We start from the raw sequence: 72,089 nt of genomic DNA, 5'->3' as shown, positions 1-72,089 counted from the left end.
ATGACTTCCTGTACGAGCGCTATCGATTCTGCCGACAAAGAATCATTTATTTACGAGAGCTTCTCGAGCCGCGGACATTGATCACCACACACCCATTGCCCATCTCATAGACTGTATGCATAGACTCAGCCGCTGCATGCCGTACTGTTCGTAACGTTTATTTAGAGCTTAAGAAACTTATGGATGTGTTGAAAGCACTCATAATTATATGACAGTGTTATTAGTACATCATGCATATCATTATTGTAGAAAATTATTACGGTGGACTTAGGGCTGTGCGGTATACCGTTTTCAGTTTTCCGTACGGTGTGAATTTTTCATATACCGCTGTTTGGCAGGCAACAACATTTAATGTTCACAGCTTGAAACTGAAAGAGCAGCGGACCGAGCTACTTACGTCTCATGTTAACTCACTTGACTCATGGTGTGCAAGAAATGACATCGCCAAAATGTATGCTGGGTAAATGACACTGCCCACACAGGAAGACTTTTCTTGTGCAGGAAGAAGTCTTTTCCTGTGCAGCAAAGTGGGGCAGGCTTTACCCATCATGCATTTTGGCCATGTCATTTCTTGCACACCATGAGTCAACTTCTTTCCGTGAGACGTAAGTAGATCAGACCGCTGTACACATATCTGTGACTGTAAACATTAAATGTTGCTGCCTGCCGAAGAATGACAAGAGTCGTTACGGTCGCGCATGCGCCACTAGTATCAAGGGATTCCCTTGGGTCCTAAATCCCTCCAGATTTAGCTCCCTATGTACCAATCAAAAGAGCTGCTGGCCAGTTGCGAGCGAGTGGTGAATAACGATGGCAGTGGCGGTCCTTTTCGGCGTCAATAAATTAATGTGTTTATTTTGGGAAAAAATACCGTGAAACCGCCAGAATCTTACAAAATACCGTGATATGAATTTTTGGCTATACTGCCCAGCCCTAGGTGGACTCATGATAAGAATACTTTTCACTGCTTCAATTGATTGAATTTCTGATTATGAATAATACATACATACTGATACACCCATACACTTATTCAAACTCCTAGTTATATGGTAATCTACACCTACATGAATATAGACATATATTCTACGTGTATTGCACATAAAGTACATATATCCTCATAAGTGTATATATTAATATACTACTGCCAGCAGGCACATTTAAATAAATATAATCTGATTGATTTGGGTGATGAAGCACTTTAAATTAGCTGATACATTTTCCCAACACTGAGGCATTTAACTTTGACACTTATGTCTCGCAGTGGGGGCGGTGTTATGCTTTGTTCACACCAAAAACGTTGCAAAAACGTTTGCTGTGAATGCAGCATTAGACTTTGCCATGATTAAGGTCTTGAATTCCTCATATGCGTTCATGATCATCTTCTGCTTCTCAGCGGAAGAAGAAAAAAAAAAAAAGGTTCCTCTGAGTTTATTTGCCATTGTACTGTTAGAACATCGTGGTATCATTGCATTGATTATTATCGTGGCGACGGCGGCTCGCGCATTTATCCAGATGACTGACGTCTGGTTAGAATTAACGAGACTGTTTCAGCACGGATCTTCTGTGGAGAAACCGAGTTAGCCTGATGTCAATCATCTCGCTAATTTAAGATGGATAATAGGACATTTGATCGACTTTGTTGAACCACGTACGAGAAATAGGGCCCTGTTGTCCCAACTTGTTGTGTTGTTATTAGGAAATGCTCGAGCAGGAGAACTTGTCCTGTTGTTAATAATGGGAGTCCAGCAGTGACTCCATTGTTGAGGCTACCAATGACCTTCAAGTAAAGGTCACAGCTGGTTTAATGCCAGTACGCTGCTAAATGCTCAATGTGCCGACACTCATGTGGTAATTTATTTGTTGAACTGCACACAAACAAAACACAAAGTGATGTGAGTTTTATGTTTTATAGTCGATTATGCAATATAGGGTTTAAATGGCTTCACTCTTCATCGATTGCATTTTATTGAAAACCCAAACAGCTCACTTTAAGTCTTATATACTGGTTCATGCTATTTGAACAGGTCCATTTTCAGGTTTTATATATGTTTTCTGAAGTTGTCTGTGCCTGTCTGCATGCATGTGTGCTGTGTTTTACACTATATCACACAGCCTTTCCTGAGTCTTTCCCGCTAACCCTCCCTCTCGTTCCTCCCTGCAGGTTTGATGCTCGGCTGCAGCTGCCACAGCCGCGATCATGTTCACCAAAAAGAAGAAGTCTCGCATCCAGATCTCCGCTCCATCCAACTTTGAGCATCGTGTGCATACAGACTTTGACGAGCAAGAGCAGAAGTTCGTCGGGCTGCCGCGGCAATGGCAGTCGCTCATCGAAGACACGGCCAAAAGGCCCAAGCCCTTCATCGACGCGACCGTCATCACTACTGTAGAGCCGCGCAAGGTGGGATGAGCAAAAGGATATCTAAGCAACAAGCAAGTTGTTAGCAAAGGAAACTAATGTCTTGAATGTCACGAATTATGTTCATCAGTTTGTGGATTTTGTCCAAGCTGCATTTTGACGGATTACAACTCCAGATACTGATGTGTAGCTACCCAAATTGTTTTGTTGACCACAACATGGTCACTGCAGTGCTTTGGTCTTCAACAGACTAGTTTTTAATAACAGTCAGGTTGAACAGCTGCGTTGACGCTGCAAAAATGTGTAGACCTACTTTTTTTCAACGCAGGAAATAGATCAGGAATCATTGAGGAGTGGGACCGATATGCTGGCTTGATACTGGCATTGGTATCAATAAAATTCTTCGGGCCTTTCACCTGGTTCACCATTCAATTTCTTCACTCCAGACAATTGTACGTGGCAGCAAGCTTGGAGTGGACGGCTCTCTGACCTGGCTGCTGGATGAGTTTGACACCATGTCCGTGACTCGCTCCAACTCCCTGCGACGGGGCAGCCCCCCCATCCAGCCTCGCAAGGGCTCTAGCTCTTCAGGAGGAGGGGGGCAGGAGAACGGTGACCCTCACTCCAGACACTACTCACACCCAGACCGGTAAGTAGTTCAATCGCAGGGATTCTTTCGATACAGGCCATGTATCTGCACTGACCTTTGCATCGCTCTGCTTCTCAGAGACCAACCCAGACCAGAGCACCACCAGAGTGGAGATGACCACCGCCAGGGTCCGCGTGCGCCCCGTCCTCAGTGGGATGAGGGAGTCCAGGGTCGGCCCCAGCAGCAGCCCCGGGGCCAAGAGCCCGGCCGCGCCCACAGGGACAGACCTGGATCCGGCCCTCCTCCTCCACCTCATAGAGACAGAGAGCATCGGGACCGGGGTCAGGTAGGGAGATTTATTATTTGCTGTTCAAAGGACTCTTCTGGCTCTCATTCTTGCAGTCCTTACCTTCCAGACCAATACACTCTCAAATGTGTTGCTAGTTTCCTCACTGATGTGTCCTTAAAGTAAACAAGAGATCTGAGTTTGCTTTGAGTTGACACTGCAGCAAGATTCCACCCTGTAGTTGTTTGTGTGCTTGTTTACTTGATCTTTATCCACATTCACCTGTGAATTATTCCATTATTTTCTTCCACACATCCCGATAAACCCTCCATCTCTCACCCAAAACCCTGCCTCTCTTCAGGAGCAGGTGTCTCACAGGGATCAACCCAGTGACCTCAGGCCAAAGTCCAGCTACACGATGCGGGACGGCAGCCCTCAGTCTCCCAGGGACAAGAGGCCTCTCTCCGGTCCCAACATCCGCACCCCAAACCTGCCAGTGATGGATGGCGTGATGAAGACTGCCCAACAGACCACGCGGCCGTTCAACACCTACCCGAGGGCGGACAGCGAGGGCGGACGCAGCCCCACAGGACAGGTGGGGACGACAGCATGAACAGAGAGCCAGACAGGCGGTTTGCCAGGACAGTCAGGAGGACAAAAAAATGGCAGCGCTGAGGGCAATTCAGAGTAAAATGGAGAAAAAGTCAAAGATATTCCCCACACCGTTTAAACTGCTGTTACCTACCCCTTTAATGTGTGTCTATATTAGACCATGGAAGGTCATTTTTCAAATCCGTGAGCAGCAATGTTCTATGGCATTGATGTGATTTTTACATTAATGAAAGGAAGTATTTAGATTTGCCAAATCCTAATGCATTTTCCTGACAAAACATTGTAAAATGAAATTACATATTCTGGAGGATTAAATCATATTATAATCAATATTTTCAATGATGCAAGTTACCAATATATAACTTTTTGCAGATTCAACCCTGAACAGTTAGTTTACTTTACATTAATGATATGTTGTGTTTGTGATGACGTTTTCTTTCTTCCAGCCGGTTCGACACCAGGACTCTTCCCCTAAAAACGGCCCCTCTAGCAGTTCCGCCCGAGGCTCCTCCAGCTCCAAGCCCCCTATAAGCCACCCGCACCCTCATCACACGTCCCACCCCAGCCTGACTCCTGAGGCCACCCAGCACCCTCACACTCAACACCCCAATGTTTCGGCCCCGCGGCCTCCTGTGCCCTCTGGGCCCCCAGCGGTGGGTGCTCCGTCCCAGGGCCGCTCACCGCAGAGGGAGCCCCAGAGGGTTTCCCACGAGCAGTTCAGAGCGGCACTACAGATGGTGGTGGATCCCGGCGATCCGCGGACCTACCTGGACCACTACATTAAGATAGGGGAGGGGTCGACGGGGATCGTGTGTATAGCCACAGTGAAGACCACGGGGAAACTGGTCGCCGTGAAGAAGATGGACCTGAGGAAGCAACAACGCAGAGAACTCCTCTTCAACGAGGTAAGAGGTCACGATCTAGTCAATGCTGTGATCAGGCTGCGTATAGGTACTTGGTAACAAAACGAACTTGAAAACAACGGACTGAACATTATTGACAGATCTTTCTCTAGCTAGTAGCATTTAAGCCACAATAAAATAACTGCCACCTTTCTCTTGTAAATGTAAAAAATCTGATATTAATATACACAAGTTTGAAAATACATTCCACACTTTATTGACACACATTTGACATGAAGACAGCGGAGAAGCAAAAACCAACAACCTATGAATTACAATAAACACCTCTCGTAGAACGAGTGCGAGTTGTCAGTAGAAATGACGTTCATGCAGTAGTCGAGCACACGGCTCCATTTCACACTGACATTAGTTGCTAATTGCCACTTTACATTTCAGACACTTGAATCGGGCTCTAGTGTTTTCGAGGCTTGTTGATCGAGAGGCTTGTTGATCGATTCCGGCATCGACCCGACAGATACAGACTCTACCTGCAATGCCTCTTTTGGGTCTGATGTAAATATACTTGTATGTTTTTCTGTTTCCATGGTCACTGTAGGTGGTGATCATGCGGGACTATCACCATGAGAACGTGGTGGAGATGTACAACAGCTACTTGGTGGGAGACGAGCTCTGGGTCGTCATGGAGTTCCTGGAGGGTGGAGCGCTCACCGACATTGTGACACACACCAGGTGGGAAGCGTTTTGTGTATCAGTCATTTATTTATTTAGGGCGTCGCAACATTTAACAAGTGCGGGTGGCTATATGGCCTTTTAATCAATATATTAAGTGATACATTTTATTTTCCATTTTTAATGAAGTTGTTTGTTTGTTCTCCTCTCCATTACTCTGTATCCTGCTTTAAAAGTCCCTCATTAAGTCCCTAACCCACATAAACTCTGTTTCTCCATGAGGGGGCACTGTTGCCTAGTGTGTTCAGCCCAGAGAGAGATATCGCCATCATTTGTGTACAGAGATTGTACTCAGTAAAAGTAGAAATACTCTAACAAGTAGAAGTCCTGAATTTGAATTCTTAAGTAGAATAATGTAAAGTATTTGTATTTAAATATACTTTAACTACCTAAAGTACAAAAATATTGTTATGACAGTTCTAGATTCTTGCAACATTTTAGGATTATTACGTCTTTATGAAACATTGACACAATGTCCAAGAGGGTTTTTTTGTGGTCTGGGTGCTACACATCGTCAATATGGTGTCAGAAATGATCACACCTCACCATAAAGAGAACCATAAACAAAAACGTAGCAATACAACAGTAGAAACCGCGGTGGTGAAACATCTAAATCCCTCCGGTGTCTCCCTGCTTCCGCAGGATGAACGAGGAGCAGATCGCCACGGTGTGTCTGTCTGTCCTGAAAGCTCTGTCCGTCCTCCACACACAGGGTGTGATCCACAGAGACATCAAGAGTGACTCCATCCTCCTCACTCATGATGGCCGCGTATGTACCACACACTTGACACTGTATGCCTTCGCGCCAAAACACGTTTATACTTAATAGTTCTTAGCTAATTATGCCAATTTCACACAAATTACTAATGGGATAACGTGATGGTGTGATGACATTTTGGACAGACCTGGAAGTGAACTGCAATTTGACTGGTTGGCAGAGCTATATTACTGCAAGGTGGTCCTTCTTGTTTCAAAAGAACATCAAAGAAAACCGCTGCCCTTTACAAATGGCATTTAAGACTCAATAAGGCGGTCTTTAAAATTAGAAAATAAGTCTGAGCTGACCAGTTCCCACGCAAAAGAGACGAGCGCTCGGTGCGTTGTTTCACAGAAATTTGCTTTTCAAATTAGTAGCAATCAAGCATCTGATTTTACATGTCAAACCACAGCACTGTCTGATGCAGTTAGTTTACACAAACTAAAACACAGCAGCGCAGCCGCTGACAGAGCCTCACCCGGTGTTACAAGAATAAAGGTTTGTCAGTTAACCACTACAGGCGGGTGCCGAATCACTTCCTGCTTGTTGACGAGTGAGTTCCTGCTTTCTGCAGATAATGAAACCTACACAGTTGACCAAGGCAAAAAATGAACTGGGCATTGTTTGTGTGTGCCCCAACTGCCACATACAAAAAAATGCCCAATTCCTTTTTTGTCTTGGTCTCACTGTGCAACTGCGTTGGTCTCATATTCTGCAGAAAGCAGGAACAGATACACACGCGCACACGCACGAGTAGGTACTGTAGTGTGTTGGTCGTGGATACAGAAGACAGATGTTGCTGAATCCGCACAGACGTGTGGTTCTGCTGAGCGGATGTTTCAACCACTTTATTACCATTTCAACAAGGTCGATAAAACGAGGCACGCCTTTTTTGCTGAATGTCTTGAGCGTAGCTCGTGACTTTGTCCACATTGGTAATATCCTATTGTGTAAACGATTCAGGGAATTTAAGGGAACAAATCAGTAGTTTTCACAGCGTACCACATCCTACTGACCGCCTTCTGTCAATCGCCAGATGGAGATCCAAGCCTGCCTTTCATATCTGGTTACAGCTGCACGGTCGCAACAGTTTCTCTGTGCTTGTTCACTAATCGCAGGCAAAGTTTTGTCCGCTTTCTAATTCACAATGAATTGTAGGCTTAATTTACTTACACAAAGTCAGCTCATTTAATTGTTTTCGTATTAACTAGTTAATCTGGAGGCCTGGTGTAGTTTTTCTTTTCTTTTTTGTTGCGTCACTTGCACCAACATTCCCTCTGTGCAAGTCACACTTGATGATAACATGAACTAACGTGTCAACCACAGCGTCTTTGACGATAGCTGTTGAGTGTGTGTGGTTTGACGTCTTTATGAGCGGTGGCCTGCAGGAGCATGTGCGGCCCGCTACAGAGACGGTGAACGGCTTCTTCTGCATAAAGCCTAGTTTATGGTTCGCCGTCAGGTCGACGGCGTACCTACGTCGTAGCTACGCCGTCCACGCAGACCCCTATGCCGTAGGATGACGCGCACCTCCAAAAAATCCTAACTACGCGTCACGTTGATGCGGGACCGCAAGCGCTGTGATTGGTCCGCTCAGAACGTAATTTCCGGCAGTTGCTTTTTCCCAGCCTCGACCGGTTTAGTGGTCGTACAGACCACCTCCGCAAACGTCTTCTCCGTCGCCTGCGCTTCAACATTTGCAATATAAGCATTTGCTCTTCAATATTGATGAGCTCCAACTTTAATGCAGCCGCTCCAACTTGGTCGCCACTGTTTATTGTGACCGGAATTCGGCTATAACCCCTGAAACCACACAGCCTCACAGGCACACCCCCCTGGCGGCATGGCGGTTAATTGCAGAGCAACGCGGTCCCTCGACGCATAGGTACGCCGTCGACGTGACGGAGAACCATAAACTAGGCTTTAGTGTGCTCTCTGAGGCAGGGAGAAAATCACCTGCAAGTTGTCTTCATGTTGCTCATTCTCCTGCTAATGAGTTCACTCTGTGATATGATGGACTCTAAGATAAAGTGATCTCAGGAAAGGCTTTCACACACTGGGGGCCTAAGACTGGCTCTAGCGACGTGGGACGTCCCTGGCGGAGCTGGTGCGGGAAGGTGGAGCGGTACCGACGAGGCATAGCTGGGCTCACATAGCGTACTTCAGGTTCTACGAGCCAAAGGGGCCTTGTACAAACACTCTAAGCTGTGTTCCCGTCACAGTTTATATATAAACACTGAAAGACAACGTTTCCAACCTTGTGGAAAATCCTTTTAGTTTTACCAGAGAAAAAGACCTCAGAGTTCACGAGGGGGCATCCTGCTGGTTTGGGTTTGAGTCGCTGACGGGGGAAACGGACTCAACCGAGCATGAAGTGTTTCTCATCAGCAGGGTGTGTTTGGTGTATCTAAATGCAGCTGTGGGACAGTTAGGTGTGTGAGCAGTAAAATAGTGTTTAAACATTACAGTTAACCAGAATCCAGATCCAATGTCTTGAGTTTAGATTTCTGTTAAAGCCTTTGGTGTGCTCTATAAAGCTCACGCCCTCATTGCTCACCATCATGTTACAGCGTCTCATTTGTCAGTTGTTCGTACATGTGTCAGCGGTTCTCATAGCTGGTTTGTTTCATTTCTCCTTCTGAGACATCTGAGGCTGAAAGTCGGCCCTGTAGGTGGTTCTCTTTTGAGATACAATGCCATGCACGAGCTCACTTAGAAAGAGGGGCGGATGGTATCAAGGAGCAGATTTCAGGGCCGGGACCCTCGACTATTGAAGCATAAGTTGTGCCTCACATCCCCAAATTGAAAATATATATATATATATATATATATATATATATTTCGTCATCTGTCCATAATCTAGTCAAATTTACTCTGCTGAAAGAATTTATGATAGTATGCACTCTGAATAAACTTCTATCAAACCACCTGCGCTGCAAATTATTCCAAAGTTTGGACCACTTACCATCCTATTCTTCACATATCTTTACAATCTGTGTATAATTTTGTCATCCATCTGGATTAGTTTTTAATTTTTTAGCGGTGTTGCAGCATCAGGAACGTTTCTGACTGTTTTTGCAAGCATTAAAATGTATAAATAAAGTAGAAGCAGAGAACTATTGTCGTTCTCCAACCTCACATACACAAACGGGATTTTAAAAACTCTTTGTCACCGTGTTTTTGTACTTTGTGTGAAAAATGATCGTGACATTTATTCCGTTTCTCTTCCGGCCTCCGTCCGTCTCTCTCCGTCTCCAGGTGAAGCTGTCAGACTTTGGGTTCTGTGCCCAGGTGTCTAAGGAAGTGCAAAGAAGGAAGTCTCTGGTGGGAACACCCTACTGGATGGCACCAGAGCTCATATCCCGTCTGCCTTATGGACCGGAGGTACTGCTCTCACTTCCCTCAGGATTGTACTGCTCTTTGTTCTGTGAACATCTAAACATCACATCTCTTCTGCTCGTTGTCCATCCAGGTGGACATCTGGTCTCTGGGTATCATGGTCATAGAGATGGTGGATGGGGAGCCACCGTACTTCAACGAGCCGCCGCTCAAAGCCATGAAAATGATCCGAGACAACCTGCCCCCCAAACTGAAGAACCTACACAAGGTAGAAAGACAGACCGCTTGAGTTTGCCAGAGCAGTTTGTGTGCAGCCGCATTAGCAGATGTCAGGGATGTCATTGTACCGTCACACAGTCGAGCTAAAGCAGCAAAATCAGATGCACAGAAACATGTTTTGTCTTATAACATGACTCTTTTGCTTCTATAAGAGCCAACCTGCAGGGTTGATTATAACCTGTGTCATTTTGTTTTATTGCAGCACTTCTTTAGAAGTGGCACACTACATTAAGGGAGTGTTGAGTAATCTATAACCTTTTATTAACGTCCTCTTTATGGGCTACTTTGAGCAACGATGACAGAGGTTATATCCGCCCTGGCACAGATCCCAGCACGACATCCTGACTACTGCTTTCAGATTCAATTTGTAAATGCCCTATGAAAGCTAAATAAGCAGTGGTGAAGCACAAGTGTGTGGCTGAGATAGGTACAGAGGGCCTTTAAGCAAGTGAAAGTGGAGGTTATCTATGTGTTGAAATGCAGTTTGCAGGAGCAACACAAAAGAAACAGAGAAAAACATGCAGCCTGCAAAGTCAGTTTGAAAAGACAAATCTGTGTTCAGGGGTGTTGATTTAGAACTCTACTCATTTATTTATTGTTAGCTTTCAGCAATAGTCAGATTTCTTAAATTTGACTAAAATAACTGATTATATTTCTGAGTGAAACACATGGTACCACATGTATTACTCAAAATGATTTCAATCTGACGGCAGAAAGGAAACACATTTCTAAGTTGGTTTTCACAGCTGGAAAACGCATGCCCACAGTAAATTGATTGACATCATCCCCTTCCCCAAACCTGCAGGATAGTGTTATTAACACCTGGATGTTTTCCTCTCCTCTCCCAGGTTTCCCCTCTGCTCAAGGGCTTCCTGGACAGGATGTTGGTGCGAGACCCGGCTCAGAGGGCCTCGGCCAACGAGGTTCTCAAACACCCCTTCCTGACGAAGGCGGGGCCGCCGTCCTGCATCGTCCCCCTGATGAGGCAGAACCGGATAAGATGAGACGCGGGACAACGAGCCCTCCGGACCGCGGAGGGGGTAGTTCAGATGGAACAGAATACTCCTGCACACAGAGAGAGGAGGACCGCAGAGGTCTGCGTTTCGGGGCCGTAACTTTCGGAAACAAGCTGCAAAGTGCAACCTGGGTGTGCAGGAGTATTCTCTCTTTCTTATGTGAATCACTGAACTGTGGGAAGTGTCTTCCCTAAATAAGAGGCAATAAGGCGGCGTGTGTGAGTGTGAACATGTATGTGTATAAACATAGTTGGCAGCACACATGCGTGTGAGAGCAAAGGAGCCACAACGTGCCCATCGAGTGATTTAAGCCGATATTCACTCAAACATTTTGGTTTTAATTGAAGACCTGGAAAGATTGTATTGTGGCCGTTTCTATTTTTCCATTTGGACCATGCCTGGAGTTTAAGTGTGAAGTTGGGGTTTTGCACACCAATTGGATGCTTTGAAGGAGCCGTGAGCCCGTTGGCGGATTTTTTAGAGACTCGGCGGATCGTCATTTTTTATCTCACTGTTTTGACGGTCTGGAAGTCCGAATGCTTCTCACTACAAAGACTTACTCTGCGGACGGATCCCGGACTCGGACACTACCCTCGTCACACCCAGAACCTACTACTGAGGGAGAAACACTTTTGACTCTGTATTGAGTCAGACAGACTTTTATTTTGTAGCCCTATACATTCTAGCTTCCTGTTGTAAACGAGCAAACATACACTAAGTCAAAAGGTAAACACTGGAGTTGTGTTTTTTTCTCTTTTTTACAGATGAATTTCCTCTTATTTCCTCCTTATTTTCATGTGTAAGTACAATGAACATAGAGAGATATATCAGTTTTGCTATCTCAAGTTTGTGATTGTTTTCTTGTTATTTTTATTATGATTTGTTTTCTGGTTTTATTTTAGAGATGTGGTGAATTTTAAAGCACTGTCGACGAGCGCTAAGTGGCTGCACTCCCGGTTGATTCCAGCTCGCAGATGATGGACACTACACACTTCAGCATGTCGTTTTGTAGACCAGACGTGACTAATTGAGTCGGAGTGAGTCACTCAGACAAGCAGGAAGAGGTTTTACAGAAACACGAAAAGACAACAATGTACCCACTTTAAACTGAATTGATAACAAAATCCTACCCTTGTTTTCACCTTTTTATTTTTACCATAGTGTTTTAGAAGAATAGGCTTTTCTGCACAAAACTAAATGATTCTTCTTGGGTAGAAAATGAACATGAGCTGCTTTTTAGGCAATCAGCGAGTTGTTAGTGTTTTTGATTCTGTGTTTCACGTTGCTTCCTCGTAGCGCCCCTTCAACAAACTGTTCTCAAGTAAACGGCCGGCCGCTGGCGTTCTCCTATTGAATCGCTTTCATGTTTGATTTTCCTCGTTATTGCACCTTGAATCCTCCTCATGCTGCAAGGGTTTTATTTATATACGATAAGCCGGCACAACGTGTGTGTGTGTGTGTGTGTGTGTGTGTGTGTGTGTGTGTGTGTGTGTGTGTGTGTGTGTGTGTGTGTGTGTGTGTGTGTGTGTGTGTGTGTGTGTGTGCGCTATTTTAGTGGTAGCATTTTAGTCTGCATGAAAATCCATTCTAAACACTAGTGAACGGCTTCTGATAACAGACAGTCCTGTCACTTCATGAGTTTACCCACCAAAAATACTCTTAAGATTTGGCCTCAGTTGATTTCAGAACCAAATGCAACAATAGTGCTGCAGCGTGATGTATTTTGTAGTCCAACCAGGAAGTTGGCGTCACACTGGTTCCCTCGACAAAAAGCCAATGGGATTTTCCCTCTGGATTATTGCAGAAAATAAGATCTGTGGCAAACAAATGTTTCTGATACTTCAGCAAGATAATCTTCACGACTGAACACCACTTTTATGACGTCAACCGCCTTTTTCAAGGCGTACTAAAGCTTAATAATTCACAGGAAGGGCATCTACTGATTTTATTTTAGATTTACAGAACACAATGTTTTTATCTAATCTGGCCTTAACCACAGACCTAACATCGGGCATCTAACCAAAAACCCAAGACGGGAAACCAGAGGTGCAAAAGCGCTGACTCATTCCTGCAGCTCACTCTGTAAGAGGATTCTGTTCGATTGTCTTAACACAAGAACTCCAAATGTGCTGAAAACGGTTTTCAACCCTGTTGTGACATTTTTTTCCCACATCAGGACATTCAGATCAGTCACTGCAAATTCATATTTACTTTCAAATCCCACGAGGCCACCTCAGCAGCCTGAATGAAAGCAGAGAATGCATCACCGCTCAGGTCTGGCTGTTATCCACTTCTGCCCTGAAGGAGGCGTCTTTATCCGCAGACGTCTCTCGGCTCACGCTGTACCTCGTAGCAAGAGCAGTGAATTACACAGGAGACAGCACTAGAGATGCAGCGCCGTTGTAATGCGACGTTCTCGAGGTAATGCGACATGAACGTGGCCTGCAGACGCAGACCCCTCTCTAGGTCGAGGCTGCTACGTCTTCCAGTTCAACTGCTGCAGAGCACTCCCTCTTGTCAGTAGAGTCTTTTTTTTCATTTTACGATGAGTTTTCTCGACCCTGAATGCCTCCTGCTGATCTGGTGCTCCTCGTGAATTAACACTCCCACTTTGAGATGGCGTCTTCCGTCACTTTTTGTGAAGACCGCAGCTAAACAGGAGGGAGGCAGTGGGTGTATGTGCCTTCTTTAAAAAGCTCTGTGTTTTATAGAGGATTTCCTTCAAGTAAACAGAGCCAAATATAATAATACTGACACCAAATCTAGTATTTACATAAAAGAAGAAATAAATGGTTCAACCTTTTCGTTTAGTCGATGGCAGGGGAGAATACTGTTGAAACCATAGTTTCCCCCCAAATACCCTTTGGTTTTGATGTGTTTTCCAATCCAGAAAGAGCATTTGAGGAGAGTGGGATGAAGGCCTTCTGAAGCAGGAAGGATTTAGCTCCTAACATTATTCCAGCTAGCGGTGCTTTGAGGAGAAAGATGTGACCAGTGAACTTAAGGCACTGGTTCTGTGGACATGTGCTCTCATGTTTACGGGCCCTGGCTAGTAAAGATTTAGACATTTGTGTGTGTGTGTGTTTGTGTGTGTGTGTGTGTGTGGAAATGGTTCCCTCGACAAAAAGCCAATGGGATTTTCCCTCTGGATTAATGCAGAAAATAAGATCTGTGTGTGTGTGTGAGTGAAGAGTGAAGCCGATAGTGACTCATGATTACGAAACGTGTTGTGGGGTTTCATGTTGTTATCAGATGGCTCAGCTGAGTGACAATCGGAGGCAGTCGAGGTAGTTCAGTTTGCGTTGTGATATTTTCAGCTGAGACACTTAATGTTTCTGTTTCTCTTCACGGTCTGAATCTCAAATTCCACCATTGAATCTGCATTTGTTGATTCATCACTATGTTTTGAATCGTTTCAAACATTCTTTGGGGACTGACCACAAATAGACTTTATAATGAAGCTGAGGACCTGCTAAATGCTGGTAAACGGGATCTGGTGTGTTTCCTGCCATACGTTTAGAGGGAAATGGTGAAAATGACGATCTTTACATTTGACAGAGTAATTGTAGAGTAACAGGGCCACTGAAACGAAACACAAAAGGTTATTTTTGGAGGGAACTAGTAATATTTCCCCCACAAATTAAATCGTACTATTAATGTAGGAGTAAAATGTCGTCATAGAATAAAGTAGGTTGTTTCGAGAGCAGAAATGTTCTGCTCAATGTTTTAGCATCTCCTTGTTAAACTCGTGTTTGGATCCAGATGTTGCTCCAAAACCATTCCAGTCATCGATCCAAGCTCCACAGAATCGTTTAAATTCCTTCTCGACCTTCTTAAACCTGTGTTATTAAGGAGAGTTTTGCCTTCGTCACCGTCTCTGTAACATCGTAGCGCGTTTGCTACAAAACTTAACAGTAAATATGAATTAGAAATCAATGCGGTATCACAAAAAATAATATTCCAATTCTGGAGTGTATCAAACATTCTTGCACATCTAGTAAGCTGTTCACTAAAACAGAAACAATCTCATAATATTGGGCCTCTGACTTATTCTCCAAATATTGCAACAAATGTTGCTTTAATCCTCGCAATACAATCCCTGCTTTTTTTATTTTGCTCACCGTGGCCCAAATACTCATTTCTTAAGTGCGTGTTCTTTTTTGTGTGTCTCTTGTCCTACCTGCCTATGAGTGTGAACTCCGCACTCTCTGTCGTCGTCCTCATCCCACATCAGATCAGTTTTCTTTTGATTATCAATGTGAAAATCCTGAAAAACTGTTTCCTGGTGGACTACATTTTAATGGACCAGATGCTACTCCTGTGTGTTTGTGCGTGAGGGTATGTTTATGTGCACATTCATGACTTCCTGCCTTAACATTTACAATCACTACTTGACGGACGATGGTTCCGACTGGACGCTACGACTGTTAAAGATGGAAGGGCGGCGCTCTCCTCACCTCAGTTTACCGGAGCTTCCGAAATCTGAACGTTGATTTCCTTATTGATTGCCATAGAGCTGTTCAGGGTTTAGTGCTTTGCTTTGCAGCTTCTACACAAGACGGTCTAGCAGATCTGCATCTTGGTTTTGATCACGTGGTTACCGATGCTCGTTGACCACTATTGACCAACCGGCGTGCCCTTTAAAATATGTGACAAAAAAATGTTTAGATTCTCACTGGCTTTTTTTTTTAAAGCTGATTTTTGTTTTGTCAACTGTTCTCCCACCATCTTGTTTTTGTACATTTCACTGGTGTAAAAAAAAAGAAAACATAGACTTCACTTTGCAAATTTGACCTTTTTTTCTTTTCTTTGCAAATACAGAGTTTGTAAAAGTCATCCACGGTGTCCATTTTCTGTTCTTGTGTGCAGAAGTGTTTTCATGCAGCTGTCGTGCTTGTAGACGCTAGTCCAACTTTGGGATGTTAGTTACTGCATGACATGAAAATGATCCGATCAGCGTCCACCTGCGCAGCGACAATTTATCAATCGTTTGACAACCATTCAATTAATCGGTTTAAGAATTATTAAGAAAAGTAAAAATTCTCAGATTCCAGCTGAATGTGTTCTGGTTTCTTTCCTCCTCTGTGAGGGTAAACTGAATATCTTTGAGTTTGTGGACAACATAATACAGTCGAGGACATCATCTTGGCCTCCGGTAGACACCGATGGACGTGTTCATGTGTTCTGACATTTTATGAACTAAAACGATTCATTTACAGATCAGTCCACAATGAAAGTCGCCCATAGCTGCAGCCCTGGAGTCAGCTGTGGTAGGTGTTGGAGTTTAGTGACCAAAAAAAGCAACAACGTGGCATTAAAACAACAAAAACAGACACACCGGTGCAAAGTCCACCATCAGTTGAGGTGACTGAGGTGCATTCTTCTGCAGCGAAGAGGCCTCCTGCGCCTTTCCTCATGTGGCTACTGCGTTCCACATCACATACTTTAGCGCGTGCTGTGGTTGCATGCAGGTGCATACATTTTGGACATACAGGATTATAATTTGTTCGGTCGTACTAAATGTGGCGGTACATCTACTACCCGCTGTGTTTTCCATTCTTGTGGCGCCCTCAGTGCAGAAAGTTACAAAATGTCACATTGTAGCATAATACAGCATATATGATAGGTAATTATTGCGCTACCTACTGGCATGGGAGCGTATTTAATTACTAGGCCAGACACTATATTGCAGGCTCAGACGCATAACAATGGAAAATTATTTGCGGCAACTAAATATTTTTTTTGGACCGATTAAGTGATAATGCTCCTCTCAGCTCTTACTATACACTGTGTGTGTGTGTGTGTGTGTGTGTGTGTGTGTGTGTGTGTGTGTGTGTGTCTGATTCTGCATTTCTTTAGTGGCTAGTTTACAGTGTAATGTGTAATTTGAGGCTTGTGTGTATTGATGCATGGCAGAGTTAATCACATAAACTAAACATGTTTTAAACTGTATGGCGGTGCAACAAACAATACACAGAACAAACTACATTGGCTTTATTAGTGAGAACTACAAATGTAAAGCTGTAATAAACACGCGCCTAACGTATTCTGATCTGTTACTCCAGTAAGAGTAGCGATACCACACTGTATAAGTACTCTAATGAAAAAGTACTGCATTCAAAACCTTACTTAAAAGCACAAAAGTATCGGCATCAAAATATTACATTACAACTATTATTAAATTATTAAAGAATATCCAATATTTGTATAATATACTATATAATATATAATAAAATAGTACATATATATCTGTGTATGAATAGTACAAGTACTCTATGCAGAATGGCCCAGTGCAGACAAAACAAAAAAATATATATATATATATTTTACCGGACTATGATTGATGTTCATCACACAAAAAGATGGCGCTAATTCTAATGAGTTAATATACTGCTGAGCAACTTAAACTATAATAACATATTGTCATTCATTAGTTTATATTAAGGGTTTTGATCTGCAAAGTAACTAAAGCTGTCAGACAATTGTGGAGAAAGGAACTACAATAACCCCTGAGATGTGGTGGAGTATAAAGTATAAAGTCGCAGAAAGTGGAAATACTCAAGCAAAGTACAACTACCTCCACATTGTAATCAAGTCAGTGGGTGTTAATATTTCTATTAACATGACTATAGTATTTATATATTGGAGCTGGTTCCTCTTTCTGAATAACTGCGTGCGTGCGCGTGTAAGAAAGAGAGAAAGAAAGAAAGAGAGAGAGAGATTGTGAAAGAGAATTGTTTAAACTATTGGGTGTGTGTCTCTGTGGTGTGAGATAAAGAGAGCGTTTCCAGAATATGACGGAGCCGCGCGGGTGGGCGGTGTTAGGCGGCTCGCGGCGGCCAATCGGAGGCCCCGGGGCGCTCGGTGTCGAGCACAGCTGATCGATGAGTCAGGGGGCGAGAGGAGCCGAAACAGGTCCACTTGTTGCTGCGCAGTAGCGGGCAGACGGGAGCGGCGGCTGGCGGAGCGTGAACCCACCAATCCACCGTGACTTCGCGTTCCTCGAATCCGAAAACCGTGAACGCACCGGCGGATACGCGCAGCTCCTCTCACCGCCGCTGCTGCCTCATCCGCGGCTCTCAGGTGAGACGTTTACAGCTGCTCCATATTCAGTCCATTCAGAGAGGAGGCACCGGGGTTTTAACTTTATATCGATCACAAAATACATCGATTATTCCGTCATTTAAATCCTCTTTGTGCACAGTGTTGTTTTCGTTATGGCTGTTTGATAAGGAGAGATTTAATTATCGGTCTTGGTGGATTTGACAGAAGGCTATTCATAGTATGCTTATATTTATATGTGACAGTGATTCTGTGACAGCCTGCTTTCAAACTATATAAATGCATAATGTGCATGCAGGTACCGTGGATATGTAATAAGTGGCATGTTGTGAACTCCTGAAGCTTCCACTGAGGAACAAAGAGCTCTTTAACAACCCACAGACCACCGAGGGGTCCAGGTCTCTGGAGGTTTTGTGTATTCCAGGTGTTTGAGGGGTCATTTGAGGTGGTTTGGGGGTAGGGGGATCTCCATTGTGTCTCTTTCTTAAAGCAGGTTTCAGAGTAGTTGCTTTTTAGGGTTTTGGTGGTGTATTATTTCCAGTATAATTATAGAACTGAAGCGTGTAGTCGGTCAATCGATTAGTCAACTGAGAGAATGATAATCTGCAACTCTTTTAATAATGTTCCAGAAATCACCCCCATGTTTGTGCTTCTTTCATTCCTCCATGAGGCTCTGTGTGAATGAGCTGGTTAAGCCCCTCTGTCTCTCTCTCTGTGCGGCGGCAGTGGAGCGTGAAGCGGCCTCTGTGACTCGATGCGCCGCTTCAGCGCTCCGCTGTGACGCGCAGTTTCCCCCTTTTTATAATTCGTTTTACTTTTATTCGGACCTTTTTTAAACTATAATATGTATTAAAAAAAAGTTATTAAAAGGTGGAGACGAGAGATATATTTGGTCGGAGGAGTGGTGTGTAAAATAAGTGTTAACACCAATGAGCAATTTTCACAAAATTAAAAAGGTTGTGAAGTATCAAGGAGATCAAACAATGTCTCACAGATTAAGTGTAATTGAGAGGTATTTGTGTTTAAGTATTACCACAGTATGGTACTAATGAAATATGCGTCCGTAGATTAAGCTACGCAGCAGTAGGTAATTCAAATGAGCTCCACCTTTACCAGCTACATTAAAGAAATTAACACATTAATGCATCAATAATTATAATCTAGTAATACGGTATATTAAAATTATGAAATTAGACATTTAGCAAATTAAAGACTTTCTGATGCTTTTGTACTTTTTACTTGAGTGAGTTTTGAATACAGGACTTTGAACAAAGTAGTATTGCTACTTTCACGTGACTCCAAGATCCAAGTTTGAGAAGCAGCAGAGCCGAACGAGCAACGTCCAGACCGGCTACTGATCAGCCAGACGTGACTCTCGGTGTTCAGCAGGTGAAGACGCCCAGCGTGCCGTCACGTGACCCCCGGTGTTCAGCAGGTGTTTTTGTTTCCCAGTGGAAGCTCCAGCTCCTACTCGGTGTTTTCCGCCAAGCAAGTCGCTGTTGGGGCCGGAAACATAGAATGCATCACTTCCTGTGTGCCCATGGAAATGTTATTTCCAAGAAAGAGCCACTTGGGTGTTATTCACTGCCGCGAAATGTTACATTAGCTCATTTAAAGCTCACAGACCCAGGATGGGCCTCTGTTTGAATACTCTTTATTCTTTACTCTCACATTTACAGTGCTGGAATGTAACTAAGTCCATTCCAGCACTGAAGTTAGGTACAAATTCGGAGGAAAGCATTGTACTTTTCACTCCGCTCCGTTTGTCCAACAGCTTTAGTTACTTTCCAGAGGACACTTCTTCATCCCCCTTCCTGTCCAGTGAAAACCACAAAGCTCCAGATGTGCTGACGTTGCATGTTTGTGGTAAACTTAAGGATGAAGTGTTCGTTTCTGTGTTGAGGAAAATCCTACTTCTTAATCTAAATAAACTCTTTTAAAAGCCTCTTGGATCAACTGGAAAAAGTATCATCACAAAGCTGAAAACAGATGTTTTAGTTTTAGAGACAAACATGCGATGATCTTTTAGAATAGCGATGATCTTATAGAATAGCATTGCAGTAGATTAAACTAGCCGACCGGATATGAAGGAGTAAAGAACAACAGAATGTTAAGTTAAGCCAATGCATTAAACACCACCTGTTTGTGTTACCACTGTTGTTGAAACTTAAATCCCCCTCAGCCATGAAGGAAAGGTGTAGTAGATGATGGAGAGGTGCCAATCTGCAGAGGGGGGTGAAGTCACCTGCGGTGAAGCTCAAACCTGCTGTCAGCCATGTTTTCCTTCAGCTCTCTCACCACCCTGCAACAAAAGAAGTGCCAGATTGTGACATTTAAAGGCTCGGCACTGTGATGTCTGTAGTGATGCGTCACGCCGTTTAACTTTTCTTCATGAGATTTTTGTAAGAAAAAATGTACACGACTATGTAATGTCAGCAGTGGTGGAATGCTTTACCAGCTGCAACATCCTAGAGATGCACACATTAATGCACCAATCATTATAACCCAGTAATACAATATATGTGATTCTGTATGATGGTACTTTAAGTTTATTTTGATGCTGATACATATGTACTTTTCCTTAAGTACCACTCTATAAGTAAAAGTCCTGCATTACTACATTACAACTGAGTATTACTACACTTTGGTAATGCTACTTTTACTTCAGTAAAATATTTAACTACTTCCTCCACCACTGGATGTCGTTTTAAAAAAAAGAAGGAAACACTGCCTTCATTTAACATCACAATGTGCATTTATAACACAAAACAGATGATTCATGTCTTTGTTTTGTTTCTGAGAAAACAAAAACAATCCATTTAAATGTTCTCTGTTCACAATCATTTCCAACTTGGCGAACATTACAGCAGAAGCGATGACTAAGATGCAGACCTCCCACGCAGATTGTGGTCACATAAGATGTGTGTGTGTGTGTGTGTGTGGGGGGGAGGGGAGGGGGGGTCTCCCTTTCCTCACTGCTCCAGAGATGACTGGCATCTCTCTTGACATGAAAGCACAAAACACACACGAAAGATGACAAAAGCGACACCCAACACATTGTGTGGCATTTAGGCCGACACCTCAGCAGAAGTCTGGCTCTGTTGGCACGAGTTACCACAGGAAGTTGTGTGCTCGCTGCAAGTCATCTGGAGTAAGAGTTTAGGTCGTCGTGTCGGGGATCCGTTTCTGTTTTGCGGGCCAGTATATGACAGTAACGGTGTGGGGGACAGTTTCACTGTGGTTTGATGTGGAGATGAGAGGGCCGACGCAGAATCCATTTTGGTGTTTTCACCCCGATGAGGAACAGAAAACAACATTAAATGTGGCCCCAGCAGCCTCATAGCTCACTCATAGCTCACTTATAGCACATTTGCATCAAGGAACTACAACTATGTTTTAAGACGACACTCCAGGTTATTTGTCAATGGTTTTTACTGAAGAGCTTTTGGAAAAAAATACATGCTTTTGGGGTTAAAAAGTTGTATAAATCAGGCCAGGAATGACTTCTGAACAACCCCCTCTGTAGAAACCTTCAGAGTATAGAAAGGAATGAAACTGGAAGGTTTGGTGTAGTGCTGCTGAAGTTGAGATTTCTGGCTCGGAGTCTGAAAAAATACCTGAAAAAAAAAACAGCCTTTAAAGATGAATTGTAAAATGAAAACACTTCGGGTGAAAAGGAATGGGGGGAGGCGGGACCCCCGGTCAGAGCGTTGGTTATTATAGCATCATTATACATATCATCTTGATATGCTATTTTTCATAAAGCTCAGGAACCTGAATGGTCCCGCTCCCGTCACTCGTCCCCCGCCGGGCCGCTGTGCTCAGACTCAACCAGCCAGTAAACGGGTGTTATGTTGGCCGTGACGGAGATTACCCAACACCTCCTGTTTGTTTTGCATAGCAAAGTTCATGACTTTAACTGAACCTTAACTATGGCCGGAAACCTGTTATTTTTTCTTTATCCGACAACAACGAGGCTACTTGTATGTATTCCCTCACCATATGCTGCTGTATATGATTTATATTAGTTATTTTGAGTTGATTTATTCATTCATTTTTATTTGTCACTACTAATTAGTTAGTCAAGTCTCCCATTTGGCAGAACCTATCAACAATTATGTTAATGCACGAAGCTCATTCATTTATGTTTTAGCATAGTATAAGGGGAATATTAGTGATTAAAAAGATGAACATCCCTGGGCCACCCGAGTTTAAATTATTTGATGGGGTTAGCCGGAGGGAGACGAAAAGTCACCGGCTCAAACCTTTGTTTAGAAAAAGAAAAAGAAGACTTTGATCAGTGCAGCTGTTCGGTGACCAACGGGGGAAGCCGGCAGAGGTGTGGTGGCACTCAGTGAAAGCACGGCGGTGGGGATGGCAGCCTGAGCAGCTGACAGGTGTGATGGGTTCACAGCTGAAAACACATTCAGATATGTGGGGGGAGGAGAACCCAAACACTCTGAGCCGCTTTCTAGTGGGCCACGTCTTCTGCTTTTATATCGTTCAAGTGTGTTTTCTGCTTCTGACTCTTCATCCCTGTTGTGTCTTCAGGAAGTCCGGTTTGATGTCGGTCCCGTATCCATCGGCCTGTGGACGCGTCAGTCTGGCGTGTGGACTCCTCCTGCTGGCCTCCTCACCGCTCCTCACGGCAGGTGAGACCCCAACACACACTCATGCGTTCATTCCCCCTCCATGCATTGTGGCAAACAGGCAAGTATTATACGTGCTGAAAATAATAATACAAACAGGTAGAAAGAGGCTGAGCTCAGACATTCATCAGAAACATCAGAAACTGTTTCAGGGGAAGCTAAAAGTTGATGCACACGGCTGTCGAAGTTTGAAGTCTGCTATCTTTTGGAAGTGTTCTATGGGGGCTACTGATGCTGACTGAAGACGTGTTCTGTTAAACGTCTGGGAACCAAAAAGATATTTCATATTTTTGTGGAAAGAATTGAAGATTTGTCATGTTGCATCCTGTTTCTTTGTTACATTTTGTAATGAAAGCTTTGTTATATTGATTTATTCTCAAAGTGAAATATTGACTATTGTATAATATTGAATTTAGTGGCCACTATCAGCTGACTGCAGCATATTAGTAATACAGTGTGGAACTGGAAAACAAAAGGGAATCCGTCTAATAATTTTTATTGAGATGTGCCACAGCAACGAGCTTTAATCATACACTGGTATCATCGCTACTTTATGATGATTGTGAAACGCCTGATGAACTTCAGGCAGCGCGTTGCAGGATGTAGACTCTCTTCTGTTTCTGAGGTTCGAAACTCAACTGTCTTCCTCTTGTCATCACATCATCTTGTTTTCTCGAGCCACAGTCAATCTAGTTTTTTTGGGGGGACTTTTCTAGTTGTGTCGTCATTACTCTCACATTGGCCGGCTCTCCTCGTGTTGGTGTTTGGGGTGAGGGAGCGCACGGGGGCCGTGGAAACCAGGCTCCTGCAGGCACAGACCTCTGTGATGGAGACGGGAAGGTGAAGAGGAAGTGGGTATAATCTGCTCGTTGTGTCGAGGCAGAGGGCGTTGTGGGCAAGGTTTTTTTGATTCCTGCTAAGAGCTCCCGCTGCGCAGCGTTTACGCGTCGATGTAGCCAAACTGAGTCCGAGGCTCCACAGAGCCGTTGACTCACTTTGTTTACAGTAACAACATCACCTTGTCGTCCTTTCACTCTGTACCGCCGTCCTTGCCAGCTGGAGTCCTCCTCCCTCATTGTCGGCCATTACAGCCAAGTACATTTACTCAAGTGCTGTACTCTGTATCCGTATCTCCAGATGTGTTGATGTTGCATGTTAGTGATGAACTGAAGGATGAAGTGTTCCTTTATATGTGATGAGTAAATCCTCCTACTTCTTAATCTAAATAAACTCTTTAAAAAGCTGAAAACAGATGTTTTTATCTTGTTTTAGAGCTACGTGTTGCTCACAGGACAGAGACGCTACAAACATATGATGATGTTATAGAATATGATGCGTTGATGTAGATTAAACTAACCGACAGGATATAAAGGAGTTAAACAACATCCACCAGCTTGTGGAAGCAGAGACTTTATCCTGTTCTTTAAAGCCTAAAGAGAATGTGGAGCAGAGATGGAAATCAGATTCATGTTTTTAATTTTGAGAAATGAACTCAAGCAATGGTGCGAGGTCAAGGCCCCCAATAACCGCCGTGCTTGGTGTCCCTACAGGCCGACTGAGCAACTGCACACACCCTCTGGTGCCGGAGCATGGAGGGTTCCGCTGTGATCCGTCTCCGTGCCGAGGGTTCCCCCACAAAAGCTCCATTCACTTCTTCTGCGAGCCCGGTTACCACGTCAACAACAAGGTCCGCGTCTCCAGGTGTCGTCACGGGAGGTGGCAGCCCCCGATTCCCGCCTGCATCCCCACCAGAGGTAAGCGCTCAGAAGGCCGGACCACTGGAGTCTGGCGAGTCGTACAGTAGCTGTTTGCTCTGGTTTGCTGAGCGCGTGGAGTTAGTTCTCTTCACTCACTATTCAGGGAGCATGACGGATTACTCCCCTGCGAGGACTAATCAGCAATAAGTAATATCAGAAATACGTAAATAAGTGTGAGAGGCTTGGGGTCAGAAGGTCTCTGGTTTGAATCCACTATACCCCTCAAACGATTGGTCCATTCATTGTTTTTATCAATTGATCTCGAAGGTCATTTTCATTGTTAGCTTCACAAATATTAGAATTTGCTTCTTTTTTGGTTTTGTTTGTTTAGTGTGATTAGTCGGGACGTATGACGTAACTTCTGGCTCTAGGAAATGTAATTGTTCGGTATTTTCATATATTTTGTGGAAGAAATGACAAACAGCTTAATCTAAAGACTATATATAAAGGGAAGCTGTATTTAAGACTGGCTCAGCATTTGTCTGGAAGGGAGGATGACGAAAGCTTTTTCATGTTGTAGTTTTTGTATTTTAATAAAACAAAAGGTAAGTTATTGAGGACAGTGAGCTCAGAGTTCACCCGGATCACTTTATGACATGATAACAAACGGCCTGATTTCACTTTGTGCTCCCACATCTGTGAAAGAAAAAATGAAAGTGAAGAATAACTGTCCTGATAGCTGATGAATAATGATTTCACTGGGTCGTGGACACCAGCGGTGAAATGTAGCTAAGTACTTTTACTAAGTTAAAACCAGTGTACTTGACTACAAATTTAGTAATTCCATTGAGTATTCACATTTTATGCTTCTTTATGATTCTACTCCGCTTCATCTTAGAGAGAAATATGGTTCTGATTCTACTCCACTGCATTTAATTACCACTAATAGTTACTTTTAACATATAAAAGATGAGTTGGGCTGAGAACATGCTTTGCGAAAACACAACAATTCTTAGTTTCTGGCCCTTTAAGTGGGCTTTTGAATGCAGGACGTGCACTTGTCATAAAATATTTTGGGCCTGTCGTATATTAGGATCTTAGTACTTTTTCACCCACTGATGGATACAGTTAGTGCCCAGTTTAGAGTGATTCAGGGTTGTGGGTGTTTTAGTTTTGACTTTTGACTCTTCGCTTCCTCCAAATGTTAAAGGAAATCCGATTTAAAGAGTGTTTTGTACAGAAGGCTCTGGGTTCGTAGCAGAGAGAACACTCCATTCCCTCTGTGGCCGCTCCTGTTTACTGGCTGCTCTCACAACGTGCCTCAGTGATGAGCTCAGTTTCTAATGTACTCGTGACTCAGCACAGCACTGCCCTGGCGCTCTGGAGGCCGATTCGTCCTTTTATGACAGCTACTTCTGGTTTTGAGTGTTCAAAGAAGCAGATGGTGTGTCATTGTTGTCGTTTGGTTCTGGTGTTTAAGCCTAAAATATGTGTGTTATGCTTGATTGCAGTCAGGTGTGGTCTGATGTGGTCTCGCTGTGTGAGGGTCAAGCAAAAGACTTTGTAATGCAGCCGGAGGTGAAATGTAATGAAGTACATTAACTAAACTGTACTTAAGTACAAATTTACTTTTTGACGTTTCTTTTCATGTTACTTTATACTTCTACATCTCAGAAGTGCTGTATTGTAAGTGACATATTCAATGCAAGACGTTTACTTGTGGTGTAGTATTGTTACAGTGTGGTATTAGTACTTTTACCTCCATCGCTGTTAAAACTAACATAACAGAAGATTGTTGCATTTTTGGTTTTGTTCGTATTGTTTGTGCATCTAGAACTCGACCAGGTTCTAAAATGTTATCGGCACTGAAACTACACATTGCACCTGAGCAGCTGTTGCTCATCTTCTGACCTACTTACCAGACACACAGGCTCCCTGCAGTGGAACTGGAAGCTCTACTTGACTCAGACCTGTTCCGACTTCCTCTGTCCCCATTCACTCAAACCCGCAGCGACAGTAAGAGGAAGCGGGCGAAGCTGCCATCAGAACCATTCAACGTTTCCTCTGCGTTGCTCACGAAAAGCTACTGTCATGTTGCCGAGAGCTCAGAGAAACCACATAACTACATAAAAACTTCCTCTCGTAGATCTTGTGTTTGATAATCTATTTCTGCAAACGGAACCTCTTTCTTTCTTCTTTTTGTACCAACATGCAGATTGTGGCAGATTGTTTTCTGCCACAGCTTCAGCTCAAAGTAAAATGTTTTAATATAAATACCAAATCCTCATTTTAACACTTAACACAAGCTACATGCAAACACTTTGTAGTTCCACGTCTTCTTTTTCTGTTGGGTAATTGCATCATGGGACGTTTTAGTCCTGCGGCTGCAATTACTGATTATTACTACTGCATATGTTTATTTATCCATTGAAGGATTCAGGGTTTTATTATTGTCATTGTACGAAATAGAACCGCACCATGAAAGGTGCATTTCAGGTGATATTGTTGTTAATAATTCACGGTGGAGTTGAGGAGAGTTAAGATGAAGATATAATTCAAAACGTGGTGATTGTTGTCTTCAGATTGTCTGTTTTGTTTGAGCAACAAGCCAGAACCCCTCCAAAAATATTCAACGTACACTTGTGCTCCTCCTCTTCCTCAGAGGGGCCGAACATGCGCTCTGACGACCGAGTGAACGACTCCATGCCCAGCATGGCCACAACGGCGGTGGGCGTGTCCATCTTCCTGCTCACCACCACCGCCTGCCTGGTCGTCAAGTCCCGCCTCTACCCCTGTCAATCACGCAGGTGAGAAGATGTTTTTGTTGTACCTTGTTACGTTTATAGAACATCTGGTTCCTCATGGATCATGAACACATCTGGATGAAAGGGGCTCATGTGATTGGGTTGTGTGGGTTCAATGTGAATGACTGAGGTCAGGAGGAGACTCGTCTGAGCAACACACCTGCTTCCTACATGAGGTCCCTCTCTCTGTGTGTCCCCGCAGCCGCCGCTCCTCAGACCAGCTGGACCTGATGGTGGACGGGCTTCCCGTCTCCCTCCCCTCCTACGAGGAGGCGGTGTACGGCAGCTGGGGCCAGCGGCTGCCCGCCTTCTCGGCGCCAGGCCCCACCCAGCTCCTGTTGGCTCAGGAGGCTCCCGGCTGTCACCCGACGTCGCTCAACAACCAATCAGACGGCAACAACCGCCCGCTCCTGCCCAGCCCTGACAACCCCCCGCCCCCCTACGAGGAGGTCCAGTCGTCACACCCCAGAGACCAGACGGGGAACCGGGACGTCCGGCAGCTCCGTGTCGCGTTTTCAGACGACAAGGACACTTGATTGAGGGGCCTCGGGGGTCCGCATGTGAAGACGTGTTATTTAACAATGAAGGATTTTGATTGACGCCTGCAGTGTTTACTCTGCAGAGCGATAGAAATAAAACCAGACTGCACTTTTCCTGATCGGCCGCAGCTCACCAGCATCACACGCTAATTTAGATGAAACTGATAAGCTCTGATTGGCCGGTTGTTCGGTCACAAAGACTCGAACCATGGTGAGATATTGATTGTGTAGTGTGTGGTATGAATGTGAGGGGAAGAGGAGGGAGCTTGTGTGCCGTCTGAGCGGGAACCTTTCCATCCTGAATGCCTTATCTTTAGTGTGATCATAGTATATTTTATCGTTCAAACTATATTTTAGATGAGAATCCGTCAGTTTAGATATTAAAAAAATCCCCACGCACACACTGGAATTATGAGGTTTTCTCAAGACAGCAGTCATATGTGTGAGTGTGTGTTTTCGTGTTGCTCTCGAGACCCTTTTCCATCCTCTCCTGTCGGTGACGGTGCAGATCGTGCAGAACGAAAACCCTGTGCGTTTCCACGGCAACAGCCTCCATTCCATCTCTATCTGATTCTACCTTTTGGTGGTGTTGGTGTTGATTTGAAGCCAAGCCCAGCAGCGGAAGAAGAGGTGTTCAGACCCTATACTTCAGTAAAAGTAAAAAACTACCAATGCTAGTGTGCGAACACTCGGGCAATCGATTGTGACAATGAGACGCATGTCGTGATATTTATTTTGTGTATTGCAGATATTTAGAGACGTGAAAATGTTTGGAAGTGTTTTTTCGCCATGTGCTCATTCAGTGGTGAGTGAAGTATAGAATTTCTAATATTTTTAATAATTTAAATGTACAGTAAGAAGAATATGGAATAATTGTACATTAGTTTGCGTCTCGGTGCAGACACACAAAGGTGCTTCTATCTGTTTTCATTCCACAACCTGCAAAGAAAACCCCACAGATGTTGGACCAAATAACCTGAGTGTGTGTGTGTGGGTGTGTGTGTGTGTGTGTCCTCCCACCTCCCTTCACCTGGCTGGTTCCCTCTCTAACCTCTGCAGAGCGACTGATGCCTTTACAGACCTTGAATGTATTTTATGTTTCATATTGTGGCAACAACTCTTAACTATGGATTGTAATATTTACTGAAAGATTATTTGTACATTGTATTATTGCACAGAATTCTGATATGATGAATAAATGTTGAGACGATGACATCGTGGCCCCGTCTGTGACTTGTGATTCACGTTCATTTGCATCTCTGGGGTTTGCCAGCAGGATGTGTTTCCCATAGCAGACGAACCGAAGTGTCCTCCCAAAGTGAAAGCAGATAAAGGACTCGTCTCTGTTCTCGTCCTGTTGGAGCTCTGTGCTGCGTTCCACGCGGTGAACGTCACACCCTGTTACAAAGACTAGAACATTCCATTGGCATTAAAGGAACCGCACTGAGCTGGTTTAAATCCTATTCATCAGATCGATCTCAGTTTGTAAACGATGACACCTCGCTGGACACCGACGTTAGTCACAGAGTTCCACGAGTTTCTGTGGTTCTGTGAAAAAATCCAGATGTTGTCAAGATGGAAGTGGTTTGCTGTTCTGTTCGTCTGCAGGCGTGAAGGCCCATTGCGAGCCAAAACACCTCCACATGCTGTGAGAAGCAAGAACCTGAAGAAGCCTTCTCCTTTCACTTAGGTTCTAACATGCTGTGTGTGTGTGTGTATATGTATATGTGTGTATATATATATATATATATATATATATATGTATATGTGTATATGTATGTATATACATACATATATATGTGTATATGTGTATATGTATGCTAAATCAATTTGAAGTCCCTTAATAAAGAAAAGTTTGTTATTATGTTAACCTCAAAAAGATACAAAATTACTCGAGAAATGAATAAATGATTCGGTAACACTTTAACTGCACGCTATGAAACATTAGTTAAGTATGAGTAGACACTTAATTCATCATTTATAAAGCATTGTTCCACACTTTATAAATGATGGATGCACCTTTTGTAAATTATGTATTGAATAATGCTAAAGTGTGCAGTTATTATGAAGTGTTACCGAGCCATAGGACCAGAGAGAGACTTCAAGGCACTGCTGCCTCTAACATGACCAAATATTACAGAGACAAACAAAAATAAACGGTAACACTTTATAATAACTGCACGCTATGAAGCGTTATATAATAGTTCATTTACAAAAGGTGAATCCATCATTTATAAAGTGTGGCGCACAATGCTTTATAAATGAGGAATTAAGTGTTTACTTAACTAATGCTTCACAGCAGGCAGTTATTATAAAGTGTTACCAATGATTCTGTGTCATCAGCTGGAACATCTGTTTTGCTGAGAACATCAGGATTGTCTTGTTCCACCGCCGCCTCTCAGACCTTGGGCTAAACCTCTGCAGCTCTAAGTGTTTTCTTAATGCGTACGCCGTCCTGTGGCACTTCTTAATGTTTTCTTTGTAGCCGTCTAGTTTAGCTTGCTGATCCTCTTTCACTAAAGGCTGCCTCAGCTTGAGCTGTTTCAGCTTCTGCTGAGGCAGCAGCCACTTTACGGGCCGATGAGCTGTGAACCTGTCTCGATGAACAAGATGCAGCAGATCTGGTTCTCATCACCAGTTTTTTCCTGACGTGGTAATGTTCAGAGGCCGATGGTCTCCCTCGTTCAATCGGTTTCAGTTGAGCTGTTTCGCTCGCTCAAATCTTCAGACTGGTCTTGTTTTACTGTCCTTGACCTCCGGCACCTCGTTGAGTCGACCGGCAGATAAACTCCTCCACAAATTATTACTCTGACAACTTCACTCTTTTACCAAAGCGATTTGGACTCGGGAAATAAACGTACATTACTATTATAGATAATTTACATACATACTATTATGATCGAAATTTTACACTTACAACTTATACTTATACAACTTAGTGAGTTCTTCCAATACAAACACTGTTTGTATGTATTCTGCATGTACTCTGTATGTATCCTTCATTAACTGAAATATTCTTTACAAATTAGTGTACATACCAACAATGCTTTCAAAGACCAACTTAAAGATGAAACAGTAAATAGCGGTCCATGCTTCTTTGTCAAAACAACAAGGACCCTCAATGATGACATCATAAAGCAAGGACAGAGGGGATATATCGCCAGAAGGTGGCGCCAGATAAACAGTTTTAAAAGAAGAAACATTCATAGGCTAATTAAATACATTAATAGAACATACCAGATACTATATGAGTTATTATGAAATGTTTGACACATTATACTGTAATATGTTAATATTTTTATGACATACTGTACGATGACATTTTTATACTATCGAATTATGACTATTTTTTAATAACATACAATGTTATGACATTTTTATAACATGCAATACTGTGACTCAATACTACGATGCCATGATATTTTGGTTGGCTCACTATACGATGACCTTTTGATGACCTTGGTGACAGCAGGGGAAGGACACAGGAAGTCAAGCAAACATAGGACACATGAGGCAAGGAACCTCAAAATAAAACAGGAAACAGACAAACTAAACCCAAGACAGATATACTATACTATGACTTTTTGTGAAATACCCGACTGAGACATTTTAATTCTATTTGTAATGACATATTATACTCTGACTCGCTTATGGCATATGTGAGGACCCGTCCACTCCACTAGGTGTCCCCGTGTCCTACTGGCTCTTCACTGTCTGCAGGATCTGGGTCGTCAGCTCCATGAGACACAACTGGGGCCGGTGTGGTTCCTGTGTGAGGGCCCTGACCTTCACATGGGGCCTCGACCTTCACACCGGGCCCAACCTTCACATGAGGCTCCGACCTTCACATGGGGCCCTGACCTTCATATGGGAACCCGACCTTCACATGGGGTCCGACGTTCACATGGGGCCCTGACCTTCACATGGGGCCCTGACCTTCACATGGGGCCCTGACCTTCATATGGGGCCCCGACCTTCACATGGGGCCCGACGTTCACATGGGGCCCTGACCTTCACATGGGGCCCCGACCTTCACATGGGGCCCGACGTTCACATGGGGCCCTGACCTTCACATGGGGCCCTGACCTTCATATGAGGCCCAACGTTCACATGGGGCCCTGACCTTCATATGGGGCCCCGACCTTCACATGGGGCCGACCTTCACATGGGGCCGACCTTCACATGGGGCCCTGACCTTCACATGGGGCCGACCTTCACATGGGGCCCGACCTTCACATGGGGCCGACCTTCACATGGGGCCCTGACCTTCACATGGGGCCGACCTTCACATGGGGCCCGACCTTCACATGGGGCCCTGACCTTCATATGAGGCCCATCGTTCACATGGGGCCCTGACCTTCATATGGGGCCCCGACCTTCACATGGGGCCGACCTTCACATGGGGCCGACCTTCACATGGGGCCCTCTCTCTGACCTGGCTGACGCTGCTGCTGCTTGGTTTTTGTTTGCTGCATCATCCATACATGCTTGGCCGATTACTGACTTCCATGTTTGTTCCCTTCTCTATTGTTGTCTTTTTGTATTACTTTTAATAATAATAATAATAATAATTTTAATTGATATAGGGCTTTTCCAAATGCTCAAAGACACTTGACAAACAGAAAAAAAATAAACTTTTAACTGGTATTTTGACTTTTAAACAACAATTCACCGATTATCAAAATAACTACTTATTTATTTTCTGTTTATCGACTCAACATCGTCTCTGTCAGAACAGAAGTTGAATAATAATGTCTCCATTAAATCCTGAAGATTTAACACATTCACATCTGGAATCTTTGATTGACATGTAAAGTCTTTACAGAATATGTGAGCAGTTATTAATACATTTTAAGGCAAGGGATTACATTAACTATTACAGCTGAAGGTCAACATCATTGGTTAGAATTTTGATTCAGGATTTTTTTTTTTTATGTTTTGCATTCATGAAGATTATCTTGCTGTTATTGATCTCTCACAAGGCTAAGTAGTCGTCTAATAAGCAGGATCATTACAGCGAGCGGGTCATTATTGCGAAGTTGCTAAATTGAGCAAGAAAGTCGGCCACCCTGAGACCTCGACCCTCCAGACCTCCAAAGCCGCTCCTCCAAAATAATCGGGAAGAAAGTGACGTCACCAACGAACACGGCCGCTGTTACGGCAGCTGTGAAGCTTCAGCTTGTGAGCCTCTGTGATGAGCAGAATACATGCAGGCAGGTAGGCCGTCAGGTCACCTGTCCAATCACGGATTACATTTTTGGGTAATTATTGGATGGGCTTAGTAGCCAGAGATAGCGGATTTCGTTTTTATATTGTTCAACTTCAATAAATATAACACACATGTTGTTTTTTTAGGAGATTGCCTACCCTATATTTAAGTAAAAGTCATGAGCTCTTCATTGCACCCCTTCAGCCTACAGCTGCTCTGTTCCTCATGAATGATTTCCATCCTGCATTCATGGCGTCTTCTGCTGAGAAGAAAACTAAACTCTTTCTCGCTCACACGCAAAAAAAAACAGAAATCCCACATTTATGATATTCAGTATCATTAGAGCGGCAGTGGATCGACTCTTCTGTGAACGCTCTTCTCTTGCACTAGAAGTCATCAATCTGATCTCCTGCAATGCAGCTTCACACTGGAGGAAAACGGAGACGCATGAACTCTCCTGAGGTCATTAACTGGAAGTGGCTGAATCAACACAAAGCTGATTTCCATTTCTGGCCTCCGAGCTGCAACGTGACAGGAATGCGTTTTCAGGTGCAGAGCCGAATGGTCGAAGAATTAACTACTGTAAAAATACTCCACTAAACCAGACTGAAGACCATACTCAATCTAACTCCTTTATATACTGCTGGGTATTTGGGGGTTTCTGCTGTGAGAACCACGTATAACAAAAACAAAAAACCCTGTGTTCCGCTCTGTGACGATGCATTTTCCAGCTGATCCAAGAGGATTTTTAAAGAGTTTATTCAGCTGAAGGAGTAAGAGGATTTTCTCAACACATAAAGGAACACTTCATCCCGTCAGTTTAGCACATTCATAAACCAACACATCTGGAGATACGTGTTTTTTTTCACTTGACGGGAAGGGGATGCAAAACTGGAATCTGAAAAGTAACTAAAGCTGACGTCAGCTTGGCCTTTCCAGCCAAATGTCCCGTCTGTCATGTCGGGCCTGCGACTGCACCACATGGCCTGCACCCACCCGAACCTCATCTGGACAGCACTTAGAATGACGACACCCACACTGGAATAAATGCATAGTTTATCATATCATGACAATGAATTCTCAAGGCTACATCGTAAATAAAACAGTCTAGTAGATTTAAGGGTCTGTAGCCTAAATTATGAGCAGGAAGTGAGGTGAATAAACGTGTCATTGAGAAGAGGTACAAACGTCACGTTGCATTGAATATTTATGCTCACCCTGTGAGGCGCTGCAAGACAAAAGTTGCTCTAAAAAAAAGGTTAAATTGCTGCAACTACTGAGAGTATACTGAGTGATCGCCTTGTATTTTTCATACAGCTACGAGCTACCAGAGATCACAATTTAGGCTACTTCTGCTACAGTACAGTATCGCTTTAAATTCCTCTAGATACCTGAATAAAAACAGCATCCTGCTGTGCAAACAAAGGAGTCCATCATTCACATGAAAAAAAAAAAAAGTCTTCGTTAGTGCAGAGCGGTGGATCTCATGGAGGGAGGAGGTCCTTGGGGTCTTGAGGTGAGATCTCGAAGAGTCTATTTTTTTTTTTGCGAGGTGCAACAGGATATTCTTAAGGGTTCTCTAAAGTACTTGAGAGGGTTCAACAGTTCTTGAGGACTCCAGGGGATGTTCCTCAGGGAGTTCAAAGTTAAGAATATTAAGAGGTTCTTGTAGGTTCCAGGAGACACCGACTGGGTTTCTTGAGGAGGCACAAATCAAATTTTGAAATCACTGCAAAGTGCAAGAGCTGAAGGATGTATGGATGACTTTCCAGAGGAACCACCATGTTCTCCCTCACACACAGTGGAACACTGAATCAAGAATCAACATCAACAAAAACATCTGACAAGTCTTTTTTTCTAAGACTCGCACTGACTGGATGGGGAAGCAAACATGTCCTTCGGGTCTAGTGACAAGAACATGCTAAAACACAAGGAGCCATATAGGGACTGTGTTTGGGTAAGGCTGGCAACCAAAACAACAACAACACCACCACCTCTCTCTCTCTCTCTCTCTCGCTCGCTCGCTCACACACACACACACACACACACACACACACACACACACACACACACACACACGCACACGCACGCACACGCACACGCACACACACACACACACACACACACACACACACACGGATCGCTGCTGCATCCCGGCAGCACTGCCCCGCTCTGTCCTCCCTCAGGTCCTCAGTCAGCACCCCAAACTCTGGATGCAGTCATGTTTCTCCATCCGCTCCCATCAGTCACTGCTGCAGCCGCGTGTCAGGTGCGTGCGTGTGTATGTATGCAGTCACCCACATAACGTGTGCAGATGCAGGGAGCGCGCACGCGCACGTGCTGTAAAGTCATCCTAAAGCAGTCAAGCAGTTGGTGCGGTTCGGCGCCTCGGTGCTGGTGACGTTGAGCTGCGGGTCCGGGGTCCAGAAAAACACGTAGTAGATCACCAGGATGAACGCGGCCACGGACACGCAGAAGAAATAGGTGATCGCCATCGCCACTTTCACCCAAATCTTAGTTGACATGTTGGCGTGCTTGGCCCGCAGCTCGCCCGGGTAGCTCGGCCTCCGCTGCATGTCCCCGTTCAGCTTCTCCGCGGTGGCGGACACTTGCCTGCCGGCCGCTTTCATCTCGTTATGAACGCTTGGACCGGATCCAATGCTTTTTCCTCTGCGGAGTGTCGCGTGTTCATTTGAGTCCGGACAGCAGAGCCAGATGCGGCCCCCCTCACCTCTGTACCCTTCAGGGCGGTCCGGTCCTCCGGGCCCGGGCGGCTACAGGATGCGGTCTCCACCAGGCAGCAGCACGGGTCCCGCAGCCTGAGCTCTGTGACCCCCCGAGTCCTCCGTGCGCACCAGACAAACTGAACTCAAGGAGGCTGTCTCTGGCATCAGCTGGATGGGACTGCTGTCAGGCTGGCCATGGTTAGAAGGGTGGTTTCCGGTAATGCTTTTCAAAATAAAGTAGAGCTGTAACCGCCAGAACGCCAAAGATGAATTTTTGGTTGTGGAATTAAGTAACGCACATTAATATCCAGAAGGGCTAATTTGACAAACAGTAGCCTACAGGTAGTGTTATGTGTTTGTTTTTTATTCACTACTAGAGAGAGATAATAGGTTTCTGAGCACACTTGCCAAACTTTAACATGTCCATTATACTTTAATCTAAGACTTGCTTAACCAGCAAATACACCTGCATAGTAAAAATGTAGCTACGATTATTTACAATTACCACTTTTTTGTACTTCTACACGGAAGCACATCTTGTATATTTTACTCCACACCATTATTGAAGATTCGGATTAATTAAATCAACAAAATGATGTAACATGTTTAAGACAAAACGGGGATCACCTGAAAGGAGATCCTCCTCTTAGTCTGAAGAAAGCTTCGCCACGCTTCCGGCGCCGCTCGGCGTGCCTCCGTCTCACTTGACGCAGCTTCGGACGAGGAGGGGCTGAAAGTACGCAACACCTAACGATTGGGTCATAGTTTGAGAGAAACGTCCCGCAGCAGAAGGTGGGAGAGATGCGGACTTCAGCCACAAACGATCCCCGCCTCGGGTTCTCCAGGCAACGGGTCGCGAGAGCGCATTAGAGACACATATAAAAAGCTTTCCCTACACACACGAGTCATCGGCTGCAGCAGTGAACATGCATGTGCTGCTGTGCATTGAGTGACGTTAAAGAGCAGCTCTGCCATTCTTCTCGTCCCGCAGCAGCCTGCGAGGTCCAGACGAGGCTCCATACAGAGAGAGACGGCACTCCGGGTATTCAATGTGTGCACAAAGGAGAACGGTTTAAAAACGGTTTCTGTGGAGGAGCAGTGAGGTCATAGAATGCGTTTCAGACGTAGCCATCGGCCTCAAGCAGCCCTAAAGAAAGCCTCCATCCGACACTGAACGTGCTTTCTATTCCGCACAAACTGGTTACCTCAGGTTTAAAAAAAAAAAAAGTGCCTTCTCTGGAGGAAAAGTGATGCAGTGCCCTCTAGGGTGCCTTTCCAGTGGAGAAAATGCAATGAAGTGCACCCTATGGTGCCTTGCATGCTGGTGTCTCTCTCCATGCAGCTGATGCTCTTTTTTTGTTTATTATTTTGCACTTGCTCCTCAGATGGCTCGAGTCTCACGCCTACAGAAGAAATCAGACCAGACTTCAGAAATCAGAGAAATACATTTATTGGCTAAATAAGAGGAACAAAAACAGATAAGCAACGGTGTGCTTTACATTTCATGTGGGTTCAACCATCCTTCTGGCGCATCGCTGACGAGGGACGTGGATTTCATCGATGGCTTTGACAGCGTTTAAAAGCTAGTTTTGGATTCATGCTTGTCCTGATAATCTTTATGAAAACAGCCGCACGCCTCCGTTCCATAAAAGGACAAAACGCTTTTCATTCTTGTAGCAATTTCATGAATCAATCAGGAAGACGTTGTAAAAATGGATGTATATTGAAATATACCCTGCCTTTGATACAATCTGTCATTGAAGCTCAGAAAAACAGACATTGATATGCAAAAAAAATAGTATCTTTTCATAGCTCACAAGCTACATTTCGCACAAAACACCCAACTGTGGAATGTTCGTTTTCCCATTTAAAAACTGTACATATTGCAGTTCCTTTCAATCCAAAAGCATAATTTGTATTCCTCTAATACAGAAAACAAAACAACATTAAAGCAATCCATTAATCCCAGTGTCCGCAGGCATGATTCAAACTTTGCAGGAAACAAAGCACAAACTAAAAGCCCTTAGTCTGCTGAGGTACGAAGGCTTTCATTCCAAAATAAACTCTTCATTACTCAAGTAGTAATTCATGTTACTACACTTTTATTTAAACACTAGTCTGTCTTTCCAAAAAAGCCAGACAATGTCTCTGAAATGCGACTGTTCAAAAATAACTATATTAAAAGATAAAACCAAAACACTCCATTTACCATGATGCCGTTTTGGAATGAGACCATTGATCTTAAAAACAATGAGAGGCAGTGTGTCCCCGAGAGAGAGAGAGAGGCAGTGTGTCCCCGAGAGAGAGAGAGAGATAGAGAGAGAGAGAAAGAGAGAGAGAGAGACACAGAGAGACAGAGACACACAGAGAGAGAGACAGAGAGAGAGACAGAGAGAGAGAGAGAGAGAGAGAGAGACAGAGGGCTTCAGACGAAAATAAACAGATTCCTCTGTACAACTCATGATTCACAAAACGACAGCACAGTCTGTCACGGAAAATATCAAATGTTTTCTGATTGTGACGCACGGTTACATAATTAAAAAACGGCCAACGGACCGTTGCCGAGAAGTACATGATTGGTGTTTTGATAGATCGGAGACGAGGATGAGGTCACGTGGCCTCAAGCAACACACCTGACCTTGAAGTTAATTGGAGCGGAAGCTTCGGCCAAAAGAACGTCATGTCCGATGGCTGAAGTCAGTTATTCTACAGCAGCAGGCCTGCACAGCTGGCTCCGACGTAAAACATGAAATAAAGTACACTTAAAACGTCACGATCTATCTGCAGTGAAGCTCGTGTTAACAGCCGGGCTGAAGGATCTTTAGTGTGTCCAGATGTCTAAAAGAAAAAGAAAAGAGAATAAAATGGAGCCTGTGGGTCTGATATGAAAGAAGAAGAAAAGTACTTCCATGTTTAAGTAATTAAAAGTCACATAATAAAGCCACAGCAGGACAGGCTGGAGGGTGTGGTCCCATCTCTACATTATGACATTGACATCTGATAATCTGCCTCAAGTGATGCCACTTGTCAGCAGTGAAGGTGCATTGTGGGTAATGTTGGCACCATGTTTTGACGAGGAAGAGGGGCGCACAATTAAAAATAATAAAAGACCTTAGTTCTGTTGTAAATCAGTGTCATTCTCTTTGAACATGCATCAGCAGCTGTTTACGCATGTGTCTCGTCAATGCGTCGAAAAGGTTATGAATCTAAAACGTTGAACAACGAAGTGTGAACAACAAGACAGAGGGCGCGCTGAACTAATCGGTTAATCATTGATGTACAACCAAAACCAACAGAAATTAGCCACGTTCTCCGTTCCTGAGAAAGCTGAGCGGTATGCTAAAAAAAAATAATAAAAGATATTGACCTCCAAACTGGTCAGCTGAAAGCCTTTATTGAACCGATATGTCCTGACAAAAGACCACCCGCACATCACCTAAATAAAACACTTCCAATACCTTACCGATGGGTCAGCCAATTTCAGCTTCCAGGCTCAAATTCATAAACTTAAAATCTAAAAACAGGGACGATTTAGCGCGTGCCAGATTCTGTCAGGGTGTAAAAGGGATTATTCTTAAATGATTTTGAAGTGAAAACATATCTATGCGTGGACCAAATTGGATCCAGCTTAATTTTCCCAGTGCAGAAAAACCTCAACACCCCAGAGTGAGAACATTTCAAGATAAAAAAAATTAAAATAAAACAGTCAATGATGCGAGATTTCACTCTTCACATCTTTAAAACATGGCGGAGGCCCAGAGGTGATCGGACCCACTGATCCAAAAGAAACAGCTGAGTGAGAGCGCCAGGCCAGCGATGCAGTCCCTCCTCCTTGTGACGATGGCAGGCTTTTTTCTTCCTCATTTCTTTAGATGTGTGGTGGCCACTGATCCTGTGATGAGTAGTGTGATGCTCTTCATCATCTCCTCCTTCCATCCGCGGCAGAAATGAGTCCTTCTGTCCCCAGCAGCTTCAGCCTGTTGATACAAACATTGTGCTTAATGTTGTTATCCAAAGCACATCACGCTAACCATGAAGCGTGCACATTTCTAGAGTGAGCGGCCCCGGGGGTGAGAGTCCTCACTGTGACTCGAGCAGCATTATTAACAGCGCTCTGCCCATTCAGCTCCTCTGATGAAATAACTACAAGCACTGAGGAATGCCTCATAATCAATACTGGATCATACAGCTGCAAAATAAAGTATGTATACCAACACGTTCCTGATATTTAAGTCACAACTAGCATTTTGATCACTTATATAAATATTACAAAATAAATAAAATAAACTTGTTCCATTTAAAACGATGCCCTTTCAAGTTAATACTTGATACTATTTTAAACATAATCCTGTACAAGACTGTAGAAGAAAACTGCGTCTCAGTGAAATCTAAATATATGATACGGTAAGAAGAACATGGAGCTGAATAAAAAGTATACAACGTCCCCAGTTTGTCTTGTTTTTGTTGAACGCTGTTCCTCGTCTATCTTTCTATGGTCTCAATCCAAAATTATACAAGCAAAAATGTATTTGTTGCTTTCCTTTTCTAAAATGTCAGGTTTTTCCTTCGACTGTTGGTCGGACAAAAACAAAACTCCACCTCTTGGGTTCTGGGAAATTGGGCTCGCATACAGTGAGCAGCTAGCTAACTTAGCTTAGGGGGATGCAGCGCACCGGGATGCGTTCAACGTTGATAAAATGTCATCTTTAAAAGGGAGGGTTTGGATGTTTTTAGGTGGGCTTGTATGAGAGTCTTATCCATAGCCAGGTAACAGTCGGCACGGCCCCCAGTTCAGGGAAACAGCCACTATGGGGCAGCCGCAAAACATATGTTAGACACCTTCAAAAATATATACATTTGTAATATTTTTGCCCCTTTACCTTGCCGTCAGCCCTTTCAGACGTGGAACTGAAGCCATTTCTATCGTCTCTTCAAAAGCCACAAGACTCCATTTAAGATTATCTTTTAGGGTCTCTTAGGGTCTAAAATCTGATTATAGCACAGTATTGGACATGACTTCCAATACTTTCTATTGATACAATAAACTACACTAAATAATGGTCCAGTGAAAGTGCACCTAAAAGTACCCTGTATGTATTTTCGGATTAAAGTTCCTGGAGGATTTCATCTTTTTTTTTTTATACATTCGCCCAATTTGCACCAATTCTGCATTTGTTTTCTGAATTTGAACACTGACTAAAAGATCACTGGAACGGTCTGTGCTGTTTAATAGGGCTGTTAGCTGGTACTTGAGTGTCCGATACCCCACTGTGGAGCCTCACAACCATCCCAAGATTTAATTCAATCAGACTTCAAGCAGTCTCCGTTATGTCTGCCCGATCGTCTGTTCAGCGGGCAGTCGCTCATTTCCTCTGAAAAGCCTTTTAAAAAACATAATTGTGCTTCTAATTTCCCTGGTTTCCTGATCTCCACCCGACACCAACACGCACGATAATACTGCCACACAATTAGTGCAACAAACAAGTGTGTGTGTGTGTGTGTGTGTGTGTGTGTGTGACACAAAACACAAACCATGCCCGCATGAGCTCATCGGACTTCTGCTACTTATGAGTCATAGGAAGAATTGTAAATGTAATCAGTGGCTTTTGCCTCAAAGAACAAAAGAAGACAATCAAAAACCATCAAATCCAAACAGCATTTTTGGCCTTAAAGAACTATCTAATGATTGATTATCAAATAAACTGAGGATTAAATTGACTAATTTGTTTCAGCTGCTTGCTACAGCAGCTTTTATAAAGAGTCTTGGATGACTTTGTTTTTGTCTGACGTGAATGCACCGATTGGTCCTTTAACAACCTAAATTATATTGCTGGTCACTCACTCCTTCACTATTCAGGGTTAAATTAGTCTTCCGGCTCTCTTTAAAGGAATATTATGCTTGTTTTATGTATGTCCAACCAGTCGATGGTAAATGTCGTCAATTAAAGCCATAAATTCCTTATTGGACATCCGCATGAAAAAAAAAAAAGGTGCAGAACTATCCCTTTAATGAAGCCATGTAGCAACAATGTGTCATTTTAAATTCTCAAGTTTAGGATGACTGGGGTCATTTTTTAAGTGTAAGAAAAAAGTGATTCAGTCCTTCCCCTTCTTTCCATTTCTGATGTTTTTACTCACATGATGTCTCAGCACATCATATTCCAACTTCTGAGTTTTCACACTTTGGCGAGTTTACATTTGGAACAAGTTGATCAAAAATAATGTGTTTTCTAAAACTTAGCCATTAGCCAAAGCGATAACACCACTAATGACAGGACTTAGTCATCTAGCTTGTGGTTTATTCACTTAGCTCCCTTTTAAACCGCTGTGTGCAGAAACAGAAGACGGCCGGATAGCAGGAATGATTCTAACCAGGGTGAGTGGTTCCTATTCCCGCTCAACATGTACACACTAATGAATCATGGGGTGCAGCACCAGGAGCATTTCCAGTGAAGCGGCTGATTCTACTGTATCAATCTAAATAACAATAAGGCAACAATGAGTTTGCATAGATCTAGAACAACTTTAGTTTTTTTTTTTTAAAGGTTGTGTCTGGGCTTTTTCCTAAAAAAGTTTAATTTAAGGATATTGATTGAAAATAAAAAAAACAATAAAAGCACAAACATACTTTCAGCCAACAGTGCCATTAAAATGGTCTGAAGCTGTGCAGGGAAACCAGTTGAAAAGGACACATTCCGACAGGAAGGGTGAGAACTGGCCCATAAGGAGCTCAGCAGGAAGCAGATTGGGGGTTTTCATTCATGGCAACCGGAACTGGTGGTACTGCTGGTGAGACTGGCCACGCAGACTGGGAAAAGCCTTCAGAGTCTCCCATCGCTGTGTGCTATCAGAAATGAGCAGTTACATCAAAGCCCAATGTACAATTGTAAGTATAAACCAAACAGAGGCAGTGTTTTATCGAGAGTCTCAGAATCACTTCTCCTTTAAGAGATATTCAAGAAGCTTCCTACGCCAACTTTCAGCAACAGGACAGTTGACTTTGAAGAGCGAGTGAGACGTTGTACGATATTCAGAGCTGCAAAAGCAGAAATGATGATGACGTTTTCCAGACAGCTGCGGTTCAAAATATGAATATATTATTATTGTTACTATTAGCATATTACGTTATATACTTACTAAAGATCATATATTAAAAATTGCTATTTAGAAATACAGCATTAACAGACTGAAAGTGAACACTTCGTCAAAATTATCTTTTAATAAGCTTATTGTCATCATGCATTCCCTTAACAGCTCTCCTCTCACAAAACATATCGGCATGAAAGCTCTCATAAATATTGCATAAGATAAGAGTGACTTCCTGAGTTAAAGTCCCAGTGGAATGAAAAATAAACATTGCCAGTTTTAATCCTGTGTCCTTGTTTTAAGTGTTCATTTATTTCTCCTGATATGCCAAATATTAGTATGTTGTTTTTACAACAAATCCCTGTCTTTGCTTCTGTAAAGCGGTTTAACTATCTAACCACCAGGTTATGTAAAACCACAAGTCACTGCTGGTGGGTTGTAGTGGCTTAAAGAGTAATATGAAGAGATGTGTGTTCCAAAACAATGTGGCCTTGACGTTTGATAAGTACAGTCGGGATTTGTGTGTAGAGCTCCAATTTAGCTCTGCTAAAATACATGTTGTCATCCATGTTGGCCGAGGCATCACCCTCGCAATCTGTGCACCATCTTCAATCCAGATTTACTTGAGACCTTCCAACGGCAGCTCTTTCCAGTTCACTCCTCGAGTCTTAAACAGAACAGGTATACTTCCTGAGATCGTTGCTCAAGACCTGGATGCAGTCGTAGATTTAATTTATGGGTTTGCCATTTTTGAAAGGTAATTTGGTAATTTGGTAATTTGGTTTGTTTGGTAGGGCAGTTTAGTTTGAGACATCTGGTTCCCAAGATGCCATGACCGTTCAGAAAACAGGCTCACTTTTTACTTTGATACCTATTTTTCCTCTCGGCTGTGACAAATTTGTCATTTGATTTACAAACTCATTTTAGCACTGAAGGAGCGAGGAAGAGAGGCGTTACAGCCAGGTTTGATCAGGCACGCGGCATTCGGCGATGCAAGTATGTCACCACAGCCACAAAAAGATGAAAAACAAAAATGTTTTACATGAGGAGGAAGATGAAAACTTGAGGAGGAAGAATATGGGCGATATACACAGGTAGTAGGAGGTGGATTTAGTACTAGTACAGTCCATCACAGTAGGAGCAGGAAGACTAGGAGGAAGACTAAGGAGGAAGACTAGGAGGAAGACTAGGAGGAAGACTAAGGAGGAAGACTAAGGAGGAGTTTCAAACAAGAAGTGGGGTCTCGATTGGTTGGTGGAGGCCCATGTCATATCCAAAAAAACAGGCAAAATGCTGGGTGAGTGTATAAATATATCTTTGGATTTGTCATGCTCTCGCCCAAATTTATTTAGATGTGGAAGGAAAAAAGAAGAAGAAAGAAAGGGAAGCTGGGTAAGCGGGAGAACCGCAACAAGGAAAACGAAGATATAGAACAACACATGAAAACAATTAAAAAATAAGACAGAGCAAAGTGCGAGAGGGCATTAGAAGTTTTTTACAGGACGGCACAGTCTCAAAGTCCCTGATATGAACCGCACCTGAGGATGGCAGCGGCTCCGATGACGCCGGCTCTGAGGATGTTGGTTCCGAGGACGGCGGATCCGAGGACGGCGGTTCCGAAGACGGCGGATCCGAGGACGGCGGTTCCGAGGACGGCGGATCCGAGGACGGCGGATCCGAGGACTCCGGTTCCGAGGATTCCGAGGACTCTGACTCCGAGTACTCCGACTCCGAGGACTCAACTTCCCTTGCTGTCCGAGCAACGCCGGTCCCAGAAGCTGTCGTGTTGTCATCTTCCTCTCCTTCTGGTTCAGAAGAGGAGCTATCGTCAACCTCCGGGGCGGCTGGAGAGGGAGGGGTGTCCAGTTGGTCCTCTGCCAAAGAGAAAAAGGTGACAACATTTTAGATAGTGATCTATTTCATTGATCTCTCTTAAATGTTTTCTTGACCCTCAAATAACACTTGATCAACCAATTTGGTCGAGACAGATATCTCAGCAGCTATTGATTGGATGGATTGCCTTGAGATTTTATTCAGACGTCCATGGTGACCGGACGACGGATCCAACCGACTCTGGTTACAGAGCAACATGCTAATTCATTTAAAGTCTTTGTGCTGGTTTCCACCTGATAACCCTCTTATGTCTCTGCTGCATGCTTGCTGCTGAGCAGAAAGTGTACAGGGACTTTTTTCAGCTCCTTCTATGGAAACAGCTTCCTGTTGAGGCCCAAAACGCTATGAGAGCAGTAAGAGTGAGCCAGAGCAACGTTCTGGACAGCGTAACAATGAGCTGTTGATACATTGTTATTCTAAATATGTAGATCATATCATCAGTGTGTTGGCATTTAAATCTGCCACGGTACAGCCTCAGAGAGCTAGCAGGACTGTAGACTTGGTTTGTTATTTTCGATTTTTATTACTCTAGGTTTCTATTATTTTAGGTTTCTATTACCTTGTGATGCAGCAACAGGTGTATCTTGGTCCATCACGGCATCCTCGCTGACCTCAGAGAGGGCGGGGCAAGAAGCCTCAGGTGGGACGGGGTCTGATGGCGGTACAGCGGGGGAGTCTGCAGGGACGGACTCTGGTTCTGACACCAGCACAGTCTGCTTGGCTTTAGTGTTTGGTGAGGCAGAGGAGACGTCTATGGCTGAACATGAAAGGGATTAAGAGTAAGAGAGAAGAAAAAGTTAAGATAAGAAACAAGAAGTCAAGCAGAGAAAATACAGAGATAGAGACAACTGGGTTTAAGTATTCTACCCGTATCTTCTTTCTGTGACTCAGCAGATTCATTGGAGCTGACAGCTTGGCTCTCCTTATCCTCCTCTTCCTCCTTCTTCTTCTGGGGTGGGCTGGCCTCCACGCTGGGGGGTTTCAGTGGGCTCTCACCTTCCATGCTGCTGCGGGGCGACAGCATCTCCATCTCCTCCCCCCAGTCTGACACAGGCTGGTGGCTCTCCAGGGGGAGGAAGGGGCTGAGGGGCTTGCCTCCCTCTGGGGACTCCTGGACCGCTGCCGGGGGCGGGATGTGGATCTTCGGCCTGGGAGGCCTCTGATCTTTGGGGCTTCCTGCGGACGGCGGTCGAGAACGAGGTGGGGGAGATGTAGGGGAGTTGTCTTTGCTCTTGGCTGGCTTCTCCTTCCCGGTGTCTTTCTTTTCGTCGCCCCTGGAGTCGTGTTCCAAGTCGCTCCCTTCATCGTCTTCTCCTTCGCTGGCATCCTCCCATTCTTCGTCGTCATCTTCTCCGTTCTTTGGGTCCGCCTGAGAAAAGATTTAAAAGAAGAGGTTTTTGAAGTAATTGAAAAGAGTTTGCGATCTAAAAACCTGCAACAAGAGTTTTTGTTCACTTGGCGGCAGCAAATTGAGCTGTTGATTTGGGGAACCTGTTTGCATACACGTTGGTAATTTTCACAATCACCATTTAAATCACTCCTTTGTTGAGCTTTTAGGTTTGGTCTCTACCAACGATCTAGCCAAGTAGCGGCTATGTTTACCAGCTAGTTTGTTTGTTGCAGAGAGCAGTACAGTGGGCTTTAACATCATCAGAGCTGAAAGACACTGAAACATCCCATAGAGGTACGGGGAACTGCAGAGTTGGGTGATAATTCCGACACATTTAAAACGTCTGGTATGAAAATTATGAATTTTCAATTATCTAAAGCACTTATTTAATGAAATAATGCCGCAGCTTCCACTTTTTCAGGATTATTTTCCGTTCTAAATGAAAAGTATATCAATCAGTCTCGTTCCCTGGCCGGGTCTGACTCCAGCATGCGTCACAGATGAAGCCCCTCTACCTTCTGTGCTGCGGGAGGTTTGGCCTTTTCCTCCTTCTCCTTCTTTTTAGTCTTCTCCTCTCTCTTCATCTTGTCCTCCTTCTCCCCCTCTTCCTTTTCTCCTTCCCAGCGGTTATCATGCATGCTGTAAAAAGACATCAACGTTGGAAGCAGCAAACTCACAAATAACGACAAACTAAGAAAGATGTCAAGTCAATGCATTTTACAGAGTAAACAAACTGGTTCCCTCGCCAACATCCAGAATCTCTATTCCTGTAACCCGAAATTGTACTTAGGTAAAAGTAGCAATACTACAGTGTGAAAGTTCTGCATTTAGAACTTTACTTGAGAAGTAAAAGGTAACAACATAAAAATAACGTACCAAAGTAAAGTACCAAATTGTGCAAAATGGCCGAATATATAATCAAATGTATTATATTACTGGATCATAAATATGAAAGCGTTATGTGTTCATCCCTTTAATTTAACTAATCTAACTTTGTTACTATATAAACTGGTGGGTTGCTTAACTTGTAATATGATATCAAAGGTGAGGAGTGATAAAGCAACGCCTTCAACATCCCATCAGTTCTCCAGTAGACTTGTTCATGAACAGACTGTGATGCCGTTTGTGTGGACTTACCTGTAGCTCGGTTTCTGTCCTCGGCCCCTTCCTCCTCCTCCTCCTCCTCCTCCTCCTCCCCCTCCTCGGTCACCTCGCTGCCCCGGGCTTCTGCCCTGGGACAGGAAGTCCCCAAATGTCGAAACTTTCGGAGGCCGCTTACTGTCGTCTGGAGTGAAAAAGAAAAAGAAGAAATTGATGACGAGTGTAAATCATATCGTTTTGGGATACTTTATCTAAAAAGGTCAGGTGAATCTGAGAGGAGAGGGACTGAAAGATGGGAAAATAAATGGTGGCCGTGTGGGGTCAGAGTGGGAATACGGAAAGGGAGTTATTAAAAAGGCAGGAACCACAATTCATGATTCAGTGAGTCAATAAAATGACATCATGCCAATTTATATTTAATTTAAAATAAATTCTAATTTCAGATTATGTTGAACTGTAAATCCGAGAGTCTAGGGCAGGGGTCTGCAACCTTTCGTATCCAAAGAGCCATACTGCCCTTTTTTCCACAAAAAAAAAAAGTGTCTGGAGCCGCAAAAGCTATTTGATATCACAGCTTATAATATGACTATATATAAAACTTTATATGTACAAAAAACTATAGTTTGTTGTATTTATGATATTATAGAAGAAGAATAAAGATTTTTTTGGACATTGTATTGCTATTCTACCTGTTTATAACTATCAAACTCTTATGAAGAGGAGAACAAAAATAGTCATGTGTAGGCTACATTAAGGTCCATTAAAAAGACAACTATGCAGACCATCAGTCCTGTCTATATGTGTGGCTCATGTGGTAGCGTGTTTGTCCTGTAATCACAAGGTAGCAGGTTTGATACCTGTCCTCCTCACGTGAGGTTCCCATTTTAAAACGCATATCTTTTGCTTCGTTTACACTGAGCGTCCTCACTACGCCGGACTTTTAGAGCACCGCAAACGGAGGAGGACGGATTCGTTTTTACGAGCGGACGCCTCACTGTCACATGAGCTGCCACAGAACTAGCAGCAGTAGTGGAGTTTGGAGACGTGATCCACTTCCTGAAAGTATATCTACTTTGCTCAGTTTGCTGCAGCAGTTGAGAAATCGCTCTTCTGCAGCTTGATACTTTTCATCAGATGCTATGTTTGTTCTGGAAGAGTCTTTCAACATTAAATGTTTTGTTGTTTGCTAACTTCTCACCACATATCGGCAGACAGGTCAGCCTCAAACTACTTTTCTCCGTGACTTTTTTTAATTTTAATTTATCCGTTGATAGTTTAGCGAGGGCGGAGCTCTGAATCACGAGTAGCCACCTGCGGTGGAAGAGGCTTGACAGCGACGTGACAGGATGTGATGCACATTTTAGTTAAAGAAATATTTAAACTTTTATTTTTATTTTCAGTGACCCAATATCACCTCAAACTCCAAGATAAGGAGTTCCCTTGAAAGATTTTCCACTGGGCAAAAAAAGAAGAAGAAGAAAATAAAACCGTGAAACAGGGAGCCGCAACAGAGGGCTAAAGAGCCGCAAGCAAGGCAAAAATGGTCTAGGCAAAAAATATATATAGAAAAATATGAGTTGTGCACTACATTTATGTCACACCAACCCTGTTCTGTATTAAGAGTGGTGTCCTCTAATAACTCTATTTAGGAGAACATATAACTTAATTTAGCCCGTGGGAAATTATTGTGCAGCAGCAGAGTACAAATATAGTAATAGAGTGTGGGTAAAAAACAACTATACACATTAAAGATTATCAATACCATGCAAAAAACAAAGGTTTACGATAAGTCTTTAAGAAATGTAAAGGGAAGACACTACAGGTGAACACAGCACACACTGACTAATAATAATAGAAATCATGCCTTCTTTAATTAAATATGTGCTAATTTGGATACATTTCAGAACAGAAATCTGAAAATTATTGTTTCATTTGGTTTTCATATTAGAATCAAAGGTTTTGACGGATACAGACATATCCAAAATTCTGTCACTCCATAAATCTGAAAATACTATCGACAGCATAGAAAGATATCAAACTGGATGTTGAAGGTGAATAGGGTTTAACCAATGCATATCACCATGAAACGTCCCCAGCTGGTTGCTTAAATTAAGACATTTATTTGTTTACGACAACTTTTCTGTAATAGTATGTTTAAATAAGCAAATTAGCTATTATGTAATGCTAACTTTTGGTGATTTTAGGAGAAATCTACAGACATAAATAGACAAAGTAGTAAAATTATACACCTGAATGTTTCCTCTTCACTAGTCTGAAAGTAGACACGTTACTGAAAAGAAAAATAACCCCAAATCTCCAAATTTTTAAGTGAATGAAAAACGTTTTTGCTTGTAGTGTTTTGTCTTGAAACAAGTATTTGGGCCAACTAAACAAAACGTCTGCTGCAGTCCAAGAGTGGATGTCTTATGTCACATTGGAGAGGACTCTTCTGTGACAGCAGCTGTCCTGCAGTGCCCAACTGCCCCAGAGTCCGCCTGAACTCTGGGACGAGGTCAAATGTCTGTTCAGTAGCTAGAGGGTGATGGACGGCGCAGAGGAGAGCTCACAGATTTAAAAGAGGAAAAGAAGAAGAGCTATCGACTGACTCCCGTTACACTGTGTGTAACAGAGAAAATATTTTAACGCCCCTTTAAAAAAGGACAAACATTACGGTTCTGAAAAATCTGAAAGAACAAAAACATGTGCTGCATTCAAGTGAAGGGCAGCACACGAGAGGATGTAATTTTAACAGGGAAAGTCAAGTATGAGGTTGTAATATTAACAGGGAAAGTCAAGTATACGACATGCTGAGGGTTCAAGTGGTCGTGGAGGTCGACATTGAATGTTGAGAAGAAATGGTTTAAAAGGACGCAAAAAACATCAGGTGTGTAATGGTACATTTTCCACCTAAGAAGCTGTAAATACTACATTACTTAGTGAATTTTATATTACTAAATAAAAAGAGAACGATCCCTCCATCTCTCCCTTCATGTTTGTAGAGGAAAGCGATAGTCGTATGGGAGGGATACGACGGAGAAAGTGACAGTGAAAATGATTGAAAGAGGAAAGTGAAGTAAATAAAGAGAAGACCAAATGAGCGAAATAGAAAAGATGAGCAGTCAATGGAGGGATGAAGCGAAGCAAGGAGGAAGGGAAAGTATAGAAGGGAGACAGATGGAAAGAAAACCAAAGAAGTGTGTAGGAATGAAAACTGTCAGTAAAGGAACATGTGAGAGGAGGAGGGAGGGAGGAGAGGATGGGGGAAGAAATGAGAGAGAAGGTCAGAGAGGAGATGCAGAGAGGGGGAGGAGCTCGATAAAAATAACACAAAAGAAATGAAGGGATCAGTGAGGAGGAAAAACAAAAACAGGATAAAGAGATTCAACAGAGCACCCTGGGGCTGTGAAGAGGACACTCGAGTCGTTACAGAAATTAGTAATGGAGGAGGAAGAAAAAGAGAAGAAAAAAACACAAGCCAAAGCTAGTGCAGGCTTCAATGTGGAGCAGGTGTTATCATCTGTAATGTACTTTTCAGTCAGACACAACAAAATAAAAGAAACCAGGACTGAACAGCCGTTTTTTTCTTTTTTACTTTCTTGCCACATGAAAAGGCAAACATCCCCCTCGAGGTACTTAGAGAAGGCAACAACAAACTAGTTTAAAAACACTGTCACACATACTGATGTGTGTGTGTGTGTTGTGTGTTGTGTGTTGTGTGTGTGTGTGGCCAGAAGCTCTCTAAGTGTTAAAGAGAAGCAGATGTTTACAGATGCTCGCCCCATTCCAAAGCAAAACCCTGAGAAGAACTGTGTCAGTGGTCAAACCTCACTTCAGTTTTTTTGTGACACAAATGGTTCAAATCTAGACCTGTTAAAAGGCAAAAGGCCAGTTTATGTTAATGCGCAGAGTAAAGGATTCAGAGAACTACAGTTAAGACTTTGTAAGAGCTTTAAAAGATTATTACACACCCCTATTAGAAAAAAAATTCAAACATGGGAAGAATATTAGTCAATTAAAAAAAGGATTTACTGTACATATGCATTTAAGTTTAGTCAAATGTTTTGCACGTAACATGTTTGGTTATGTACTTGTAGCACATTAAAACGGCCACTGCTTGATGTTTTTATACTTTTAAAAACTGAAATGAAAAACTATTCAGGTAGTAATTACAAACTAGAAGCTACAATTAATAAACTACGTTGAAAAATTATGAATACAACTTCTCCTTCTTTTACTGACTCACTCTGGTTTGTGAGTTTGGTTTTGGATGCAGCAGTTGTGTTTCAGACAGACACACAAATGGAAACAAAATAAAAAACACACACAATGGACACAGTCCCATGCTGTGGTCTAACCTGAGGCCCTGCCCCGAGGCTCTGTACGAGAGTTACGCCCCCGGGCTGCAGAGAAGACACACAAACACGTTACAGTATGTCTACCACAACCACACACACTTTGTCCATAAGATCAATCAAAGACATAATGATGTAAACATTATTCTTTTTTCTACAAAACCAGAACTAATTATCACTCACAAGGTAACCAGGTGAGACACTGAGATGAGGCGTATCGAGGACGAAGAAAAACCTGGGCCACATAATTTTTTTTACTAAAATGTTGATGATATTATTAATTTCTTCCAATTGTAGAATTGCATTCATGCATTTGAAAATATAAAATTTAAATAAAACTGTCGACACTTCCATAAAAGTATAGTTAAAATAACTTAAAATATTTCTGTTAGCATCTCCCTCTGAAGGCCTTGGTTTTAATATGCATGATCTTCCACATGTCAACCAGTCCAAGGTGACTGGTTGTTTCATGAAAACATGGAGGTGTGCTCTTTAAATCTGCATTCGTGGCACCAAGCAAACAGAAAGGAAGAGCAGCATTAAAGCTGCAAGGCCCTTTGAACAGAGTCTGACTTGTGTCGTAGGATTAGTACGGTCCCACAGTGAATTATTTCATCATCCGGATGACTGCCTGGAATTAAAGACATGCATGAGCAAAAATGATGTCATAATAAAGCTCCCCTGTAAGGACACTGTAAGGAGACGACTTCAGAGTCTCAATGTGCCTCGAGAGCCACTCAACGAACAGATTGGCTGCTAAGTGGCTTGTACGAGTCATTTAGAAGTAGCTGCATTCACCAATGTTCTCGGGTTTTATATTTTCTCTTCGGACAAGTGATCCAGACCGGTTGGAGGAGTTGTGTGCAATCAGTCTGCTGTTATCCAAACCTAACATTTTTTACTAATGGATTACATTTCATCACTACGAGGTTTGAAAAACAAATAAATTACATTTCACAATCATGGTGACATTATCCGGTTTGAAGTATAGGAGAATATCATTCCAAATGTATTCATATCGCCTGACAATATCATTAATCTAAATGGACTATTGATGCTATTGTATAACACAACAGTATTAATTTGAACATCTTAAATTATTGTCCCTCCCCTGATGCAGTCATTGAGACGTTATCATAGGGAACCATTTCTCTTTTACTTCAGTGACAGTACGGGCCTCATTACGGCATGAATCCATTTTAAAATAAACATTTGATTTAATAAAAGGCTGATTTATAATGGTCAGGGCTCTTTGTCACTGAGAGGGACTCGATTGTCGCCATTAAAGGAAAAGTGTGGTCCTTCTGAAAGCTCCTCTCAGATCCGCACGACTGCGACTTAGAAGGTTGATTTGGACTCCGGGGTAATACAGCGAGTATTTACATAATGAGCTTAATCAATGCTCATTTACATAACAGCCTTAATGAGCTGGAGGGAGGGAAGTTGTGTCATGTCCCGCCGTCCACGTCTACGATGCGTCTATGAGACGACGTGTCAGACGAGCGGATACATGCGATGGAGGTGGTGTCATCGTCCCGCCAGCTATTCTGTGACCACGGCAACAGCACACTGGTGTGTGGTGTGTGTGTGTGGTGTGTGTGTGTGGTGTGTGTGTGTGTGTGTGTGTGTGTGTGTGTGTGTGTGTGTGTGGACTTGCCTCTCCTGCTGCCTTGCTCGGGTGTGATGCCCTCTGAGGCCACATATGGGTCCTCCTTGAACCTGTGAAAAAGGCTGCAGGGTTAGAAAAACAAACACGCATCAACCAGTGTCCTCTCGTCACTCCTGTCAGCTGGAATAAAGATGACGACAAACACTTTGTCGTCCTAACCTGCCCTCTGTCCAGAGATGGAGGAAGCATTCAGATCATTTACTTCTTCCTGAACATTTTTCACAAAGCACAATCGTTAAGAGCAGATGTTTGAAGAAGTTAAATTTCTATTTTTGTGACTTTGACTGCATTCTGGGTTTGATAGTCGTCTTGATGAATGACTTTTTAATTTCAAAATCCAGGAAAAAAATCCAATCATTTGCTGGTTAAAGCTTTTCACATGGGATGATTCTCTGATTTTCTTTGTCACATCTGATTATAAGCAATTTGTTTGTTTGTTTCGTACTGTGTGTCAAATAAAACCAGCATTTTGAATACATCATCTTGGGCTTTGGGGAATTTTAGCCTTCTCCTTTTACCATTTTCTGACACTCAAAACAATGAATTAGTAAATCGAGAAAAAGATAACCGGACAGATTAATTGATAATGAAAATAATTGTAAATTGCAGCACTAGATCAAAGGAATCAAGTACACAGAAAATACTAGCAGCTGCTGTTTCAAGCTCCTCCTCCTCAGGAAACATCACACAAATCTGTTCAAACTGAGGTTCAATATCGTCTTCCTCACATGTTCTCCGTCTTCTGTGCGTCCCACTCTCGTTTCCACTGGCCCGTGGCGTTGCGATGGCGCGCTAGTCTCTCCTCGTCAATCTGCTCGCGCTCTTTCTTCCAGCGCAGGTACTCCGCTCTCTCGCGGCCGGTCATGGACATGGTCATGTCCATGGAGCCTTTTGGTCCAGGCCTTCGACTCTACGAAGACAGCAGGTGTTACAAAGTGAGGAAAATATAATAATGCTGCGGTAGAAAGTACAAGACTTGGTGGCTGTTAAAAGCCATAGGACCTTTCCAAAGAACGACATCACTCACAGTCCACTCTTTCTCCAGTTCGGCTCTTGTCTTCACGTTATCAAAGTCCAGCCCTCCCCAGTTTCGTACATGTCTCCTGCTGCCCTCTTTGCGGTCGATGTCTGGCGCAGGGCCTGAACGTCTCGGGTCGTCCAGAAAGTTACGAATTGGCTTGTCTCCATCCGACTAAGGAGAAGATTCATTCATGTAAAGCGCTGCCACATTTGACGTGTCCTCCATGTTCATTTTGACCAAGTAAAGCCACAAAAATAAAGCCTATAGGAATTCAGGAGATAATAAATCTGGGAGCACTTTATTAAATCATGGATGAATCATATTTCCCTTTCATTTTAATAAAGGATTTTAATGATTTTTGTTCAGACTGCCAGCATTGTTTTTTTATTTGAGAGGAAATATGAGCGTTTTAAATTGATCAATAAAGCTGAAATCTGAGTCTGAGAATACAGGAGCCAGGAATCTTGCATAGTTTTGAAGAAAAATAAAATCAAAGCACAACAGATCAATACCATCTGATGAGCTAAAACACTATAAAATAATCTGTAAACATTGACTGTCATACCCGCTGTCCTCGCTCATACTCTGCTATTTTCTCCATCTCTTCATTCATCTTCTCAATGTTCTGTCGCCTCTTCTCCTCCCATTCCTGTACAAAAAACAACAACACAGGGCTGCGTCATTAGTGACAGATCAAGATTCCTTATTTTACAACTACAAGACGTTAAGATTGGCACGCAGACCGAAAACAGAAAGGATTTAACAACCTGGGAAAGTTCACAGCTGCAAAAAGTTTGTCTTTTGTATAAAACTAACTGAAAAAGTAATATATATATATATATATATATATATATATATAAAAACAAAACTTTGTTCAGGTTCCAAAGTAAGTCATCAGAAATGTGCACCGGACGACTTTGCATTGAGGTAGTAGGGAGACATTTTGCAGGATGATCCTGTGTTTTTTAGCCAGAGCCACCAGTGTTGACACCAGGCGTCAACCTCCAAGTGTCTTAAACTTGCATTGTTTCAAATGGCCCACAGGGGCCTCCTCTGGTTGTAAAAAGAAGTCAGATATATACAAAATATACTTCTCTCTTGATTCATTCCCTCAGTAAACATTGTAAACATGAGTTACATGTCTCAATCTCTAGTTGCAAGTCTTCTTTAATACAGTATGATGTTCATTTCATAAAATGATGGTCCATTTAGAGTCAAACAGACCATAAAGTGTGGTATGCTTTAGTGCACCTTGTGATTGACAGGTTGTTACTGTTACCAGAGCTACACACTGTCTCTATGTCAGTCCAAATATGGTCACTTCCGTTCACTGATTGGAAAAAAACAAGATGGCAGCGCTAAAAATGACGAACTCAAGGCTTCAAAACGACCAATAGGTGACGTCACGATGACTACATCCACGTGTCATGGTGGACACCAACACCGCACTGCCAGCCTGGCTCCATTCAAATAAATGACGACTAGTTCTTTTTCTTTTTTATACACGTCTAAATGCACTGAGGTCATAACGAACCACTTTCTGATGAAACAGGATTCCAAAATCCTTCAATAAAAAAAATAAAAAACAAGTGTACCAGAAGACGAACATGAAAATGATAATTCTGCTCTCCTGCAGTTTCACGGTTACTTCATATCAATCAATTAAGTTTAGTCGCTTTAAGAATAGTAGTTCATCCACTCACCTTGGATTTCCTGTCCGTGCCACCTGGTGTCCCTACACCTCCTCCTTCTTCTTCTTCTTCTCCTCCTCCTCCACCTCCACCTCCACCTCCTCTCCTTCCTCCTCCTCCTCCTCTGCGTCCTCCTGACTCCCCAGGTTCTCCATCTTTGGGTGTCCGAGGCTCCCATTCTCTTCTCTCCTGGCGGCCTCCTCCTTCTTCTCCTCCTCCTCCTCCTCCTCCTCCTTCTCCACCACCTTCTCTTCCTCCTCCTCCTCCTCTTCCTCTTCTTCCTCCTCCTCCTCCTCTGCGTCCCGGTCCTCCTGACTCCCCAGGTTCTCCATCTTTGGGTGTTCGAGGCACCCATTCTCTTCTCTCCTGGCGACCTCCTCCTCCTCCTCCTCCTCCTCCTCCTCCTCTCTGAACTCCCCGACCCATTCGCCCCGACCCTGTCCTCCTGGGGGGGCTGTGGCCATCACTTGGCCCTCCCCGGTTGCTGTCATTCGGCCAACGGCCCCCATCGTTCGGCCCTCCTCGGTGGCCGGCATTATTAGGCCACCGGCCGCCGTCGTTCGGGCCCCCTCGGTGGCCGCCATCGGCATCATTCGGGCTCCCACGGTGACCGCCATCGTTCGGGCTCCCGCGGTGACCGCCATCGTTCGGGCTCCCGCGGTGACCTTCACTCTCCTCTGATGTCTTCCGGCCGCGGGGCGTTCCAGGTTTCCAGTCGTTCACAACTCTCTTGTCCTGCAGGAAACACAAAGTAATTACAGCATGGACAGTTGGTTTAAGTTACTGAGAATCATATTTTGGTAATTTCAGTCAGTATGGGGAGCAGGGTTAACATGGCAGTCAGGAACTTCAGGGGTCATTTAAAAAAAAAAAATTGCCTTGTCAGAAGATGATTAGGATAGCTTGGTTTCGGTCTCTTAAACCAATCATATTGTAAATTACTATAATTCATCTGTGCACACGACGATCAAATTCTATTCTAAAAATGGTATTTGGCAGGCGGTAAATCTCTGAGTTCTAAAGATTGTCAAATGGAGTGGGGAAAAAGTATTGCCTGACTTTAACACTTGTACTTAATTTAAACACACGCAGTCTCCTCAATCTGAAGAATTGCTATATAAGAGGTACAAAAGACTAATCGGGGCTATGGATTATGCAAAACTACAAAATGATGAACTCGGAGAGAAAACGGCAACGACTGTTCATCAGTTTTTTAAGGAGCTCTTTAAACTCGGGGATGTTTGACAGATGCCACCCTGTTGCCCGTCAGACCCATCTTTGTCTTGTAACCTTTGCAGGTTGAACTCCAGGGGCTCTGTAGTCATCGGACACATTTTTTGAGTCAATTTAGAGCTCAGCAGGAGCCGGACGGCTCCGTTACACCACAGTCCATCTCTTGGACCTGAGCTGCAGCAAGCTAAGAGTTTGAATCGCTACCTTGACCTTCCTCATTCAACCGTATGTTAAAACAGTTATTTGAAAAGCAGCATCTTATTTTTCATAGCTCTCATGGTGTTGTTTTTGGCCACAGCAAACAGCTCTTTTCTAAACCCACTGCTCACACAGTAAGGGCGTTTAGATCTATAGTTAATTTGCTCTGGTCTGAATCAGGTGGCAACCTCCGGTTCTGCCGATTCTGTTTTCTTGATATAATTTTTCAGAATGTGCAAGAAGCGTTATGTGAAGCCAAAAATCACTTCAGCTGCTCTTCTCCTCCACACTTTAAAAAGGAAGACTTTTAGGGAATTTGACGTGGTCCGTTTGTGTTCATATGGTAATGCTGGTACATTATGATGCGTTCAAATACTTTGCAGTACATGATACCAGATGTAAAGGACTGAACTCAATTACATACAGAACACGAAGAGTTGGATAAACCGATTACAGGACATAATCTGCTGTTACAACATTATGTTGCTATAACAGGTGCAATCGTCTCGGCTCTGTTTTAAGACAGAAACGTTTGCCAAATCAAAGTGAGGATGAGCAGAGATCAGTGGGTTGCTCACCAATAGAGGTGCACACACAAAACTGATGAAAACAATCCTCTCTTCAACTCTCCTATGCTAACTTGTAGTATTTTCAGTCTACGTCATGTTTTCATTTTGTGCCAACCGCATGATTGTTTTTAAAGCCATTTTTCCAGACTGTATTTTTACTACATACAGTAGAGAATGGATAGTTACGTGAATAATATTGCTGGTTTTATTGGGCCATTACAGGCAAAGTGGCAAATTATTCAGCAGGACTACTTCATGGCAAAACTGAATGTATAGGATGTTTTAGCCTCAACGTGATGTGCATTTAAATCACTAGATTAACCAACAAGACATGCACATCTGTTCACCTTTTCTCCAAATGTAGAATTAATTAATTCAGCACCCAGAACTAATATCAAGATGTACACATACTGGGATGGAACAGGATCACTGTACATTACCACTAAATACACAATGACGCTTAAAGCTGCATTTGAATTAAGTTTTTCATCCTGACAGGTTTACTGACTTTTACGTCACTGCAGCTCAGAACAACGTTTACAACAAGCTGGATGAGTCTGTTGGAGCACTTTTTTGCAACAGACTCAAGGACAGACACAGGAGCTCATTCCTGCCCACTGCAGTAAGACTTTACAATAAATCACCTTTGGGCCAAATCAATCACTCAACTATTACACTGTTATACTGTTGTTTGGCAACATCTTTGCACTACTGTTTTATTTGTTTTGTTAGTTAATTAATATTATTATTGTATTCTATTTTTTGTATGTATTGTGCATTTTTTATTGCTTACCTGTATACAAATGCTGCTGTAGCGAAAAGACTTCCCCATGCGGGATTAATAAAGTAACTATCTATCTATCTATAAGGCAACTTGGTGATTAATAATAACTGGAAATATAAACTAAAGCGTTGATTGTCTTTTCGAAAAAAAGAAGAAAAAAATCCACTATTCGTTCATATTTCCACATTATATAAAAGAAATTAAAATGTCTGTTAGATTCTTCTCTCTGTATTGGCAGCAATTATATTGACCTGCATCAAACTATACAAAAAATACTAATAATTCTTATTCTGTTATCATATTGATTGTAGTTCACCTTGTTGAATATCCCCTTGAGTTTATTACGGATACATCTAATTTTATATTAGGTAATTTATTCATGGCTTTTATGATGTTATATATATATATATATATATATATATATATATATATATATATATATATATATATATATATATATACGTATATATATATATACATATATATATACGTATATATATATATACATATATATATACGTATATATATATATATATATATATATATATATATATATATATATATATATATATATATATATATATATATATATATTAGTGTATATTATATTCACTTTCTGCACTTTTATGCAACACCAGCAGTGGGCAGAGGGCAGATGCAGGGCACGATGGGTAGACTGGCAGGCGTGTGGTTGGTAACCTGATAAACACGGTAATGAGCATCTGTCAGGTTATAAACTGAGTCTTCTGTCTGCAGGATCATCATGAACCAGATAAAGATGTTTTCTTTTCTGCACCCAAGTAAACAACATAAAAAATGATGTAAAGACACGTCATGGTGCTTCTACAACTGATCTGTCAGGTGACTGTATAATGTCCCAGTTTTAGTGGATGAGTGAGTGCCTCTGTGTAATTATGACTAAAAACTGCCATGATTTAAAAAAGAAGAAGATCCACATCACGACTTACCCCCGTCGGCTTAGAAAGGTCGACTGTGACAGTGAAGTTCTCTTTCTCCGTCTTCCTCCTGTCCATCTCAGGCTCATGCGGCCGGGGCTTCCTGGGTGTTGTCACGGCGATGCCATCCTGCTCTGCCTTCTTCTTGTCTTCTTCTATTTCCTGTTGGGATCAGGTGACCGAATGTGTGAGTTGAAACTACAGCCGGTCCCAAATCTAAACTCTGGAATAACTCATATTTTAGATTTCTATTTAAGTTGAATCGGCCGTGTCGCTCTAAAGTCGGCGTTTGATTTGACATGAATCAGCGTACATATTGTATCATTACAGGACAGTAACATGTTCAGGGGGCATTTTTATTTTGTATATTCATTGAAAAACAATTCCATGAAGACCAGCATTATGTATTCACTGTATACATTAGTATGTAATGTGGACTCGGGACACAATGTTGGAGGTCCCACTTTGCTGCTTTCAAACCACAAACTTGATATAATGTCAGGTAGAAGAAATGAGAGTTGCTATATAAAGTAATAACAAGGTTGCAAAAACCAGTGCTCCCCAAATAAATACAAAATCTGTATTGCTCTCTGTGTGGAACTTACTGTGACTGAAGGATGGCAGCGAGATTTCTACACATTTTTAATGACACTGGTAAAGAAGAATCGTTCTATAGTGAAAAAAGAAGTCCGGTGGTTGTCACGCGGCAAAGTGCTGGCCCGTGTGTATGAGCTGCGGGAGGAACTTAAAATGTTTTTGGCTGATGAGAGGTCTGATGATGCAAAGTTGCTCAGCAGTGATGAGTGGTGTGCAAGGCTGGCATACATGGCAGATATATTTCAGCACCTGAATGAACTGAACACACGGATGCAAGGCCGACATGAAAACCTGCTCACAAGCACAGACAAAATAAATGGATTCCATTCGAAAGTGCACCTCTGGCAACAACATATTGAAAGTGCCAAACTGGACATGTTCCCCCTCACCCAGAAAAGGCAAGGATATGTCAACACTGCTGCATTGTGTGAAATAATAGGAAGACACTTAAAAACTGTTGAGGAGAAGTTGTCATTTTATTTCCCCTCAACCTCCACTGACTGCCTTGACTGGGTTAGGGACCCATATAGCTCAGCAACACCTTTGGGAAAGGACATGACTTTGCACGAGCAGGAGGAACTAACTGAACTGAGACAAGACCGTGGCTTAAAGCTGAGCTTTGCTGATCTACCTTTGGACAGTTTTTGGTAGACAGTTGCCAAGGAGTTCCCCATTCTGGCAAACAGAGCAATTCCCACATTGCTCCCATTTTCCACAACATATTTGTGTGAGATGAGCTTTTCAAGCATGGCGCTATAAAAACAAAAAACAGAGAGAGACTGAGAGCAGTTGAAGAAGAGCTTTGTGTGTCCGTTCTTCAGTTCCTGCCAGGATATCAGCGATGTGTTCATCCAAACAGGCTCAGGTTTCACACTGAGTCATTTTGTATTTTGTAGTCCTTGTCTTGTGTGTCCTCTGTGTTTCCTGCACTTCCTGCCTCTGTGATTGTCCTTGATTGTTCCTGATTGTTCCCTGCTGTGTCCAATCACCTGCCCCTCCCCAGTGTATTTAAACCCAGTTTGTCACCTGCCTCAGTGTGGGATTGTACTGCGTTTTGGGCTGTCTGGTTCCGCCTCTGTGAGTAAGATTGTCCACCTTTATGTTTAGATATAGTGTTTTTTGGAAGCCTTTCCTCTTTTGTTGAAATAAATTTACTTTTTCAACTGTTGCTCTGGCATTTGGGTCCTCTCCTTAACCACCACAATTTAAGAGACTTAAATCGTCATCATATATGCTGTATTATGCTACAATGTGACTTTTGTAACTTTTTTGGTTGTTGTGTCGCGGGCTTTTTTATTGTAAGAAATGTGCCGCGGCTCAAAAGGTTAAAAAAAAACACTGCTGTAGTCGTACCACAAACTTGATGGGTTGAAACAAAAGACCAATTTTGTGTTTGTGTGTGAAAGTACTCCGTACCTGGTACCTCTTGACCAGTGCTTCATTCTTCTTCCTCAGGGCTTCGATTCGTCTGTCCAACTCGGCGTCCTTCTCCTCCTTGGTCTTGAGATCCACCGCTGAAGACTAGCACACAGATGAGGAGGCTTAGGAGAGCAATGCAATGAGGAGCAGGCCAGTCTGTCCTTCCTTATTCTTATTTAATACACATTATGTAAACATGGCTGTGTGCTAACTTTGGCATCTTCCTGCCTGTATGAACAGAGCCTACAAAATTATATTCAAAGTCTTTTACTTCTCTCTTACTCACCATAGCTGCCTCGTCTTCATACACGGGCGGCCGACTGCTTTTTCTCCTGTGGTGAGGAAGATAAGGAGGATGAAGATGACGCTGCAGTGTGATCAACCAGTCCAGTAGTTACTTGTGATGTATAAAGCAGCCCCCGCTGCCCAAAAAGTGTTTTGCTTATTGTTCACTTGGCTGTTTGAGCTTCAACATGCAGAGTTTGAGACGAGAAGCCTGCTGAAGGAGGAAGCTTTATCTCACCATAAACCTGAGTTCCAGGCTTGTGACCTGCAGTTTAAAAGACAATCATGTGTGACTCTAACTTGAAGCCTCCAGTGCCTGTTCAGAGAATCCTCTTTTCAGAGAGACAGCTTGTTTCTAGTTGGTCAACTTTTGAAATAGCCAATGTTTGCATTTTCTGTTTTTTTTTTTTTTTTTTAAAAAGGAGAGTACATGTTAATGTTAATGTTGGGCTAATTTATTTTGAGAAATTATTACACAACTACATATTGCTATTAGTATTCACATTTTTACTGTCACTTTACCCTGACATACCAGTAACTTTTGCTACTTCATGTGATTGTTGTTTACAAAATAGTGCATTCATGTATTTATATAGCTATATTTAACATCTGCATTATTTTGCGTCTTAGGTTCTCATGTTTTACTAGTGTGATCTTCTTGTCATATAGATTTATTTGAACATTGTTAGACGGAGTCTGAAATTCACCAACATATTTGTTGGATATGTGACCCGTGTTGTCGGCCACGGATGCGCGTTTGCTGAGTTTTGTGGTGTTTTTTTTCTTCGTCTTTAGATGGCACTAATCATGATGTATTCTGTACAATGTCAATAAAACTATTTACATTTTAACAAAATATGATGATAGCAACCCACAGATGACTCAATAAATGTCGGCCCCTCTTGGCTCCAGTCTTAAGGGTCCACGAGGTCTCCTCCCTCCTTTCTTTGTGACGTGACTGATCAATGCTACAGCTAATCACAGGTGAGGTTACAGCCGTGTGTGTGTGTAACACAGGAACCCAAATTAATAAATCCTTCATGCGTCGTTTCCAAAGCTTCCGTAAGCGTATTAGAGCTGCAGCAGACAGAATATAAGTTAGTCTCAACGAGCACCCGCGACTCGCAACACGCGGACGGCCCGCGACGTTGAACCCTCGCCGTCCTCTTAAAAACAGTTGTTTTAATCACATTTGTTTGACTCTGCTGTGAAGTAACGCAGGCACACTGAGCCATGTCTTCTCCACGTCTGCTACGGTGCAAAGCGCCGAAAACCCCCGCGAGGGAAACACGCCACGCGACCGACGCACAACAAAATCGCCAAATAAACACATACATGCGTTTGAGCCCCACTTTGTTTGTGTTACCTGTATTAGGTGGAGTAGTAACGACTGTAAAGAGCAATGTTTGGACTCGTTGCTCTTTGCCAATTCCTGCGCCTCAATGTGTCCTCGTTATTTAGCTTCCTGTTAGCCGCTTGCTAACTTCCTGCCAAATAGTGACCACCGTCTCGGTGGTTTTAAAGAGACAGTTGCTAGATACACTTCGTGTCGCTAGAATTGTACTAATACAGATATACGCTGTTTAATTAACATCTAATATATGTTTTGGTAAAAAAAAAAAAAAGATGTATATAATCGAAACGAACATATTTAAGTAAAGCTTTAAGCCAATGTATTTTGTGAAGGGACCACCAGAGGGCGCCAGCGGCCAATGGATTAACTTGACCTGATTAACCAGCGGTTATCAGGTCAGATATCCTGCCGCCCAAACTCTTAAAGGAAAATACACACGACAATTCAAACCTTATAATGGCAGAATAAGTAACCAGATCTTATACTAATGTAGAAAGACAACAATTATCGCATTTTATTTGTTAATTATATTTGTATCATTAATCTGAAGTACAAGTGCAGTGCAGTAGCCTACTTGAGTAAATGTACTCCTGTACTACTAAAATATAATATATAGAGAGGGGGAACTTTACATACGTATCATTATTTTAATTTAGTTGGTTTATATGTCAGGCACCTTGTACATACAATCTTATTAACAGAAGACATTATATTATGTCACAGTATGAAAGGTGTAAATCATAAAAATCACTGATGGCCATATTCCATTTAGTTGCTTCATTTTCAGGGTCCAAGTATTGCGCGTGCGGCTTACTGGGAACAGAACATAATATTGTGTATATTAGCAACAATATAGAAAAAAACTGTATAATGTGGTCAATGATAAGCTTTTAGATACGCTTTTAATTTGGGGTTAAGCTTTTCTATTACGGTCCTTGTAGTAAACATTGATGCTCATTACAATTATAATGTGTTATAAAGACTTTGAGTATTGATAAGAGCATCATGAACACATTTTTTGTTAAATTATAAGAAGTTCTTCAACACTTATAAAAAACTTATAACAGTTTAGACTGCATGGAACTTCACTACAAGCCTTATGAGTTTCTTATTATTGTTTATAATAGCATTACAAACGCCTTTAGTGAGTTTAATTAACTGAATATCATTTCATTTTTAAATAATTTTTGGTTTCTTTATTAAGATTAATGCTTTGTTATGCATTTATTAGCAGTTACCGATCACCTTGTTAGGGTGAGTTTGTCATGAGATTATGTTATTGTACGTCACTCATACACCCAAACATGGAGATCTTAACTGGATTGTAATACACAAGGTAACTGGATCAACCACCTTTACCATGACTAAGCCTATTTCAATAACCTCTCTCACCATTCAGGAGGATGACGCACCTGTTTTGAACAGCAGAATAACAAACAGGGGCAATAAGACTGATTATAATATTCGGCAGAAACTGAGACAAGTGATCAGCTGGCCTTCCTTTTTGTACCTCTCCAGGGGATCACTGGGAAATTAATCATAGCCCATATTAATTCTGCCTCTAGAGCTTTAAAATACTACCTCAGACTATCACACACACACACACACACACACACACACACACACACACACACACACACACACACATAGATGACAGACCCACTTTTAGGCCAAGCAAAGGCAGATCACTGAGGAATGACCACGCAGGATTAGTCAATCACTTGATAAGATCGTGCAACCAGAGCTGTGCCATCAAGTCACCTGCAGACACACAGAAGGGACCGTTGCCAAGGTAAAGGTAGAGACAGGTGGAGAGGGACACACCAGACGGCGGCGTAGGTTACGCCCGTAAGACTGGTCTAAAGTCCCAGCCAGAACCAGGGTTCCCTCTAATCATCGTGCATGATGTTCAACACCATGTTGCAGCGTGTTGACAGCAAGCAACAATGATGACAGCTGCTACAGTTTCAGGGTCGAACGAGGGTATCAACGCAGCCACATAGGACATTCACTCAGAAGGCCAACATTTTCTTATTTGTCAGTGTAACTTCTGTAAGATCTTTTTGTGTAAAAAAAAAATATAAATCACAAATGCAGTAGATGCTGAGAAAAGAACAACACAATTATTCATAGGTAATGACACTGTATTGCCTATAATTTTACTGTTTTTCAAATTATGTAATCACGCTCACACATTCCTGAGAGGGCACATTTCAAAGTTTCAGTTAACAAATTATCTGATCCGCTCGGTAATAAAAAACAAACTCCTGACTGAAGCGTTCATGTTGTGGGGCTCCGGATTTCTTAATCGTGATTCATTGATAAGTGGTCAGCAGCAATCCAGGTACGCCCGGATTAATCATATCTTAATTATCCTGGTGCTCCTCACGCTGGTGTGACAGGGCCGAGTTGTGGATCCCCTCCCAGGTGGAGCCAGGATGCAGGAGGAGGCTCAGCGATGAGCTCATTGTTGTGAAAGCCAAACGGAGCGGCCTCCCCCGAGGATAACATGAGAGCCCCTTGAGGCCCTGATCACGGAGAGAGGAAAGTGGCCACGGTTGCTCTTGTTGACATAAACAAGTAGCGCTCGGGGGTTTACGCAGCAGTGACTGCATGGGGCTGGAGTTTCCTCTTATTTTTTGGGGGGGGAATCACTCATTTTCCTCCGAGAAACTTGAGAAAATACCTGAAGTCTGGCCTCTGTCCTACTTTACTCCACCACTGGTGTTTATGTTTTTCTGCCTTTGTAACTTCATGAAGCAATTTTATTTCTTCAAAAATAGTTTAGTCAAAGTGCAAAAATACTAGCTTCACTATATACTAAAAGTACCAAACACTCATTATGCAAAATGTCCCATTTCCCTCCCCCATTCATGTCATGCTATTGATTTATATAGAATGATGCATTGACCATACTGTATTAGAGGGGCATGTACTTAGTGACTTTCCAATTACAGTTTAAGTATTGTATGTTTAAATGCATGAGATTAAGTTCTCACTTAAACATACACTCTGTAATCCAATCAAACAACACCATCAAAACACATGACGTGACTGAAAGTTGCTTTCATTTCCAAGTCGATTGATCTTTTGATATAATATATATAATATTCTGAGTAATAAATATATAGCTGTGCTGGGTAAAACCCCGTCTTTTTAACCCAGTCCATGGTTCAGACTAGTTTTAAGTTATAACTGTAAACCTGCATCTTAGTGCAATGATTTTACTGTACAACCGATGTTTTAACCTAACTTTCACACATATGTGTGTACTTATTACTTTTCTTTCTCCCTGTTGATGAAAGGATGATTTCTTTCTCTGTAATTGCTAAAGACCCATGCATTCATTTCTTTACGCCACATAGATTATACTCTACAAACTGGATAATCGGAACATGTTTTTGGACACCAGAAAACACCAGCAAGACGTATCTGGGATATTGAGATATATGTTTTTAGTACATATCTCCATTCTAAAGACCCAAACTTTCCTGGTGTTGCAGGAGAAATGAAGCCGTGTGTGAACCGACATGATGTGCTGCAGATGCACATTCCTCCACACTGTGTTGACTCAACTTATCACAACAGGGATTTGTTGGGCTGTCAGACTCAGACACACACACACACACACACACACACACACACACACACACACACACACACACACACGCACGCACACATGGACACACACACACACACACACACAAGGTCCATCTGTCCTGCTCTGTTTGAAGGATGAGGTAATGCTGTTGCGCCACAGAAGCCTCTTCTTCATGGTTCATCAAAGCTGCTGTACACGCCAGAAGACTTTTTCTGCTCATCCGTCTGTCACTTTTATATATCAGATAAACCATAACTGTGGTTTTAAACATGGCCAGCAGCAAAGCTTCTTTTAATTTTATCTCTGGTTGCAAACACAGAACACCTTTATGGCCCCGTCAGCACTCCGCTAACGTTACAACGTACATCTGATAAGGTATCAGTGAGTTTTGGGCTGCCCTCTCAGACAGCTTTACCTTTACCTGTTAACAGGCGGCTTTGTGCCTCCTGACGTCACCCGCTGACAGGGCCAGGTTTGTCTCTCCCACCTCCTGCGGTGCCTCTTTAGCGGATAATTATCACAACAGCAGTGGGAGCTCATTTGTGAGATGCAGGTGAGAAAAGAGAGAGGGAGGGGGACGATGAGAAACAAATGAAGACACCAAGGAAAGGAGAGATTCAGGGCAATTTGAGATAATATGAAGGTTTTGTATTCAAACTCCATTCAAATGAAACACTACAAGACAGAACGAAATCAAACTGTGTGTGTCTGAAGATTTCCGTGAAAAGATAAAAGGGTGGAAGGATGCAGGGATGACCGAAGGAACAGAGAGGGAAGGGAAGAGAGATGGAGGATGAAGATACAAAAGGAAAGAAAGGAAGGAACTCGGGCTCCTTCCACACTAAGATGCTTTCTGTTTTGAAACAGCGTTTTGATATGAGTGTCTCATTAAGGGAACAAAAACATAAGGATTCTTAGTTTCAGGTGATTATACACCAAATAAAGCATACTTATTGATATTATAGTCCATTTCTGCCAATAGAGCCCCCTTAATGCTACACACTGGAACTTTAAATGACAAATAAATGTACATTAAAAGACTAAAAAGAAAAGCTAAATGACTAAAAGAGACATTTAAAGACTAAAAGTAGATGCTAAATGACTAAAAAGGCTAATTAAATAAACAAGATACAAGAGAAATTCAAAAAGCAAAAAGAGCTTAATGACTATAAAGACACTTTAAATGACTATAAAGAGCCATGATGTAATGATGTAAAGATTGGTGCAGCAGTATCTCAGTCCGCAGATAACTGGAGGGTCACTGATTCAAATCCAGCACGAACGAAGTAAGGAGTGTGGCCTGGTAGCTGGAGAGGTGCCAGTTCACCTCCTGGGCACTGCTGAGGTGCCCTTGAGCTAGGGCAACCGCTAACCGCTCAGCAACCCATCGTGCCGTTATCTCTCCACATTGTTGCCCATGTGTGTTAATGACGGATAATAACAACAGAATGAAAAACAATGGATTTCTCCAGGAACACCAGCCCCCGTTCAGATGTTTCTAAACCCTGCGGCCTGCTTGCAGGGGGAGGAGCGCAGTGACATGTGGAGGAGGTGAGGGTGAAACCGATGATGTCATTGTAGCAACCCAAACACTGGCTCAGCTTTCACTTGCGGGCACACACGCTGAGGCCTTCTGTTTTGGTTACCACATGGACAGATATCAGACACGCACACTTGTTGGGGATTTCTCTCTCCTGCCGGCGAGGCAGCATCCATGTCAACAAACAGCACTCTGATTTCCACTATTATCCTTAAAAATGGCAACTTTTAAGGAACTGAGAAAAACAAAGTAGCCCAGTTCGAAGCCCAACAACAATGCGTTTCTTTAATTAGTTTTGAGAAGGTCTCCGTGACACCACTGTTAATTAAGTATTCCCTCAAATCAAATATAATAAAAGAACATCTCCATTAAAATCACAATATGTATGCCTATACAATAACATGCAATAAAAAATATATATATATATATTACATTTACATAAAGCAAACGGTTGTGTTTGCCACAAGTGAAATATATGGTTTGCCTACTGATAACATCTCCTCTTTGGTCACGTGTGTGTGTGTGTGTGACTTGATTTCTTTACAACAGGCTGGATTTTAAACAAATCTCCTACATTCAAATCACATGAGCAGTGTTTGTGCATGATGAGTAGGGAACACTAAGCTGTTTATTGTCTCAAAGCTAAGAGCTTGGGTTTTTTTTAATCTCTAGAATCATGGAAACAGCTTTTGGAGTTGGTTTACTGTAACACTGAATATTGAGAGAATACAATTTGCCCTTCCTTCGCTTTCGGACGCCTTTGATGACTGGACATTAGAAATATTCAGAGGGCCTGAAGGGCAGAGAGGGAGGAGTTACCTGGTTCTACCTGCAGAAGTGAGACAGACGGCGCCAGATATCATTTACATGCTTGTGTGTGTGTGTGTGTGTGTGTGTGTGTGTGTGTGTGTGTGTGTGTGTGTGTGTGTGTGTGTGTGTGTGTGTGTGTGTGTGTGTGTGTATGTGTGTGTGAGAGAGAGAGAGACTGAGATGCAGGTGAACACAGAGACAGGGTCAGAGAGCTGTGTGTTCACCTTATCTGGTGCCGTCATGTCTCTCTAGTTGCATAGCTGCACTCGGGTTACATACATGCACTTACACATACACCTCTACACTTTGCAGGTCAGAAGACAATGTTGCTGTTGCAGTTTGGAACCAAAGACCTGGTGTGTGACATCATCTCGGGTGGCATCACTCTTTGGCATCAGTGGGTGTTTCGGGTGCTGACCCTTTAGCCTGCACTTGTTCTCCTGTTGCGCGGATCTCCATAAATAAAGAATCAGAACCCCTTATGAATGAAACCTATTCAGATTAAGATGATCAATCAAAGTTGATCTCCACACCAACGTCTTCATTGGTGGGAGAAGAGGTGAACTTGGTAGAGTGCACATCTCTTCCAGCTGTATCTGCAATGACCACGGCTGTAATGTTTGAATGAATGGATACAAGCCACAAAGTGCTTTGTCAGAATTTCCAAAATATGAATAAGAACAATATTACAAAGCACCATAGAAGAAACTATTCAGACAATACATTTGAAAAGTACCAGTGACTTATATTCAAATTATATTTCTGTATCATGCTTTTGACAGCTTATTGTTATAAACGTAATTCATGGTATTCCAAATAAATAACAATATAACAAAAGCACCCTAACAGGATTTGTTATAGCAAACCACCTTGAGGGTCATTAGCATTCATTACCTATCTCTATGAGCTAACTGTTGGCCACCTGTCATGCAAAGTGTGTCTGTCTCAAAGCTGGCAGAGGATGTTCGCCTGGGCATGTACCTGAGAGCCCCACCCACAACCCCCTCCTCAAATAGAGGGGTGTGCATCAATCTGCTGCTGGAGGAAGTGAGGGGGGGTAGGGGTGGGTCTTAAGATGCCCGTTCCAGCCAATTAAACACCCTCCAACCACGCATTCAGCTGAGCCGCCCCTGTTTCATTGCCCTGCAGCTGAGGGGCGGGCCCAGAGGACAATGATCTGAGGGTCAGGGGTCGAGACAGCAGGGGCGTCTGGAGTCATTTGGGATGCTAATGTTATGCAGGGTTTTCAGACCAGAGAGGGTGTAAAAGATTGAACAATTAGGCTGCTGTTGTGACTGTCGCTTCACTGCAGGTTTCTCTCGTGAAAGAAATCCCTATTATAAGTGTTGCAGCCTACAGCATATATATACACGTATATGTGCCAGGGGCCGATTAAGGGTAGTGAGTGAGGAGTCAGCAGGCAGGCAGTGGCAGTATAAAACAAAAAAGACAGTTTGAGAATGTGTGAATCACTGCAACCGCAAAAGGCCTTGAGCGTGCAGCCATAACAGGCAACCCAAAATACCGTGCATGTTTGCAGCAGCAGTATGCCAGATTAACTATGGACAGACACAGAGATACACACACACACACACACACACACACACACACACAGCATGCACACCTTCCGTTCCACACTCACTCACGCACACACGACCAATTTCATCTCTTGGCGCCGATAATAATAATTAGTACCAGACCAATAAATGTTACTGAACATCAGTAAATTGTAATTTCCAAAAACAAATGAAATGGTGCTAAGCATATACCTATATGATATCATTTTAACTGACAGTGAGGAAGCTCTTAGATAATAATGAGAATATATATGAACCTATATTGAAATCACACCCACTAAACTACAAAAGAAATCTGGTGTGAACTGAAATCAAACACTTTTACTGAGCGTGTGTAAAAGATATTTAGTCAATGCTCTATCATGGGATTGGGAAGTCTACTTTAAATGCCATCAAAAGGATTTCTATTGAAGCTTGAATGGCAGAGATTTAGTTTGCAATTCAAAGAAAACCCGTTAGTGTAGCCATCACAGTTACCTCGGAGGGAAACTAATTAACACAAACCTTTTTGGTCTTTGCCTTTAAAGTGGAAGCATATCTGCATTTTCAATCAATCTACTGTTGGACATGATGACATTCGGAGAAAACAAGCAGACTTAAAAAACACAAGATTGACCAAGTATCAAAGATCCCACATGACAACAATGAAACATCTTATTTTAACAGATCGAGGCTTCGTTGGTGCCAAAGACAAGAAAAACATGAGAAGCTTTCTCATTAAAAGTGTTTTATTTTTCTAACCAATAAATAATGCAAGACAGTCTGCTAGATAACAACCACAGAGTCCCACAACATCTGTGCAGCTGCAACAAATAATGTGTTTAAACACTTAAAATACTTTATATTCATGGTCACTATTACGATTTTGTCTGTTTCTGAGTTTTTGTGTGTGATTGCTTCCACACTTGTGGCTCCTTGTGTCAAAGCTCTCCACAGCACCACACTAAACATCTCGCTTCTATGTCGAAATGAAACTCACAAGGAGATTTTTGAATTACTCTTTCGTAGCAGCAACAACACACCGTTGTACTTTGTACCACACACTGATGTCTTAAGTACTTTCAATACCTTTTATTACATTTCTTAACAAGCTTCTGTGGAAGATTGTTCCAGTGCAGGACATCTATACTCACTTTTCACTGAGCACAGAAATAAAAAGACGTTTGATTATTTCATTTTCTTTGCCACTGCAGGTTGTTACAACAAAACAACGCAAAGAAAAGTAAAATTATAGGACAGTAATCAATACAATATGTTACTGTAAATGCAAGGAAATGAATAAGTAAATACAATTAAAAAGTTTAAACATATATATAAATATATATATGTATATATATATATATATATATATATATATATATATATATATATATATATATATACATATATATATATACATTATTAATGGATATATATATATATATGTATATGTATATATATATATATATATA

General features: G+C 42.6%; 3 protein-coding genes across 7 annotated transcripts; 2 read left to right on the top strand and 1 right to left on the bottom strand.

Annotated features, from left to right (window-relative positions):
- Positions 1-2,197: 2,197 nt before the first annotated feature.
- On the top strand, positions 2,198-10,814 carry pak4 (p21 protein (Cdc42/Rac)-activated kinase 4; the record flags this gene model as incomplete). 5 transcript variants are annotated; one of them, XM_079224571.1, is made up of 10 exons in its annotated part: positions 2,198-2,398; positions 2,803-3,005; positions 3,096-3,291; positions 3,599-3,826; positions 4,290-4,748; positions 5,302-5,435; positions 6,078-6,204; positions 9,451-9,576; positions 9,665-9,799; positions 10,659-10,814. In XM_079224571.1, 10 exons carry the CDS (start codon positions 2,198-2,200, stop codon positions 10,812-10,814), a joined length of 1,965 nt encoding a protein of 654 aa, XP_079080697.1. The 5 variants fall into 5 exon arrangements, with proteins under 5 accessions (XP_079080697.1, XP_079080695.1, XP_079080696.1 ...); XM_079224569.1 differs by having other exon boundaries at positions 3,593-3,826; XM_079224570.1 differs by having other exon boundaries at positions 3,084-3,291; positions 3,608-3,826.
- Positions 10,815-17,801: 6,987 nt separating this feature from the next.
- On the top strand, positions 17,802-27,574 carry LOC306742175 (sushi domain-containing protein 6; the record flags this gene model as incomplete). The annotated part of the gene is made up of 5 exons (XM_079224515.1): positions 17,802-17,909; positions 22,440-22,540; positions 24,088-24,291; positions 26,897-27,041; positions 27,241-27,574. The coding sequence occupies exons 2-5, from the start codon at positions 22,453-22,455 to the stop codon at positions 27,572-27,574; spliced, it is 771 nt and encodes a 256-aa protein (XP_079080641.1). The 5' UTR covers positions 17,802-17,909; positions 22,440-22,452.
- A 7,986-nt stretch (positions 27,575-35,560) lies between these two features.
- On the bottom strand, positions 35,561-63,205 carry ccdc9 (coiled-coil domain containing 9; the record flags this gene model as incomplete). The annotated part of the gene is made up of 17 exons (XM_079224513.1): positions 63,123-63,205; positions 61,758-61,803; positions 61,469-61,573; positions 59,468-59,617; positions 56,387-56,450; positions 55,728-56,233; positions 54,590-54,673; positions 54,031-54,195; positions 53,732-53,913; positions 52,992-53,053; positions 51,338-51,382; positions 47,019-47,166; positions 46,397-46,520; positions 45,359-45,860; positions 45,051-45,248; positions 44,108-44,472; positions 35,561-35,755 (listed from the first exon to the last, which is right to left on the bottom strand). The coding sequence occupies exons 2-17, from the start codon at positions 61,758-61,760 to the stop codon at positions 35,561-35,563; spliced, it is 2,898 nt and encodes a 965-aa protein (XP_079080639.1). The 5' UTR covers positions 61,761-61,803; positions 63,123-63,205.
- Between the last annotated feature and the right edge of the window lie 8,884 nt (positions 63,206-72,089).

Source organism: Taurulus bubalis, assembly GCF_910589615.1.
Source record: "Taurulus bubalis genome assembly, chromosome: 10".
In the NCBI taxonomy this organism is placed as follows: Eukaryota; Metazoa; Chordata; class Actinopteri; order Perciformes; family Cottidae; genus Taurulus; species Taurulus bubalis.
This window is presented reverse-complemented; position numbering and strand designations above follow the sequence as displayed.